At 37.8% G+C, this 72,089-nt stretch overlaps 2 protein-coding genes across 2 annotated transcripts; one reads left to right on the top strand and one right to left on the bottom strand.

Moving 5' to 3' along the window:
- Window positions 1-24,003: 24,003 nt before the first annotated feature.
- LOC107226305 lies at window positions 24,004-51,471 on the bottom strand. Its single transcript, XM_046737244.1, has 4 exons — window positions 51,209-51,471; window positions 42,403-42,577; window positions 41,391-41,565; window positions 24,004-24,570 (listed from the first exon to the last, which is right to left on the bottom strand). The coding sequence occupies exons 1-4, from the start codon at window positions 51,389-51,391 to the stop codon at window positions 24,417-24,419; spliced, it is 687 nt and encodes a 228-aa protein (XP_046593200.1). The 5' UTR covers window positions 51,392-51,471; the 3' UTR covers window positions 24,004-24,416.
- A 1,800-nt stretch (window positions 51,472-53,271) lies between these two features.
- On the top strand, window positions 53,272-65,550 carry LOC107226306. The gene is made up of 5 exons (XM_015667069.2): window positions 53,272-53,360; window positions 53,821-53,911; window positions 55,562-55,757; window positions 55,862-56,006; window positions 63,905-65,550. Exons 2-5 carry the CDS (start codon window positions 53,823-53,825, stop codon window positions 64,300-64,302), a joined length of 828 nt encoding a protein of 275 aa, XP_015522555.2. The 5' UTR covers window positions 53,272-53,360; window positions 53,821-53,822; the 3' UTR covers window positions 64,303-65,550.
- Window positions 65,551-72,089: the final 6,539 nt, after the last annotated feature.

Below are 72,089 nucleotides of genomic sequence, written 5' to 3'. Positions count from 1 at the left end.
GTGTTTATCTCAAATACTTTCATCAATTCACTGATAACTTTCACTTCACTTACGGATTCGGATAGGGCAACATACTCCGCGTAGTTTGACGCCTTCGTCACACTTTTTTGTTTCCGTGATTTCCACGCTATAACGTTACCATACAATCGTATAACATACCCGGAGGTTGACTTCCTGTCGTCTACATCGCCTCCCCAATCTGCGTCAACAAAGCAATCAACAATTTCGACTTCTTCATTCTTTTTATAGCACAATTTTGAATCTTTGGTATTGGATAAGTATCTTAATATTCTAAGATCATACTTGAAATGTGTTTTATCGTAACTGTTTTGAAATCTGCTTAAATAATTAACACAATAACCAATGTCCGGTCTAGTGTTTGCGCTAATATATAATAACGCACCTAATAAATTCCTGTATTTAATATCCTTTTCGCAATAATCGGATTTTGTTAATTTTAATTTTGTTTCCATTGGTGTGTCAAACAACCTACTATTTTGTATTCTGTATTTTTCTACTAGGGATTCGATATACTCCGTTTGATTCAATTCCATTCTGTTGTTTTTGTAGTCGTCCTCGATTTTTATACCTAAGTACTCTTTAATTTCCTTCAAATCTTTCATTTTAAATCGATCGGATAGTAAATTTTTTACTTTCTCAATTTTTGTTTTGTTTTTACAACACAATAAAACGTCATCTGCGTAGTTTACTAGATACAGGGCACTCTCTCCTTTTCAGTGTACATACAGGCAAGGATCAATATTGTTTTTCTTAAATCCAAGTCTAATTACAAATTCATCAAAACAATTAAACCAGTCTCTCGGACTTTCGCTTAAACCGTACATAGACTTTACTAATTTGCATACTCGATCTGTTCCATCCCCATAACCTTGTGGTTGACGAATGTATACTTCCGCGTTCACTTAGCCGTTTAAGAACGCGGTCTCTACGTCCATCTGTTCAATTATTAAACCGTTTTGACAACAAAAGGATAATAAAAATTTTAAAGTTCCACTACTTGCCACGGGTGAATATATGTCGTCAATCACGTTTTTCTGCTGGAAACCTCTAATTACCAATCTAGCTTTATATTTATCATTTGACTTTATTGTGTACACCCATTTAACATCTAATACGTGTTTATCTTTACCTCTGTTCGTTAGAATCCAAGTATCGTTTTTATCTAGGCAATCAATTTCCTTATCCATAGCCTTTATCCAGTTTTCACAATCCTTACTATCGATCGCTTCTTCATATGAACTAGGGGTGTTTATTTTACAGAAGTTAGCGTAAATGCTATTACCATCAGTTTCAGGATATCTCACAGGACTCCTTTTATTACGTGAGGATTTTCTAATAGGTACCTCTTGATAGTAGATTGGTTATGAGAGTTCTAGACCCAAACATGGCGGCGTGCCCCCCATGCCCCCATGCCCCCATGCCCCCTGCCCCCCCCAATTTTCGATGGCCATTTTGATTTTTTTGATGGCGGCCATTTTGATTTTTTTGATGACGGCCATTTTGATTTTTTTGATGGCGGCCATTTTGATTTTTTTGATGACGGCCATTTTGATTTTTTGATGGCGGCCATTTTGATTTTTTGATGGCGGCCATTTTGATTTTTTGGATGGCAGCCATTTTGACGGCGACTATGATTTTTTGACGGCGGCCATTTTGATTTTTGCTTAGTCAGACGAGTGGCCATTCACACAGCGGCCATTTTGATTTTTGCTTAGCCGGATGAGCAGCCATTTTGATTTTTGCTTAGTCGGATGAGCAGCCATTTTGATTTTTCATCGTCCGACAGTTTGATAATATGATTTTCGCTATGACGTCATCAGCATAATCGACCGATTTTGCCGTCTGCCGAGCAGCCATTCAGGCGGCGGCCATTTTGATTTTCATCGTCCGACAGTTTGATAATATGATTTTCGCTATGATGTCACCAGTTGGCCGTTTTGATTTTTGCTCAGTCGGATGGGCGGCCATTTTGATTTTTATCGCCAGACAGTTTGACAATGTGATTTATTTCTTGGTCGGACGAATAGCCATTTTGATTTTCGCCGTTACCCGTAAACTTTCGCGCCAATAGTTTGCCCCAGGCGAAAATAATATTTTCCACGTACTTCGAATACATTCTTTTGCGTTAATCGACCGGATGGTGGCATCGCAATTAGATTTCGCGCTAATAGTTTGCCCAGGCGAAAAATAATATTTTCCACATACTTCGATTTGATTTTCGCCGTTACCCGTAAACTTCCGCGCCAATAGTTTGCCCCAGGCGAAAAATAATATTTTCCACGTACTTCGAATACATTCTTTTGCGCTAATCGACAGGATGGCGACACCACAATTAGGTAGGCCGGGAATGTTGATGACGGTACGTAAACTTTCACGCTAATAGTTTACCCCCAGAGCGAAAAATAATATTTTCCATGTACATCGAATGCGCTCGAATTACAGTTGCACTTAATTCTTTTAAGTAAAGCTGGGGAAGTTCGCTACAATTAGATAGATCGGAGGATGTTGATAACGATCCGTAAACTTTCGCGCTAATAGTTTCCCTCCCAGGGCGAAAATTTTACATTTGAAAAATATTAATAGAATTTATTGTAGTTATATATTTCAAATTACAGTTGCACTTAATGTTAAGTAAAGCCGGGGATGTTCGCTGCAATTAGATGGGTTGGGAATGTTGATGGGCGATTCGTAAACTTTCATGCTAAAATAGCGGTTGGATGCATTGAATAGATATTTTTTATTCATCAACAATTACATTCTGTTTTCAGCTAGACATAATGGTGATGAATCATCATATTTTAAATTGCACAAATAACTTTACACACATCTCCATTATTCATGCAATAATAGTAATAATTAAACGCACCATCTCAAAATTGACTTATACCAATTTTTTCACAGTACCACTAATCGGATTATATTCAACAATGCGATCATGCAAGATTATGCAGTAGGCAGAAGTGTGTGGTGGGAACGCGATGCTAGAGTCAAATTCCAATCGAATGTCGACAGGTCCAGTTTTCAATGTTTCGTTCTGCTTGGAGCAATCAATGGCGATAAGGGGGGCGCGGTTTATAAATTCACGCTTCGATAGCAAAGGCTCAGCTTCTTTGTTGTAGTAGGCCATTTGAAACCGAACATACATGTCATAGAGAATGGCGTATTGATTATTGGATATATCAAGATTCGTATTTCCGTAGGGATAGCACTGCGAGTTGAGGAAGAGTTTTACATCTCTGATCCGACAATGATCAAATACGCCCGCATTTTTCAGCGGCTCGTTTCTCCTTGCAGTTTGAAATCCTAGAACGACATACCTCGGCTTCTCAAGCTGCGTCGATGTCTTGACTGACCATATATGTCGCGTTGTTGACGGGAGCATCGGATACACGTACGTTTCCCAAGAACGAAAACTCATGGATATGGCGGGATCCGTGGCGATGTAGTTGAGTAGCTGGATTTTCGGTTTATCCGCCAGTTTGATGTATGGCAACAACCACTCGATTTTATTTAGGGTGATTTTAAAGTTTTCCGTCGCCGCGGTCTGAATAACGGCATTCAAATCGGTGTTGGAACGTGTGAGAATTAACTCATGTTTAGCATTAACAACAACTCGGCAATAATCCTCGGCGAAGCCTAGCACATAATTTAACGGTAAAACAACATCGAAATTTCCATCGGCATCGGTTAGTTCGCTATCCCCACTTAGCCACCCGGTATTTTCCAAACTATATTGCTGGCCCGGACTCAAGGATACGTAACCCTTCATAGTGCTGGTGATGCCGACATTTTTATTCCGATCAATCTCTACACCGTTCAACTCATAGCGAACTTCCTCAAACAAGTGGCAAACGGCCATATTGATCAATTTCGTAACCGCCACCGCAGCCACGCCATCAGCCTTTGTGATTTTTCCATTAATGTGTAGAGAGCTTTTACTAGGCAGTAGACACAAGTCTTGATGTTGAACAACAATACGGATTTCATCGTTGTTCTGATGAATCTCAAGTGCATCATCGTCCCATCAACGCGCTTCGTGAAGGATATATATTTTTCCTTATTTGTGGGTAGCAGGGTAATTTCACCGGGAAAAGTTGACGCGAGGGATTTTATTGAAAAGTGAGAATCGAAACCGGACAAATTGTGGAAAACTATTGGAATTTTGGTCGCCTCTCTGAAATTCAAATCACACCGATTATGAGCAGGACCACGATATTTACCCGTGAAGTGACAGTGGTCGTGGCACTTTTTCGCCTCAGGGGTAAACGGCTTTTCGCAAATGTAGCAATTCTTTGCGCGCATGTGGCGGTCGTGTTGCGCTTGGGTAAGAGACTCCATCGGAATTATGTTTTTGACGCGTGACTCTACTTTAGTCGATAAATCTTTAAGCTGCCGCATGAACCAATCTATGCAATCAACGCCGCGTTTACTGTGGAACTCCGATAAAGTCTCATCGTACGCGCAATGCACATAGTACGCTACACTGTGTGGGATATGCTTTTGAAATTCACGTGTTTTACGGGTTGAAACATGATTTTGGAATTCGTCAATCGGTATAGACTCTAATATGCATTCGAGATCGGCGTAAACGACAAACGGGACGGTACCCTTGTTCTGAAAATTTGAAAATACTAAATCTTTCGACTCGGGAAATTCCATGCGTACTTTATTTAGCATAATACAATCATGCCGATGATTGTCGTAGGCATGTTTCACACTAAAGTGGCACAAACATCTGTCGCATAAAAACAGTCGACCATTATGATTGGACAATTGTTTGCTCACCAATCGCGAAAGATCTTTAATCCAAGCAAAGTGGAATCTTGGTGTTAACTCGCGAGCCATATTATTTTCTGGGTTACTCTCAACCATCAGAAGATGAATCGTGTCAAAGTTCGCGGTACTCAAATGATCGCTCAAATAAATTGGCACGATGACGCTGTTATTTGATTTTGCATGATCTGAAAAAGTTTGAGATTCTATCCCATATACATTGATTCGCAAATTATTCAATCTCTCAAGCTTTTTCACATCATGTAGAGTGGCAGGAAATTTGATACCTGTACAGTCCAACTCGGCGATAAAGCGGCGATAATGGCTAGTTCTGTCGGTGGAGGCGTTGGCCGGGTGGCGTGCTGCAGTGATGGACCAGAGAAGACACCTTTCATCTTTGTTTTTCACATTGACCACCGCTTTCTTCCGCTGAATGTCCTTGGGTAGCTCAACGAATGTCGAAAGTCCCGCAGCTAGAGGCTGGTACCGGCTGATATTTACGGCGGTATTGAGGATCTCGATCATGCTCCACCCAGAATCGCATTGTTCAAAATCCTCAACCTTCACAAGTAGATCGGCCCTTGCGTGTGTAAACCAGCCGTCGATATCGCTCGCGGGGAGGATCGCGATGTTGGCGGTGTTGAAGCTTTTAACTTCTTCCGCAATCCCCTCGTGCTTTATGTTTTCGAATTTGCACGATTATGTGAGGTTAACCTTCACATTACCCTCTGCGCGCAGTACCAGCCTCAATTGTTCAACGATGATTCGTTGAGCGTCGTCGAAAAAGGCGTCTAAATTCTTATGCCCGAGATTCGTTACAATCCCCGTTCGGATCCGGTTGGCGAAAGCACTTCCAACTTCGTCCCACTGCACGCTCGCAGGACCACCGATGTTCGCGCCAATTACCACGGCGTGCTGCTGCTGCTGCCGCTGCTGCTGTCGCTGCCTCAGCTGTTGCCGAATCTTTGCTATCCAGGATTGTACGAGCGTGATTGTGTGCTGAATTTGCAGTTTCGCACCTATGCTCGTTCTCGGTCGCTTGGAAACATCACGCAGAAATTGAAGATTTTCCATTCCAACGTCAATCCAATGCATGAAGATGTCATCATTCTCCTGCTGGGGATGCAGCTCGCCCAACAAATCGTGCGCGTCCACCCAACAATGTGTATGGCATTCCGCTTAAAAACAAGAAACGACTAGGGCTAATGAAGGATGAAAATAATGGTAAAATTATGACAGAGTTTGTGGGACTGCGAGCAAAGCTGTACTCATTTACTACGATGGGCGAGGATGGGGAAAAAGTGAGTAAACGTGCCAAGGGTGTAAAAAATTCTTCGATAAATAGCATCACGTTTGATGATTATAAGCGCTGTCTGATGGCTTACCAAGAGTTGACTCTCCCCCAGTGTTTGATACGAAGTACGAAACATGAAGTAAGCACGATCGTACAAAAAAAATTGGCTCTCAGTTGGCAGGATGACAAGCGGCAATTGATACCCGGACAGACCGACACCCTACCTTGGGGGTTTGCCCCAGCCCCCCAATAGCTATAGGATAAAACTGTAGACGTAGAATTATTGTGAATATTTACGTTTGACGCCTCGGGCGATCCGCCATCATGCGGAAACGATATTTGACTGGATTTGAAAATGCGAATTCATATACTTAACATTTATTTATTTATTTATTACCAATATATTGAGAAAATTATTCATTTTTATTCACATACATCGGGAAAAGTTTTCAGAAAATGAAAAATTACGTTTGACGCCTCGGGCGATTCGCCATCATGCTGAAACGATTCAGACTGGATTTGAAAATGTGAATTCATATGCTTAACATTTATTTATTTATTTATTTGCACATTTATTTATTTATTTATTTATTTATTTATTTATTTATTTATTTATTTATTATCAATATATTGAGAAATTATTCATTTTTATTCGTTTACCGCGAGAAAAGTTTTCAGAAAACGAAAAAAAGTTTTCAGAAAATGAAAAAAAGTTTTCCGAAAATGAAAAAAAGTTTTCAGAAAACGAAAAAAAGTTTTCAGAAAATGAAAAAAAGTTTTCCGAAAACTTTTTTCCCATTTGATTAACACGTAAAAAAAGTTTTCAGAAAATCAAAATAAGTTTTCTGAAAACGAAAAAAAGTTTTCTGAAAATGAAAATAAGTTTTCTGAAAATGAAAAAAAGTTTTCCAAAAAATAAACTGTGTAATAATCGTGTGGAAAATTGCAGGTTATTATTATTATTATTATTATTATTTTCATGGTATAGAGTATGGCGCATGTGTATGCAAAGGAGATAAGTGCGGAAATATTTGTATATTTAAATCTTTTATTGTAATTCGGAAAATACATACAAATTATGTTACATGTCTGTTTTATTTATCCAGCTATTGTGCGAACTATCAAAACCCAACCACTTCACATAGACCCGATTCCCCCGTTTGCGTAATACTTTCTCCACAAGATAGCCGTCGGGGTATTTTACTTTGCCGAGCTCCTCCTCGTAGAAGTCCCCCTCGATGGGATGATCGTGATAATCGGTAAGTTTGTAGGTGGGTGGATTGGTATTTTTCACCTCACTCACGGTGAATATTTCAGTCGTCCAATTGGGCGTATAGCCTTTTTCGAATGCATTCTTGTACTTGCTGATTCGAACTCGATCGCCCACACCGAATTTCCGTGCCCGATCACTTCGTTTGATTTGCCTAGGCTTGTACACGCTACGATACAGCTGTTTTTCATTCTCCGTGCTAACATCCACCGGCTTCATTCGAATCGTGCGATGCCTGGTGTTGTTGTAGGACTTCATTAAATCAGTCAAAATATTAATCCACTCGTACGATCCTTGGAGAGTGAACCGCTTCCACATTTTATTTTTCAATGTTCGATTAAAACGTTCTCATATCGATGCCTTTAAGTTGCTAAATGTCGAATACATGTTGATATTGTGATGCTTCATGAGGGCTTTGAATTCGCTGTTGTAAAATTCTTTGCCTCGATCAACGTGTAGATGTGTAGGTATACGACTCTGGGTCAGTACAGATTTCATGGCAGCAGTAACATCTTTCCCACTCTTGGACTTTATCGGCACAGCCCACGCGTACTTGGAAAATATATCGATGATTGTTAGTAGGTATTTGTATCCCTTGTTGCGCGAGCTGTATGCGGTCATATCGACGAGATCAGCTTGCCAGGTCTCATCCAGCCCGCGTACATCTACGAATCGGCGCGGATAGTTGCGTCGAGCCTGTCTGTGAAGTTCGGCAGCTATTACAGCCTTCATTGTTCCCCGCTCTTCACCTTTCAATTTTTCAAATCACCGTCCAACCACTCTGGTTCCTCAATCGATACTAATTCTCATTGTCAATGATTTTTTGAATCCAACACCCGGAGGTCTGCGAATAAATCTTTACCCCCCACCACGCTCAGAGTGCCGTCCAAATATGCCTATACTCATCATCGGACAATCACTGAACAAACGATGATTCTATGTTTACACGCCCGCTAATAAACGACTCCAGCCTCGTGCAACTCTTCAACGATGACGACTATTTCGTTGGAACAGTTGGGACTTTTTCATTTCGTTTAATTATCGACCATGCCATGCCTTCAACGGTTTTCCGCAACAAATTCAAATCGCTCCTTAAACTTTTGATACTTTCAAGCATGGATCCTATAACCTCGCGAATTTCTTCGGCATTATTTGCAATCTTCACCTCAATGATACGAATTCCCCCCTCGATATCGTTTTGGAGCACATGATTCGCGCGCTGTACACTTTGGTTGAGTACTCTCATAGAAACCGCATCGTTTTCCATCTGAGGATCGGCGATATTACACAATCGTTTGCTGTCTATATCGTAGTGGTTATCGATGGTGGTTTTGAATCCAACACCCGGAGGCCCCCGAATAAATTTTTTACCCCCGCCGCACTCCGAGTGTCGTCCAAATATATCTATACTCATCACTGAACGACCGCTGAACAAATGATGATTCTATGTTCATCCGTCGCTAATAAACGATTCCAGCCTCGCGCAAGTCCGCGATAATGGTGACTATTTCGTTGGAATGGCTGGTATTGTTTGCAGTCTGTGGCGCTATAAGCAGTCGGAGACAATCTACAATTCCATTCGGATCATCCCAGTAGACATAATCAGTAATAAGTATTTTTATTTCTTTAACAGATGCTGCCTCCAACAATACATTCATATATATTTATTTTACATTTATTTGAATAAATTATATTACTTAAAATTAGGTGTAACTGTAATTCGAAATACATATATGTATATATATATATATAACTACAATAAATTCTATTAATATTTTTTCCGTTTTTCGAAAAGATAGAGCGATTTCGTGAGAGACCTCGTGCACTCCTCAACATACCACTTCTTCAAACGCTGAACATTTTCAAAGGCGCAGTTGTACCCCGTTGAAGCGTTTCCATGATAATCGCAGCACCAGCCCACCTCTTCCATATCTTTCAGTTTTTCCAGTGATGGCGGTGAAATGTGTAAATCTTCCATGTTTATTACGTGTTTTGTCCCACCAAGGATCTCTGTCAGCCACCGTTTCTTCTCCTCACCTTTGACATATACATAGCATGCATATTTAACAGCCTTTTTTACAATTTTCTGCACCTTAGCATAAGGTTCGATTCCCGCATTCCAGGGTATTCCATGAAAATTGTGTGTCAGCCAAGCGTTAGTAGCTTTGTGTTGAGCTGGTAGATTCGCCCAAGCGTATGGCGGTTTGAAGAGAATGCGACTCAAACCTGATGAGTTTATGTTTATAATGCAAAGTTCCTTGGGTATAAATTTATCGTTGGGGCCAACGAAACTTTGAATGTCCATGATCATCTCCATATTGCAAGTTGGAACAGTGCTGTTTGTTACGCTCAAATTGCACATCTGTCACACAAAAATTCAAATTTGTTGTATTCGCCTCCGTGATATTTCATTCGTAGAATGCCCTCGATTATCGTCTTTTGCATGGCGTTGAATTGCACCACATCATTTTCCATGAGGCTTACAATTCGTGGGGGTAAAAATATTTCGAATTGTTCATTGAGCGCGAGAAGAATACTCGTGACATACTTTGTATTTACGCGTCTTACCCCCGTCACGCTGTACTCCTCCCCAACCTCCAGATCTGACATTCTCTTGGTGGGCAGCGTTTCCAGGCGACAGACGAGGTTGATTTTATTTAGATCCATCATGTTCGATGTAGATTTTATAAATTTGACGTAGTATGGATACTGAAGTTCACAATGGGAAAACTTTGAGAACAATATAACGTGTTGAATGAGCTCGCGATTTATATACCAACTAACCACACTCTCCCCCCTAATAAATTCTTCAAAGCGAAAGTTTATGAATCATCATCAACATTCCCGGCCTATCTAAGTGTACAATTAGCGGATAGATCGTAAGAATTTGGGGGGGTGATAGTAAAAGCAAACTATTAGCGTGAAAGTTTACGAATCGCCATCAACATTTCCCGACCTATCTAATTGTGGCGAACATCCCCAGCTTTACTTAAAATTAAGTGCAACTGTAATTCGAAATATATATATATAGCGAAAAATAATATTTTTCATGTACTTCGAATACACTCTTTTGTGTTAATTGACTGGATGGTGATGTCGCAATTAGATAGGCCGGGAATGTTGATGATGATTCGTAAACTTTCACGCTAATAGTTCACCCCCAGAGCGAAAATTTTACACTCGAAAAATATTAATAGAATTTATTGTAGTTATATATATAACTACAATATATAATATATATATAATATATAATATGTAATATAATTGCGACATCACCATCCAGTCAATTAACACAAAAGAGTGTATTCGAAGTACATGAAAAATATTATTTTTCGCTCTGGGGGTAAACTATTAGCGTGAAAGTTTGCGGATTGTCATCAGCATTCCCTGTCTATCTAATTGCGATGCCACCATCCGGTCGATTAACGTAAAAGAATGTATTCGAAGTATGTGGAAAATATTATTTTTCGCCTGGGGCAAACTATTAACGCGAAATCTAATTGCGATGCCACAATCCGGTTGATTAACGCAAAAGAATGTATTCGAAGTATGTGGAAAATATTATTTTCGCCTGGGGCAAACTAATGGCGCGAAAGTTTACGGGTACCGGCGAAAATCAAAATGGCTATTCGTCCGACCAAGAAATAAATCACATTGTCAAACTGTCTGGCGATAAAAATCAAAATGGCCGCCCATCCGACTGAGCAAAAATCAAAACGGCCAACTGGTGACATCATAGCGAAAATCATATTATCAAACTGTCGGACGATGAAAATCAAAATGGCCGCTGTCTGAATGGCTGCTCGGCAGACGGCAAAATCGGTCGATTATGCTGATGACGTCATAGCGAAAATCATATTATCAAACTGTCGGACGATGAAAAATCAAAATGGCTGCTCATCCGGCTAAGCAAAAATCAAAATGGCCGCTGTGTGAATGGCCACTCGTCTGACTAAGCAAAAATCAAAATGGCCGCCGTCAAAAAATCATAGTCGCCGTCAAAATGGCTGCCATCCAAAAAATCAAAATGGCCACCATCAAAAAATCAAAATGGCCGCCATCCAAAAAATCAAAATGGCCACCATCAAAAAAATCAAAATGGCCGTCATCAAAAAATCAAAATGGCCGCCATCAAAAAAATCAAAATGGCCACCGAAAATTGGGGGGGGGGGCAGGGGGGGGGGCATGGGGGCATGGGGGCATGGGGGCATGGGGGCATGGGGGCATGGGGGGCACGCCGCCATGTTTGGGTCTAGAACTCTCATAACCAATCTACTCTTGATCTTTATTCTTATTTTCGTTTGTGTTCTTTTGGTCAATTTTACTTTCCTCTTTTCCAATCGAACCTTCCCCCCTTTTGATCAACTCATTTAGCTCATTTTCATCCAGGCTTTTGAAACTGTCATCTGACATGTTGTTTTCACAATCATCAATTTTATCAGTCATTTCTACACTTGTTTCAGATTCATCGATTTCCAAATCATTTTCTTTTGCCTTATTATTTTTATTCGAGTTTTCAGTGTCTACCGTATCATCAAGACTTATATATTTAACTCCCTTTTCGATAAATTCTACATGCCTAGCAACTATTACTTTGCCATTTATTAGCACTCTATAGCCAACATTCTCGTATCCTAGCAGAATTCCCTCGTCTGCTTTTGCATCCCACTTTGAGCTTCTTTTCTGTTCTGGCTTTCTAACGAAAACTTTACTTCCGTATGATCTTAAATTTTCAATACTTGGTTTTCGTTTAAAAATATTTCGTAAGGTGTTTTCTTTTCTACAGTGTTTGCCAACGCGCGGTTTTTTAAATAAGTAGCAGCATAGATTATTTCCGGCCAATATTTTTTATCTACCTGCGCTTCTGCTAGTAAACAACACGCCTGATTCATTATTGTTCTATTGTAACGTTCCGCGGTACCATTAAGCTCATGTACGTATGCTGGGCATCTATCTAGATTCATTCCTTTATCTTTTGTATATTTATACAGTTGACCTTTTACGTACTCTGAAGCGTTATCGCATCTTAATGTTTTTACTCTCTTACCGGTAAAATTTTCACTTGCATTTACAAACTCAACAAAACACCCGTGAACCTCATCTCGCGTTTTGATGCAATAGGTTTTCGCTAGTTTGCTATAATCGTCGATGAAAGAAACAAAATATCTTTCACCGTTTAAGCCTGTAGTCCTGAACGGGCCACATATATCAGAATGTATGATTTCTAGTACTTCTTTTGCTTTAACACGATTGTGTGGGAACGGTAAATTATGCATTTTATTTGTTAAGCATATTTGACATTTCATGAACTCCTTTTCTATTTCCTTCGGCAAACCCGTAACTAGCTGATGTTTGCATAGAATATCTAAGTAGTTAAAATTAACATGTCCTAAAATTGTATGATATTTCTCTCTCTCACTCATTTAAATTTCAATATTATTTGATAGATGTTCAATTTTCAGGAAACTTTCACCTATATTTTCAACAGTCCCACGAGTCCGAAAACAGTGTATTAACAGTTTAAGATGGTTGGTTTAAGCACCTACAATGTTATTTTTCATGAAAGTTTAATAATAGAAGTTTAAGATAATTACTTTAAATGCATATAGTAATACTTCTTGTAGTGATAATTTTGATACAAGTTTAATGATAAAAGTTGAATATAAATGCTTTAAATGCTTATAATGATATTTTTGATACAAATGAATTGAAAAAAATTTAATATGATCGCTTTGATTGCTCATGATGATATTTTTGAACCAGGTGTAACAGAGTACTGATCCTGGTCGGTCGGATTACCTTTAGGTGGTGGTTGCAACCCCCTCTAGCCGGGTGCTTAGAATCAAGCAGGGTCAGTTCAGGTGGAAGTAGGATAATTGAAATAATTAGACAATTGATTATGATAATAATAATAGTTCCTGTGGTAACCGAAGCGATACGGATATATGTACGTCAGCGACTAGACTATGTGCGTGTTCTGTAACCTGGGTGTGTGATTCGGAGAAGAGCAGTACACGTTGGCCTGTCGATACGAGAGGATCAACCAGCCCAAGTCAAATAAAGGTATTACAAGAATTACTGTGTACTACTTTGCCCGGTCCTTACAGTTCCATCGCAGCGATTTGTAGGTCACTATTAGAAAAAGAAACGCAAAAGTGCATGTACTGCAATCAACTTGGTTTTTGTTATCTTATATCTCATGATAGCTAAAATACACTGCTATACGCCGCTCAACGAAGCAGGAAATATTCTTATAAAATGGAATAGCGATCAATAGATGGTGGAGCCCATGTAATATAGATATATAGAACAAGATAATAATATATTTATACGACTTTAATCATTAATAGTCAGAAGAGCCGAAAATAATATATTTATATATAAATGAGATCGAAAATAAATGGCTTAAACGATTCGAAATCGCTAATAAATGGCGGACGGCCAGTATAATACTCTATATGTATACATACATGAATAATGGTACGGTATTAGGATGTAAAAGGATATATATAATTATAATTTTAAATTAGTATAAAACATCGGACGGCCGATAAGGACTATTATCTAATAACTAAATGTACGTACCTACGTAATTTGGGGAAAGGCCGGCGTCGTGATAGTTGCACAAAGGTAGATATTCGTTGAATTTTAGCAATGAGCTCGGTCAAATGATCAAAGCTTTAGAGCTCACCACGGAGAAAGCCTTGGATACCTTTTACACAGACTTTAAAACAGGCAGAGACCTGTCGATTCGAAATGCTGGAATTATTTCCAAATTGGACCCCAGACTAAGAGCGTAGGAATATGAACGAGGAAAAGCAAACACTGGTGACGGAACTGCATAAGCCTGCACGCCGGAATTACCCGCGTCGACGTGTAGACGTTCGCGGCATCGACTAGACCTGGCAGGCGGATCTTGTTGATATGATGTCATACGCTGGACAAAACGAAGGCTACAAGTACATGGTCACCGTTATTGATATCTTTTCAAAGTACGCGTGGGCTATGCCGATAAAGAGCAAGTCTGGAGATGATGTTACGAAGGCAATGGAATCTTGGAATTTTACAACTCGAAATTTGAATCGCTTATGTCACGCTATGAAATCAAACTTTACTCCACGTACAGTAATTTGAAGGCTGCGATCTGCGAACGCTTCAATCGCACGCTGAAAGATAGAATGTGGAAACGGTTCAGCATGCAAGGAAGCTACAAGTGGCTCCATATCTTATCTGATTTGGTTTCGGCTTACAACAACGTCAAACACCGAACCATACGAATGAAACCGTCGGATGTCATCGTTGAGAACGAAAGGCTGTTATTACGTCAGGCGTACGGAGGGCTTCGAGCGAAACCTACCAAATCGGCAAAGTTCAAAACTGGTGACAAAGTTCGAATCAGCAAATTCAAAAACGTCTTTGAGAAAGGTTACACTCCCAATTGGATGACGGAGATATTCACAATAAGCCAAGTGGGAAATACTCATCCTGTTACGTACAAGCTCAAAGACTACCCAGATCAACCCATCGCTGGCGGTTTCTAAGAACAAGAGCTCCTCAAGGTTGAACATCCGGATATCTATCTAGTGGAGAAGGTGGTCAAGAAGCGTAGAAGAAAACTATATGTTGAATGGTTACGTTTTGACAATACACACAACAGTTGGATAAACGAATCGGACATGTGACATTGAATATGTGAATTTTTGTAAAGACGTATGTGACTCCTTATTTTACACGCGAGACGTAACAAGTATGCACCTTCATTTTTTAGACAATCGATAGACCAATTGCATCGTTGTGCAATTTTAATATTTCGGAGCGTTCTTATTCACTATCCTGAATAATAATAATATTTTATACATCATGGTACAGTTATAAATTAAATCCTACTCACATTACGGTAATTACAAAGCTAAGGTGCAGGCTTGTAGCCCCACGGAAGCGTGTCGGTTGTGTTTTGAAACACGATCCGCTTGTCGTCATTCAAACTCAGTGCCACTTTCTGCTGTTCTACAGTGTATACCTCGTGTTTTCGACTCAATATCAAATACTGATTTCTAGACAAATTTTCACGTTACAAAGCACATTCCAAATAATCGTTGAAAGTTATTTTTCTCAACACTGATCCTTTGGCACCTTTGGCAGGTTTATTGTCTTTCTCATCTCCCAAGACTCGGAATGCGCACAATTTTGCTCTTAATCCTACAAATTCCAACATTATTTTCCCGTTATTCCCACCTTTCATCAAGCCGAGAACTTTTTGGTTCGCTAGAGGCATTCCATGGGCGTTATCAAGCGAATGATCAGACGTATCGAATTTATGCAAGTCCTCCTTCATATGTTACATATGTCGGGGACGGTAAAGTTGTAAATCAAACTGTCGGTATCGGTATACATTAATTTTGCTCGGTTGCCAAATTTTCGTTCAATATAATTATAATGAAAATAGTAGATATATGTTTTGGACAGATCCAGGATGGAGAAACCTTCATACAATGGTTCATTCGACTTGACTTTCGTTTCACTCATTTCGACGATAATTATATCTTTGTCGAAAACGGTGCAGCTGTGAAAATTAGGTTTGGCCATAGTAGCTCTAGCACCGTACCGTCTATCTCATTCGGTGATCAATCGAACATCTCTGTACTTTCGCACGTTGTCCATTGTTTTGCCAAAAACTGCGTTGTTCGTCAGTGTGTCAAAAATTTTTCTCGAATTCGTTGTGAGATTTTTTCCGCAAATCGGTATTCAAATCTTTGTATTTTTCGAGCCACGGGGTTTGCCTGAATTTGAGAACTCTGTGAATTTTGAGTAATTTTAAGCCTAATTCCAAACATTATTTCAATACGCGATAGTGAACAACGTAGTTATTCTTGGAAAGTAGCGTGGTCGTCAATTTTGGCTGTTTATTTTTTGAAATCGGAGGTACATAGTGCTCCGGACACAATGGTGAATCTTTATGAGTTTCATGCAACTCCTCAGGATATTCCAAATCTACATCTAGTATGTAACCCAACTCCGCATCATTCGGGATGACAAGAACGTCGCACTCTCTGAAACCTGACACCCATTCGAAGGAATTACACGGCAGAGCTAAGCTCATAGCAGCACCGTACAAATCATTAACGTCAAAGTACATGAGATAAGATTCTTCGACTTCTGGAACGAAGTCCTCTCCCATATATCTATTGTTGGCCTTTGCGTATCTGTTCGAACACTGTGACACACAACTTCGAATACCTTTTTCGATAAACAGAACCATATCTATGTCGGTGAGAAGCTCGAGCTCGATGTCGGTAGACTTTAACATTGCATCAAACGACAGACCGGGCGCTGTGTAGTAATGTAATGGGTCCAGTTTGTACGTTGTCCAACAATTCTGTCGAAAATTTTGAAAAACGTCGGCTAGTAAAAAGACGTCCGTCTGTAAATACAAGACCGAATACTCTCCCAAAGTTTGAACGTTAAAAGTTTGCCAAACTTCATATGCATGTGCATAGTCGTTGTCTGATATATCTCGATCATTTAATTTTGAGTAAAATTTTTGTTTGTATCGTAGACGTCTGTCTTCGAGCTTTTCCCAACTGTCTATATATTCGTACGGGAACACTACTTTTCTGGTCAATAACTGAAATTTACCTGAGCTACGATGAAATTTTCGTGTGATCGATTTTTGATCATCACCGAGATACGTTGCTAATTTCTGAAAACTATTGGGTATGAAACAGTACGAATCTATGAATCTAAACTTTATACCTGTCCCCTTGACATATTTTGTAAAAGAAATGTACTTTTCTTTGTTTACGGGTGAAAGCTCAATTGTGCCCTCGAACGATGTAGCCAACGCTTTGATTGGAAAATGCGAATCGTAACCCGACAGATTGTGGAATATCACTGGGATAGTGTGCGAATTTTGGTAATTTGAATTGCAACCTCGATGAGCAGCACCACGGTACTTTCCTGTGAAATGGCAGTGATCACGATGTTTCACGTCTGTGAGTGTAAACGGTTTTTCACAAATGTGGCACACTGTTGTTGAATGAAATTCGTTGATTTGATTGAAATTGAGCGGTTCCATCGGTACAACAGTTTTGAAATAAGCTTCTAACGAATGTGCCAATTCCTTTAACTCGTTTGTAAATCATTGGATGTAAGTCTCTCCGCGATTAGTTTTGAATTTTGAAAGCGAATCGTCAAACGCACAGTGTAGATAGTAAACTATACTATACGGAAGATGCTTCTGATAAATTGTTCTATTTTCCCCAAAATTTTCAAGAGTGGGCTGCAGTTAACATTCTAGATCTGCTTAAACCCAGAATGGAACGGTTTCTTTACGTTTGAAATTCAAAAATTTAAGAATCTTGTCCTCTTCCGCTGGTAAGATAACTTTGGTTTTGTTTAAATTCATGCAATCTACATGGTGCTTTGTTAAACATCTTTCAGATTGTAAGTGAGTCAAACATCTATCACATAACCAAGTACGACATTTATTTTTAGAAAATTGAGAACTTGTTAATCGAGACAGATTTCGAATACAAGTAAAATAAAAGATTCTATTTTTTTCATAATTTTCCATATCAACATCATCGTCATCGTCAGTGATTTCAGTTTCTATCGCTAAAAGATGAATTACAGGTTTATCAGACTCATTCTGACTCAGGTGAATCGGTACTATTTCACTTTTTTCCGATCACCTTGGTCTATACCATAAACGTTAATGGAAAGTCCATTAAGTTTCTCAAATTTTGAAATGGTGTTTTTGTCTAGAGACATAGAAAACTTTATACCATCATACCGTAGCACTGAGCTGAAATGCGGGTACGAGCTAGTCGCGTTGGGATGGTTGTTGTCGACTGGGAACAGAGCTGCGGTGACCGACCAAAGAAAGCAGTAAGAGTCGTTGTTTCTGATGTATACCACAGCCTTCTTATCACTGATATGCTTAGGTAACGGGGTGTATGTGAACACACCGCCTCGTAGTAGCACGCACTTGTTGATATTCACAGTCAAATTGATTATTTCAGTCAGCGACCAGCCTGAACCTTTTCCTGGAAATCTTCCACCTTTTTCAACAAACGCTCTGTCGAGTTTTCGATGAACCATTTCTTAATATCCGTTGTATGGAGGACGATTTCATTTCTCGTATTGAAAAATTTGATATCTTCCACCGTGTGATCATTTTTTCTAACTTCAAATTCACAAGCCAGGATAAAGTTGACTTTCAAGCTCCTGTCTTTCTTTAACGCGGTTTTTATTCTTGTCACAGCTAGTATCTTTGCGTCTTCTAGAAATTTCTCCACATCTTTATGCTTCAAATTGACGATGGATCCAGTTCGAATTCTCCCCTCGAAAGCTAATTCCAAATCTTCCCAGTGAACTCGATCGCTTCTTCTTTCTTTCCACGTACCTCCACCCGTTTTCTGAAGATGTTTGAATTTTTCCGCGAGTGCTTTCAAGAGTCCGATCGTTGTGATAATTCTCATCTTTTCTCCAATCGATGAAGACTTTTGCAAGATTTTGTTGTGGAGCCGAATATTTTGACTTTCGAATTTTATCCATTTTTGAATTTCTGGTGTTGATGATGATTTGCCCAAGATTTTGTACGCCGATTCCATAATATCGATCAATCTCAAATACTTCGTGGATTTCATCTACAGCTTTTTCCTCACGTATACTTGACAAGTTGATACTGAATGATCATTTGCAGTGATGAGCGTCCTTTTTATAGGGCAGCTGTACGTATGTTTGTGTGTGCGCGCGCAGTGTTTTGCATTCTTAGAGCGATAGTAACCCAACACCGCAGATCCTTTGCTCTCAGTGTATACTACCGCAGCTATCGGTCGACCTTGCACTCTGGCCTTGACTGAACCCGTTCAAAATTCATCGTAGAGTTCACTTTACAGTTACAAGCCAAATAGAATGTCACGTGGATGATAACGTACCGATATTCGAGCTGGTAAAAAACAATTCTCAGAACCATGAATTTTGAAATGTCACGTGGTTGATAACGTGGGAAAGGAATGTGAGGTGGTTAATGTTACACATCAGCAGTCCTATCATGGGAAAAGAATGCGGGACGGTAACCGACATCCAGGTCGGTAAGAAAGTTCACGCTCTCTACCGTTGGCAGGCAAGCACTACAGACTTTGACCTTCGGTCGGTAAAATTGTCGGTAAGACAGCGCGAGTTTGACCTTCGACCGATACAACTGTCGATAAGGTTGCACGTTTTTGATCTTAAGTCGGCACAGCAGACTGTGACGTCATCGCGGAAAAGGGTTTGAGTCTGGGGAGGATGTAGGTAAGTGTCGGTAACAGGAATCTGCGTGTAGAACCTCCCTTGTTATACTACTATGAATTATAGACGATATATTTAATTATAATAAAAAGTTAAAATGAAAAATAAATGGCATGTACTATTATAAACATCGGAATATGAATAACACACAAAACTTACAATTTTTCAACTATCTGTCATGCTTCGCTGTTCATCGTACCAGATTTCAGAGGGAAGTGATGTGAATTCTCGAAAATGGCTGGTCTATGTTCGGTGTTTGAGTGTGGTAGTATTGGTTATAGATCTCTGGCTTATTAGGTTTTAAGGCTTAAAAATTTTAAACTGATTGAAGTTGAGATTATAGAATTTTCGAGTATACGTGGCTAAAGTTCCGGATGTGAATGCGTTTTGTGATGTATGCTAGTATAAGACTTTATACAATTAAAACAGCACAAGCTAAGTTTAGGTGAATAGTTTATTGATAAGGCACATCAGTAAAACAGAATGATACAAGCACAGAGTAAGTGACTGGTTCTCTCTCTTTCTGTATATATATATATATATATATATATATAAGCACGTAGCCTAACGTGTGGCTCTCTGTAGCGCGACACCAACCAGAGTCTTCCAACCCTTTCGGCGGTACATATTCGCCTATGTGGCGCACACACCCAATACGCGCACACTCACACCTCGAGGAGTCAGCGTGCCTGCTACACGCGTCTATGGCTGACTTATACACTACACGTTTGTTTACTGTATCGTTTTCAGAAATGTGTATCATCTCTTCTATAAGACGCTAATGCCAGTTGTCTTCTGTATCTATAATCTGAATTTCATCAAAATTAAACTCTGGCCTTCAGTGAGTGTATGGAAAACTGGAGCAGACTTTTCCGGATCACGCGATTTGATGTCATATTTGTGATTAGTGATGCTCTTCATCAAGTGTTGTCATGTCTGCCCAATGTAGCACTTAGAACAGGCGGAGCAATCAATTTTTTAAACTGTGTTGATCTGACCAAGAGTTGAGGTTTTAAATCTTAATATACTGAAAATACTATTGGTTGTATGAAAAACTCTATATGCTACGTCTATGTTATGTTTGGCAAGAGTACGCTTTATGTTTTGTGATAACCCATTAATAAAAGGAATCGAACCTTTATTGTTTTCACTGTTAGTATACTCAATATGTATTTTCGCGCTTTAAAACCTAATCAGCCGGAGACCTATAACCAATACTACCACTCTCGAATATCGAACATAGACCAGCCATGTTGGTTTTCGAGAATTCAAATCACTTCCCTCTCAAATCTGATACGATGAACACCCAAGCATGACGGACGGTCAAAAAATTGTAAGTTTCGTCTGTTATATATATTCCGATGTTTATCCCCTTGTAGCCCAAAATGTTAAATTTAAAAAAAATAGCATTTTAGGACTTGTCATTAGTACCTTCCGTATGGATTTTGTAAGGTCTTATTTAGTTTGTTACAGAAATGTCACAAGGGGCTACAAGGGGTTAAAACATTACTTGCCATTTATTTTTCATTTTGAATTTTTATTATAATTAACCATATTGTATATAATTCATGCAAAACTTAGTTTATAAGAAATCGAATCATATATGTTTCAACCTAAAAGAAAAATGCTATTGTACATGAGTCGGACGCTACCCTATTAAATTAAATAGTTGTCTTTTTTTTTGTAAATAATTAATGTCCACACTTCGTTCAATAAATTGTCACCTGAAGCTGACAGGCAGGGCCCTGTCGAAATGTCGTCAAAAAGAAGAAATAATTTTGAGCCCAGTACTAACCTCCCCCGACGAAACAAAAATCGGTTAGGTAGATTGCGACCATGTACCTAAATGCACTTCAAAACTGAAGATAATGGTCGATACCGTCATAAAGATGAGTCTAGGCTACAGCTGGATGGTTTTTCTCCGTTCTGGCGGTAACGGAGACTGACTCTCAATCGGCCGAACGGCCCGATATAACGGCCAGTCACGAGTGCCGGTGGTGCGGGCGCACCTGATCGACGCTTATGGCCCTTACAGTTGCCTGCTGCTGAAGGGCTTAGGGTCTAACAGCGAGGTGGCGGCAGTATGTTGGTTTCAAGAATAGCTAGACTGGTTACCGGCCCGACTACCAATTACCTCGTCAAACCACAAGTTAAATGAAGAAAGCTTAAGATGATTGGATTAAATGCATATAGTGATACTGTGGATACCAGTTTAATGAAAAAAGTTTCAGACGATTGCTTCAAATACTTATGATTAATCATAATGATCATTCAAACGCTTGATTCAATTCTATATCAAGTTATCACGAGTATTTCGTCCGAGAAAAGTATTTTGTTGAATTAAGTAAGTATTGTGTTCGCCGCATTTGACCATAGCATTTAGTTTGGAAGAATTTGAACTTCGTTGTCGCACACATACAACGCTAAAGTATCAGCACCACAATTGAAGCTGCGCTAGTACGGCAGATAGTCGGTCGATCAGTATCATTTAAAGCGTGAATATGTAACAAGAAGTATCGATACAATTCAGAATATGAAACTATTGTCCATATATGATCTTGTCGCGCTTATTTTTGTTATTTCTGCGCATCCTGTTGGGGAATTTATGTATATATGTACTCTGACATTTAATTTATATATATAAAAAAAAAAAAAAAATGACGCTATACTAAATGGTCTGACGCCTCAACATCAATACAGATAAAACTCGACACATCGTTCATCAACTCTGTATCTAAACAATAAGTCTTATAATTATACACTATTGTACTTTCGAAATATATCTCTCTTGATCATACTGCCTGCTTAACGATACGTTATAATGTCACTATTCCGTATTAAATTATGAGAATAAAATCAGATAAGTTGACCTATTATATGACTAAACATTTATATCGTTATATTTATTTTGTGTATCATTTTAGAAAATCAGCTCAGATGTAACAAATTCGTTACAATTAAACTGAATATCGTTTGACTCAAATAATCTTTTCCCTCCGTGTAGCATACACACAGGTAAGTTTTGGCGCTGACAGTTTTACCATTTAGGTATATATCGGCGTGAGAGCAGTTGAAAGCGGTAGATTTGAATTCGAGGTGTGATATCAACAGTCTTTCTTTTTGACCCGAATTCGACGCAACGCTACCATAACAACTCTGAGGTAAGCGGTTCGACCAATCAAAATTGGGCATGAAATAGGCCGCTCGAATATTACTATCAGTCCAAGAATCAGCAGTACTCGGCGGAGCACCGCCGAGAGCACACGCTGACTCCATCACGGATGAGCTCCCCAGATAGAGAGGACGAGGCGACAGCCTTAAGTGAATCTTACCCCGACATATACGTTTTGGCTTAACATACCAAGAGTGGTAAAATTATCTATCCACATGACTGATAAAACTGTCGTCGAGGTGTTTGTTACAGAGAACGTGTCATAAACAATACGTCTTCATTGTTATTTAAATGAAAATCTGGACGAACCCTTAAATTGAATCATTACGATATACTTACCGTATGGACAAACTAATCTTTTGATTCCGAGAAATTTCTTGCAATTTATAGAGGTACTCTGGTCAGATGAATAGTACAAACATTTTGCTATAACTTTGCATTAATGTACTTATTTCAGTGTAAGGTACAGCAATGACTTCTTAGAGTTCTTCTCAAATCTATAGGTGTAAAGTTCATTTTAATATTGAAAAAAGAAATGCTTATGGGTACTTATATTCATGATCATGGTTTTTTGCCCAAGCGAACAATTCTTCTCGTAAGTATCAACTTCAAAACTTTTATTTTTTATTGAAACATAGAATTCTGTATTTCTTCAATCCAAACTATCTAAGCATTGAGCCATCAAGTTTTAAATCAAGAAAACGTTATATTTTTTGTTTCACATTAAAAATATCTAAGTATGTCCAGAGGAATGATGCTTAGAGGAACGGATCAAACATGAGGACAGGAAACTTTTAATCGATGTTTTATAATCGCATTCCTTCAAGTTTACCTTACATACAGTGCCCCTCCGTTACACTGAATGTTGTCTGTCACTTCAAAGAGTTATGAAAAAGCGTCTCGTATGTGAGTAAATTAAAACTTTTAACACACAGCGCTCTATGGTTGTTGACTCACGAACTTTGCTCGATGAGTCAACTCAAAATGACTATGGTGTGGTCCAGCGGATGTTTTTTCACGGTACTACTGTGTCAGGAGTGTTAATGTTGCCTGTAATAAAAATGTGTTGGACATTTGAAGTTGAAAACTGAATAGCATAGCCATTGATTAAAGTTTTTATTACAAGATTGAGCACATGATAAGAGTAAAAATTAAATAACCTTCGATAATTATTTGTATACCTTAAAGTTCATTATACGGGATATAGCAATTACCATGTACGATGTAAAAACACATTAATTTTCAAAACAAATACCAAATTTTCTAACGATCTGCATCTAGATGATTTCGATTAAGAAAATTACGCTGGGCTATTCATCTTTCATGTCACCGTTGATTCAAACTATGATTACAACATAATTAGTGTTGCATCTCCTTCTTCAAAATACGGCGAATCATTGTTCCCTCCACTTCGGCCGAGGTAACTGTTCTTTTGTCTCTTTGAATCGGTTCCCTTTTGATAGAAATGTGCCGAAAGTAACTGGTTCGAGGATCTATATCAGGTATTTTTTTTATCGCAGAGGAACATCGTGACCATGTTAGTACCATAATACAGCATGTGTGCAACCTTGACCAGTCACGAAGCAGTTTCATTAAGGGAAGGTTGGATCCGAGAAACTTCCGAAGAATTTCGTAGACAAGAAACATCCTGAATATACTACATTGCAGTTGTTTTTCGATCGTCTTCCTGCAATAACTGCCTCTTGAATTGCAGTACCTTCCACCAATTGATTGAACCATTCGTGACTGCCATGAAAAAATAAAAGCTGAATTAGCTAGCGTCTAAGGTTCACCCTGGTGAGAACATATTCATAAAAAATTTCAATAACCCTAACATCCCGTGATAAGGTCTTACTGATTACTGAAGATTATTTCTGATTACTGAAGATTACTTTCACGCAATTTGAACGTGTTCAGGGATTTTATAGAAATTTCGTACCCAGTTTGCAGGTATTGGCACTGAGTTTCAGAATAATTTTCAAAAAATACGCTATGTTTTAATGAACCGGAAAATCTAACGCTATTTCTCCATGATTTTGAAAGTCTACGCTTCTGCCCCATATCTCAGATTATACCCAGAAAGACTAAAGTGGAACTACAAAATGGAAGGATCAAACCTGTCAGTTCAAATTGGTAGTTTTAATTGATTATCGCTGATTCTTGACTGTAAAAAACTTTTTTGTACACTTTCTGGCACGCTTACATTCCATCTGAGAATATAATTAAAATTGGAACAAATTTACAAAACAAATATTAATAAATGTAGCAATCTGTACGAAGTTTTCAATCTGTTTTCAGTGCTTTGATCTAAAGTAATATCTCGAATATTCGAGAAAGAGCAATTCAAGATTATGTTGCATGATTTGCCATACTACATATTGATGATGCAACTTCAAAATCATGTAGTGACTTCAAAATCAATGTCTTGAAAAATTCTTATAGACAATTTAGCATATACGATCATAGGCTAACCATAATGTCATTGAGGATCACGACCATCACAATATTACATCATGTATTTTAAATTTCACGGCTTTTTCTGAGCCTTAGCTCATGAAGCCGTATCACTGAGAGTTCTTTGACCTGTGTGTACGTATGAACAAAATTAGATTATTCAAATGAATTGACAGAAGCCCCTCTCTTAATAGGAAAGAAAATGGTTAATGTAATGACTAGAAAAAAAAAAAAAACTGGTTGATTAGCAATATCTTGGATTACGGACTCGGGTAGGTTCCACTACCTTCGCAGCATTTTTATAGACCCGGGTGGCCACGCCATCGAAGAGCATTTCTATTGCGTGCATCACTATTGCGTGTACTCGGACAGACTAGCTAGCGTTGCCATGTTCCTCCACAGTACTCAACGACCAAACCTGTAGTTTCTATTTTATTTTTTTGTTTGTGCATGAGCTTTTCTACCTACGGACTAGGGCGAATGCCGTGGCTGTCTATCTGACTCGTGATCCTCAAATATCGTTCGTCGGACACGGATTACATAGTGTCGTACACTTTTACCCGCATCACCGTTGCTGAAAACTAAGCGATTCTATTCGAGCCATCTGTTATTTTGTCAGATGAGAAAACAACTCTGACAAATATGAATTTTAATAAACTTATCGCGTCCTGCGTATATGGATTATACAAGAGAAATATAAGTGAAAATAGCAAATAATAACAAAAATAAGAAAATGAAGAAAATACAACAGAAAATGAATGAAGCTTAATATTTCTGGACTATAGTTTGATTTCGATGTTTACGTTTAGCTGGCTATTTTAAGTAAGCTAAGAGAATTTTTATAAATAATGAGAATGCAAAGGTTGCTGTAACTCCATACCCCTGAGACGTTCTAAGTTTCTTCTAACTGAAATATCTGCTTATTTTGTGATAAGAAAAGACTTTAGATTATCGTACTGCTTCGAGATGAACTCAACCCATTTACATTGACGAGACACGTAGACTTTATCCTCTAACACTGCTTTAACGGTCTCGAGTCAGCACAGGTGCTTCGCCTCTGATACTACCGTCGACTGCTGGTCAGCTGGCTAATATGTATAGAAAATCCGGTCACACCCGGGTGAGGCTTAGCCTATCTGTCGCGTCGTGTTGTGCGTTGGATCATCATCGGTGTGCCCCGTTGATGTTGTTTGTGTGGGTACATAATATCACCAAGCGTCGGAATATATATATATATATATATATATATATATATAGTGCTACTATATATATATATATATATTTATATTTTCACAAAGAAACGATCAAGCCAAACCGATGGGGTTGGGAATTTAGTCATATATTTTTTTTCAATAAGGTTTTGAGTTTAAAAATATACTCCTAAAGGGATTTTTTGCCGACTGGGGGGTTAAATGGGTTAATGGGAAAGGGATTAATTGCCGCTTTCGTTTAGACAGAATCACTCTCGGTCAATTTGAAAAATTTCATATTCAAGGCTAAGTTTCTAATAGAAAAAAAGAATGTTTCAAAGAAACGACCAAGCCAAACCGATGGGGTCAGGAATTCAGTCATATATTTTTTTTCAAAAAGGTTTTGAGTTTGAAAATATACTCCTAAAGGGATTTTTTAATTGCCGCCTTCATTTGGACAGAATCACTCTCGGTCAATTTGAAAAATTTCATATTCAAGGCTGAGTTTCTAATAGAAAAAAAGAATGTTTCAAAAAAACATCAAGAACAGAAAGGTTTTGTTTTTGAGTATAGTTTGAAGAAAAAAATATGCAGTATCATAAAAACCAACAGAGACGAAAATAATGATATTTTTTCGCCTCCTGAAAATACGTCATTGTGTATTTGGAAAAATCAAATCTTAAATTAATTTTTGTCAAATTACGAACGTTTCAAGCCCTCATACACCATGGAATAACAATTTTTCAATTTTTTACATAATATTTTAGAAAAAAAATCTGAAAAAATGTTAGTACGAAAATGTGTTTTATTTTTTTTTCACATATTTTTATTATGATTGAATATTTATTTATTATGTATTCATGATTATACATTATTAAGCATTACTCGTGAAAAACCTGTTTTTTGTGAGTAATATTGACTGAAACTCAATCACTAGAAAATTTAACTGTTGGGCAACTTATTGACCAAAAATGACATTAAGGAAACGTGGTATAAAGGAGAAAATTGTAATTAATTGACTCACATATCACGTATAATGAAATGTCATTTGATTGACATTTATCAATTTTTTTTTTTTTGAATAAAATTGGACATAACTAGTAACATTTTACTGACTTTTCAATAGTATTAAAAAATCCCTTTAGGAATATATTTCCAAACTCAAAACCTTATTGAAAAAAAATATAATATTAAATTCTCGACCCCATCAGTTTGGCTTGGTCGTTTCTTCGTGAAATGCCCGATATATATATATATATATATATATACCGTGTGTCCACAAGGAAAGTGCGCACCTTATACGCGTGCGTCAAGTCGTTCGAATTTTATTGGCCGACACTTACTGCATGATTGAGCAGCCGACGTAATACCAACCGCGACTGTCAGAAAATGTCCCTACGTTGTGTTGTTACGAAAAACAGTTCGTTGATTCGGAGCTGATCCGAAGTAAAATAAATCAGACACACGTTAATCGTGTCAATCACATCATCGGATTCCTTCGACGGTCAATTTATCACTGTAATCCGAAAATCATTATTAATAAAATACTTTACCAACACTTCGTGCTTCCCCTGCGAACTCGGAAGAGCTTATGTTCACCGCTCGCGAATTGATGCTACACGAATGTAAATGAAAGTGACGTGTACCAAATAATTAACGGTGAAGAGTCATTCATGGTTAACTGAAAAATTGTAAATGGAAATTCAACGAGATACATCGGCTCACGGCATCGATTTCATGAAGTGAGAAACGTGAAGGGCCATCTCTGTATCGAGCGAATTCAGTAAAAAGAAGCAGCAAATCGTACTTTTCGCTTAGAACTCTATCTGAATTCCATCAGGCAAGTGAAAATAAGTCTGCTTTGATACGAAAATATTTGATTCGAGGGATTTTAATAAAAAACGGTGCAAAGTTACATTTTATTATTCGTTGTAGCGAAACGTAGCAACATATTATTGTTTGATGTTGAATCCGACCAAAATAATGTTGTTGCCATCTCTTTAGGTACATTGAATAGTGATTGTTTGCTTCTCCCGGAAGTCGAAGAGATGTCGCTCGATCGTGCTTTACCTCCGAGTTCTCAACCCGACATTTGTCTTCATTCTCAAGGAAAGCCACAGAAAACCTTGAGAAGATTGACTGCGCAGGATGCTTGCCACGAAAACCCTTGCTTTTCCTCGCATCTGTGATGGTTTGCCAATATTGGTCATTGCGATTTCATCTAGCATCTCTTAACTGTCTGACTCATAGTGCTACTTTATTCCTGCGGCCAAGAGCACAGAGGTGAGTATTTTTCACTTCTCCAGTGACTGTATTCCTGTGTAGTTTAAAATCAACTAACCTCGGATTTCAGTTTTTGTCGTTAAATAGTGTTGGGTAGCTACTCAGTATATATTTTACGAGTTTGTTCGTGGGTTCTTAAAATTTATGAAATTTCACATATTATCCTTTATCGTTAGAACCAGTCAATGAAATTTAGTTTCTGATTTTCTGCATTATGCTTATCCAAGGGGTCCTCATCAAATATTATATACTATCGTTGAAATGCTTACTACTTCTGGCAATGCTACCGGGTTCAAAAACTGTACGATTGGATTTTGCGAACACGGTCTTCACTGAACTTTTGATTCAAAACTCCTTAGCGACAAATGAAATTCCCCGACTTTTTCTTTGTCCCTGACATTTTCAAGTTTTGCCTGCTTACAGGTTAAGAAGATACCCCGGCAAAGTAGCAATGAAGTTATCTTGTTCTGAGGAAGTCTAAGAAAACCAAGTTGCAATAAAAAGAGCATTGGTTCCGGTTCTTTGAAGATGCTGAGTTCAGGTATCCGAGGACAAAGGATTCCATACTATTATTAGAAGATGATTCGTGCGACGCCTTCATGCTATTATTCCTATAAAAAATGAAAGTGCTGTAACGTGTATTTAGGGTACTAAGAAATATTAATATTACAGAATATGCAGTCATAATTCATAAATAAATGACGCCATTGGAATAAAGTCATTTGAATGTAGTATTTCTGAAGTAAGTCGAGCTTGTTCTGTGGTTACTAACTTCTACTGTCAGTATTTGCGGACAATTACAAGACCACCCTCACGGAAAAAACCCCACTTGGGTGTAAATTCGTACCCCCAACTCATAGATAATGCTAATTTACCATAAGAAAAAAGTTAGGGGTACGAATTTACACCCAATTTGGGGTTTCTTTCCTTGAGGGTAATTTCTCGTAAATTTTACAATTAGATATAATTTAAACAATTTAACTTCCCACTTTCAAACTTTTGACTAATTTGTAGGGTCCGACGAAGCTTGCGACGATTCCACTGTTCACTGTACCTAAAGAGATGGCAACAACATTATTTTGATCGGATTCAACATCAGACAATAATCTATCGCTACGTTTCGCTACAACGAATAATGAAATGTAACTCTGCACCGTTTTTTATAAAAATCCCTCAAATAAAATATTTTCGTATCAAAGCAGACTTATTTTCACTTACATGATGGAGTTCAGATCGAGTTCTATGCGAAAAGTACGATTTTCTGCCTCTTTTTACTGAATTCGCTCGTTACAGAGATCGCCCTTCACCTTTCTCACTTCATGAAATCGATGCCATTAGCTAATGTATCTCGTTGAATTTCAATTTATAATTTTTCAGTTAACCGTGAATGACTCTTCACCGTTAATTATTTGGTTCACGTCACTTTCATTTACACTCATGTAGCATCAATTCGCGAGTGGCGAACATAATCTCTTCCGACTTCGTAAGGGAAGTGCGAAGTTTTGGTAAAGTATTTTGTTAATAATGATTTATGGGTTATAGTGATAAATTGACCGTCGAAGGAATCCGATCATTTGATTGACACGATTAACGTGTGTCTGATTTATTTTACTTCGGATCAACTCCGAATCAATGAACTGTTTTTCGTAACAACACCGACAGTAGTTGCCCACAGCTAACGGCGCGGCGGGCTCCTAGGGACATTTCCTGACAGTCGCGATTGGTATTGTGTCGGCTGCTCAATCAGGCGGTAACTGTCGGCCAATGTAATTCGAACGACTTGATGCACGTGCATGAGGTGCGCACTTTCTTCGTGGACACACGGTATATACTAGGGGGCCTCGCCCCCCTGCGCGCTTCGCGCACCAACCCCTATTTTCGAGTTTTGATGGAAGGGGAGAGGGGTGGCGATAGAGATTATATATGTATAAAGGGTCAAGTGTTGAATCCTTGATTCATCAGTGGATATATATATTGAGTAAAAAAGGGTTATCGGACTTTTCGAATAGTCGCGCGCCTGCGTGCGCACTCGATGCGACGCCATCATTAACTATGTTCCCATGCGTGGCCGAGAGAGGCGTTATGCGAGAACGCGGCCGGAAGGCGAGTCAGTCGTCTAACATCAGCTATCGAGTATAACACGTTTTCGTGCATTAATAAAATAATAAAAACCTTATCTTTCGTTTGTACATGCTTGATGGTGTCTATCGTTATTTATATCCGAAAACATCCTGCTCCCTTAAACCTCGAGACATTCGACACTGCAATAAACGAGTCGTTTATCTCAATAATATATACAGAAGGTGAAGGGTCAAGTCTTCATAGGTTTTGCAGTATACTGTACGTAGGGTAAAGGGTTAAATCACTAAAAGTATAATGGTATATAGATAGGGTGAAGGGTTAAATCTTCACAGATACATGCGTATGGTAAAGGGTCGAATCTTCACAGCTATAAGGGCATATACGTAGGGTGAAACGTTCAGTCTTTACAGGTATCATGGTATGTACGTGCGATGAAAGGTTAAATCTTTATAGCCATATAGGCATAAACGTAGGATAAAGGGTTGAATCTGCATAGGTATGCGGGTACATACGTAAGGTAAAGGTTTAAATCTTCACATGTTTAATGGTATATACTTAGGGTAAAGAGTTAAATCGTTATCGCCACAAGGGCATAAACGTTGCAAAGGTCGAATGTCGATCAAAGGTCAAAGGTCGATCGAAGATCGAAAATCGAAGGTCGAAGTTCGAAAGTTGAAGCTCAAAGATCAAAGGGTGACGGGTTAAATAGGGGAAAGACGGGTGATGGATGAAATGGCTAGGGTGGGGACGGAAGGGCGGGAGGGTGAAGGGAAGTGGAAGGGGATTCTTGACACGGTGGCGGCGGCAATATCTTTTTATAATATAGTACGACGATGTGATACGATACTAGGGTTATTTAACTCTATAGGTATACTGGTATATATTTAGAGTGAAGGGTTGAATCTGCGTAGGCATAAGGGTATATTTAGGGTGAAGGGTTAAATCTGTAAGGGTATGAGAGCATATACCTAGGGTAAAGGGTTAAATGTGTAAAGGTATGAGAGCATATATGTGGGTTCGAGGTTAGATTTGTCAAGGCATAGAAGGATGGAAAGACGGGCGGTCTTTCTGGTGACGGACATTACGGCAGAGAATGGGGCCAGGGCGGGAAAGAGAGGGGGTGAGGTAGTGAAGGGAAGGGCGGGTGGTGGAAGGAAGGTCTGGATTTCTGACACAGCGGCGGCGGCGGCAAAATATCTTTATAATATAGAGATATTGTAACGTGGCATTTTTAATGCACATTACGTACGGCTCCCCGAACCCTAGGTGGAACCAAAAAGTAGGAGTTTCGCAATAGTAATCGTTGATCATTCCGGAGAAGAGCTCCATGACGAGGGTCACGGATCCAAAACTCTAAGAGGGGATACATTACAGGCAGGCGAGTGAAATATTTCAGGAGTCTTGTTTATTTTTGTTTTCGAGTAAGTGTAACATCAAGTAGAGGATCAGTAGTGAATTGAGCGACATTATCTGGCGAAAACAGCACGGGAGTTTCGAAGGCAAATTGCCGAGCATGAGGCTAATAGCGCGAGAGGAGCCTGCCACGAGGTTACATTCCCTATGTAACGATAATGCAGAGGTTTGCCGCGAGAGAAACGAAGGTGGAAGACATTCATTCCCGTTGTTGACAACCGAGTCGTAGCCTCTCCTCGTTCACCAGTGCCTCATCACATCGCGAAGTTGTCACTATGCCGCGGGCGAACTCTGGTACAGCGACAAGTCCAACCGCCAATCAGTATTCCGCGACAGTGGAAATCGACGTAGTGATAAGCCAGATTTAAGAAGTACGTGATCACAGAGCCAATAAGAGCCGGGCAATGAGTGTGAGTTCTCGAGGTCTTAGGTCCAATGAACAAAAATCAAATGACTTGACGTTTCGGCCCTTTGAGGGGGGCCATCATCAGAAGGTAAAGTGCAAGAAATACGCCAAAGTGATATGAATAGTAAATTCTTAGATGTAACATATCCAGAAAGCATCACAATCAATAAAAAAATGAAGGTGGAACAGCACAAGGTCATTGATGAAAAAGAGATCTGGATCACACCCACACAAACCACGGGTTATTCTTATTTGATTACGTTTATTGGGTTATTATATTTATAAATCTATTAGTTAAAGTAATCTGGCACCAAAAGAGCTTGATAAATCTTGTAGCGGGATTCCGTAACTCTCTAGCGACGATTATCGCTATCGTTAACGCCTCCTATCGACAATTGTCGCTAGTGGTGATTCTGTATGACGCAGTTAACGATATTTGTCGCTAGTTCGAATCGTTAGGTTACGATAATTGTCGCTGGGCTAGCGATGGATATGAAAGTCTAGCTAAGACGTAACGATATTCAGTGACACAGTGGACGATAGTATCGGTGCAACAACGTGTCAATGTGTTGCGCGTGAATTTTTTCTCTAGCCTTCAAAATAGTATTCAGATTTAAAAAGGATCGAAAACTTCATCATGCAAGTGAATATGAAGATTCACTTCAACAAGCAATTATTTTTTTCTGCACAACAATATAATCGTTTTAACGTTCTATATAAAACGGTGTTCATTATCCAAGTAATTGTATAAAATTCAAAAACATACTTTTAAGGTTACGTTGACTCAATCCTCAATATCTTTTCAAATATACGAGTCCATTTATAAGATATCGTAAGGATTGATGAAATAATAGTATTTAATCAAATCTGTCGATGGCTTTTTAATATAAAAAATAAGAAGTTCATTTTTTATTCGCCGTAGAATGGATTTAATAATAATATTTAATCAACTCTTTCGATGCTGAGAAATAGACTTATGAAGAGGGCTCAGTCAAAGTAACCTAAAAAAATATTTCTGAATTTTATACAATTACTTGGATAGAGTGATTCTAATCATTAATAGATGACAAACAGAGGACATAAGGCCTTTTTTCAAATCAGTTTGGTTGAGCATTGCAAAATTTATATAGTTAATAGTACTCAAAGTAGCTAAAACCATTGGAACTGTTTGGGCTCAGTATACTTGCACTGTTTCATTTTTTTCCATTTTTGATTAATCGGAGAAAAGTTTTTTTATACAACGCGAGGAAAGATCACGGCAAAGATACAGATTTTGTTTGAGTTTACAAATAATCTATTCGAAGTTACTAGATTTTTAGTCATAATATCTGCGACGTTGTCAAATTTGCTGAAAATCTATCGACGATGCTAGCGACGTAGGGTGATTCTGTAACTTAGACGCAACGATATTCATCGATACAAAACTAGTCACAGGCGCATCGATAAATGTCGATAGATTTTCAGAAAATTTGACAACGTCGCAGATATTATGACTAAAAATCTAGTAACTTCGAATAGATTATTTGTAAACTCAAACAAAATCTGTATCTTTGCCGTGATATTTCCTCGCGTTGTATAAAAAAACTTTTCTCCGATTAATCAAAAATGGAAAAAAATGAAACAGTGCAAGTATACTGAGTCCAAACAGTTCCAATGGTTTTAGCTACTTTGAGTACTATTAACTATATAAATTTTGCAATGCTCAATCAAACTGATTTGAAAAAAAGGCCTTATGTCCTCTGTTTGTCATCTATTAATGATTAGAATCACTCTATCCAAGTAATTGTATAAAATTCAGAAATATTTTTTTAGGTTACTTTGACTGAGCCCTCTTCATAAGTCTATTTCTCAGCATCGAAAGAGTTGATTAAAGACTATTATTTAATTAACCATTACGATATCTTATAAATGGACTCGTATATTTGGAAAGATATTGAGGATTGAGTCAACGTAACCTTAAAAGTATGTTTTTGAATTTTATACAATTACTTGGTTAATGAACACCGTTTTATATAGAACGTTAAAACGATTATATTGTTGTGCTGAAAAAAATAATTGCTTGTTAAAGTGGATCTTCATATTCACTTTCATGATGAAGTTTTCGATCCGTTTTAAATCTGAATACTATTTTGAAGGCTAGAGAAAAATTCACTCGCAACACATTGACACGTTGTTGCACCAATGCTATCGTCCACTATGTCACTGATTATCGTTACGCCTTAGAGAGACTTCCATATCCATCGCTAGCCGACCGACAATTATCGTAACCTAACGATTCGAACTAGCGACAAATATCGTTAACCGCGTCGCGTCGTACAGAATCACTACTAGCGACAATTGTCGATAGGAGGCGTTAACGATAGCGATAATCGTCGCTAGAGAGTTACGGAATCCCGCTACAGGGCTCTTTTTGATTGATGACCTTGTGATTTGTGTTCCACCTTGATTTTTTTATTGGTTGTGATACTTTCTGGATGTGTTGCATTTAAGAATTCACTATTTATATGATTTTTGGCGTATATCACGTATTTTATCGTCTGAGGAGGGCCTCCCACAAAGGGTTGAAACTTCAAGTTATTTGACTTTTGTTTATTGGACCTGAGACACCGAGAACTCACACTCATTAATGGATGAGATCGATAAAAGATTATAATAAAAGCTGGGCAATATTGCGATTCGTAAAAGTGGATGTTTTGAACGGCCAGCTCCACGTAGCGAAACTAATCGTCCTTGTCCTGATTGCGGTACCGTTTAGCGATTTCATTGGAGAAATTGAGTGCCGATTTTGTGGAATTTGCTGAAAAATTATCTGTGTAGTCATAGTGTTTTTCAATAGTAGTGCGCGAACGTGGCAATGCCCGCACGAGCGTGAAGGTGCAGCACGAGCCCAAAGACGAGTCGAAGGGCGAGTATGGCGCATTCACTCGAGTTAGGCGTTGCCAACTTTCGCACATGTATCGAACTCTATTTTTTGTTACATCTGTCATGGAAAGTCCGACATAAGAAAATGAAACCAGTCAACGAATGAAAAAGTTCGAAAATCTTGAAAAAGTGGATTTCTAACAGACCACTGTGCGTGACGTTGCGGTTCAGAGGCAAAGCCTCTGGTGGGGTCGAGGGGCGAAGCCCCCCGACCTAAAGCAGGAACTGAAATCCCATTAAAAAAAAGCAATATCATCATAACAGTATACGATGGATAAACATAGGAATATGAAATGAAAAAAATAACACCATTTCCTCCCGGCACGATGTCGAGCACGGCAAAGAGTGACAAACTATTCCATCAGTGGCGCTAGTGCAGCTGTTTGCGAAATGCGCAACCGTGGATAAAAGCGCGACCGCCTTTTTCGTATACCGTTAGCAATGTGCGAAGTTTTTTCTCACAACGGTAGCAATGCGCGAAAGTTTTTCCCGCATATGTGTATAAAATACTACTTACGGTGCTTCTAAATGCTGTATAAAAGTGGACTTTCTATGCAGGTGTTGCAAGAAAATACCTTATGTCGTGGAAATACGAAGAATTTGGCGAATTTGCAGTGTGGTGATACAGTGATAAGCGCTAATTTCCTTCGCGCGAACAAAATTCGAGAATGATTTAGATCAGCACACCGACTAACGGTTGGCTGTTTTGAATTTACAAATAAGTGTGCTCGTAATTTATCTGTCGATCTTTTTGCTTGTTGGCCGTAGTCTGAGTTTTGCGATTACACGTTGAGTCAGTTTTATTTGTTGTAAATTTACAGTAGAACCATGGCATTTGAGTAGTCATTTCATTTGTAAATTGCGTGCAGCCAAATTCCACTACACGGGGTCTGGTTGCGTTAGCGTGTCTTGAAAGTGTCACTTCTCGAGAATACTCTGCTTATTGCTGTGTGTGAGCGGATGGTGTAATAAATACGTTTATTGGTTTTTTTTTGGTGGTCACTGCCACAATTACTTGTAAGATTTGACTTTGTTCTTTTTTTGTACTTGGCAAATAGCGCCGCAGTTGATATTTAATTGAAATTAGTGGAGATGCGACTTGGTTAATTGCAGGACGATCACTGTTAGAGCGTTCAAATAATCATTTTTTATTTTTTTTTGTTGTTGAGAGTGTGAGTAGTGCAGCTAAAACTAAGCTTTATTTTGCATTTTGATTTGGAATCGCGAAGAGTCAATTCAGTATTTCGTTCCTTTTTTTTGTATCGTTTCTATTACAAAATATATTCTTTTTGTTGTACAGTGTTAAAAATGCTTGTAAATTTACTATACATTTACTATACAAAAGTGTAGCCAAATTATAAGTCTCGTGTTTTAAAGTGAATTACCAAGAATTCTCATTAAATTTGCAATAAAATTGTCTAATTGCACTTAGTTTTACTTGATAGTATGTTACACGTATTGTATTTAAAAAGTTTCTTAACAGTATTTAGAAATTCCAGAATTTTCTTGTGATCTACTCAAGTTGTACGTGTATAAATTTTAAACAAATTACTTCACAATATCGGATTTCAGCAAAGCCGAAAGAATTACCATGTTCATTTTAGAATTAGTAATCAATTTTTCAATTGCAGACAATTGCACTGTCAATTTACTGACTATGTTACAATTGACTAAATTTGGAAAGTAAATGCTGTTGTGAATTTATTTAAAATTGTATTGCGAGTACGAATTCTGAAACTATAATCTTATTGATGAGTTTTCAGTGACTGTATTATCGTGCCCGTGTGGACCGTACATTGAATTATCAATCAAATAAAGTCATGGTTTCCCACAAAGTAGTTTGGCGTGGTAGGTCTGACTAGTAATCAGAACATTACGAGCGAACGATGTTCGAGCCTTGGTTAGGAAAAAATAATACGCTAGGGTTTCTAATCGATTAAATATGCGTTTTCATCGATTGTAGCTACTGACAAGTTGTTGAAATGCTGTTTGTGCTCAGAAAAATGATTACCATCAATTATACAGCCGTTCTACATCTATTTGTTTTATTTATCCATTAAATTTACAATCCATAATGTTGTCAAAATAATACGCGGATTTATTGAAATTACGGCACTAATAGTTATTAAAAATTTACTTTCATTACAATTTTAGTAAATTTCCAATTATCGTTAAATTTAAGTGTAACGGTGCATTCGCACAATAAAGGGCTGAAAAATGATGTACTGGAGCAGCATTTCCTAAACTTTTTTTGCCCTGGTCGGTACCTATTCTGCAATACGGTATTGTGGCCCAGTGCCAGGTCGCGACCCACCAAATGGGAAACACTGGAATAGAGCATTCGTGCGCGCAAACATGCTCAAGCTAGTAGGCACCTTTACATACAGTGTCGTATACGTTGATAAATACGAGTGTTATTGACGCAGCGATTCTACCTGGCGCCCGTATAAGCGACTCTTTTTAAAACCTGCTACACAAGCTTTTCGTGTCCCGTATTATGCCTCATCAATACGTACGACGATCACTCGCACATAGCTGTGATTGGTTGGCGCTACGTGCCAGTAATTGTATACTGGTCACGATCTCCGTAAGTGAGCCGACACGACAAGTTGATGTCGCCGGCATAACTTTCTGGAAGTACGTCTTGTAAGATTTCTTCTCGATCCTGCTCTTGTAAACTTTAACTGCCGACTTATGCCCTTGGGTCTTTTCTGGCAGATACCTAGCATGCGTTTCTATGCGAGTCTCCATGTGGGCTTGCTGCTTCCCAACTTCTTCCGCTCCTGGCGCCTATTCCCAAATTTTCTGGTCATCACTGGGCTTATATGGCTTTACCTACCAGCAACCAGTGGATCGTGCATTCTCTATTCCTTTACCCATATATTGACAATATCGATACCACACGCTAACGTTGGGCAAAAGTGCTGCTTGTAGGGCACCTGGACGTATTTCTTGGACACCAAAAAGAAGTATAAATTAACAAGGGGACCTTCAAAGTTGTCACTCACGAATTTTGATGCACCTCAGGTATGTTCTAGAGGAACCTATCCTGCGTTGTGGAGTAACGGGATTTCTTCAACGGCCCTTCGTTTCCGAGAAAAGTTTATGGTAATTGAACTCATACCTCGTATACAGGTAAGTGTCTGCAATTTTTATGTTACCGAACGTAGGGCTACTGCGTTTTGTATTTTGGCTGCTTTTACGACAAATAACCCCCAAAATTCTGCTACAGCGTAACAAGTGATGACAATGACAGCGGGCAAGAGAAACCAAATCATTTATAACATAATCAAATCAATAAACTGCAGTTTCTTATGAAGGATATAATTTCTTTTGCTACAATATTAATAAGATTTTGCATAGACTATTTCATTACTTTAATCTTACGTAAGATGAAAAAAAAAAATAAGTGTTGTCAAGGCAGGATTTAAACCCGGATCGCTAGCGTAGGAGCTGATAACCTTGTCTACTGCGCTACGCTTGCTAACTTGAAATTTGTAGACATTTACCGACATACAAGGTACGAACGAGTTGAATTGCCGAAAATTTTTCTCGAAAATTAAGGGTCGTTGAAAGAAATCCCGTTACTCAGGTAGTCAGTGTAGGTCCTTCTACAACATACCCGGGATGAATCAAAATCCGTGACACCTTGAAGGTCCTCTTGTAAGATCTGCTACGTTGTGCCCATCCTCAGGAACCAGCAGCCAGCCACCGCCACGACCTGCGCTGCCACATCAACCGCAATCGTCTTCAACACTGAATATTTCACTTCATTATTAATATTTTTTTACAAATACCATTGGTTTTCATAGATAAAAATGTGGCAAATAACTCGCAAATATGAAAAATTGTGTCTGTTTTTCAATTGATCATAAATGCCATTTGAATTTTTATCCCATTTTTAACCCTCAAAGCCGCCCTAGTTCCCGTACATCTCTACGAAATCAAACAGTTGAGCTGTTCCGCAGGAGCATCTTGGGAATGTCACTGTTAGAATTTCATATTTTAAGCAAGAAAACAGGCTCCTCTGAGATTATCTCCCAGAAACTTGCCGTTTGCTGCACCCTGAGCAAGTCGTTCAGCCTGTTAATTCTGCTACTCTGCGAAAACATGCAGCTGATGTTACTACCGTGGATGTTCCTTATTTTTGTGAATAGTGCGCGGTTGCAGCGTATCCAGACTACCTTTAGCCTTGATGCATTTACATCCTCTTGACTCTCGATCTCAATCTTGACACTTTCGCCTAATTGGACGTCTTAGTTTTTTATGACTTCACAGTCTGCGTCGCTAAATATTACCTACCTACGTAATTCCGGCTTCATTGCAAACTCTCTACGGGACCACATGGATTGTATACGATATTACTTTACTATTTCACTCTTCCAGATCATTACAGTCTTGAAATTTGTCTATATTCTGCTAGTCCTGACTCAATTACTTCTCTCGCTGGTTTTTTTGTCTTCCGGAATGAGAGGGTAAGAAAAATTGACGGCGGCGTGGCGCTGTATATACATAATACTCTGCGCATGAACGGTCCAGCTTTTTTTACATCGCAGCACTCATTCAGAGTACCTCATCGCTGAGATTACACCGCCTCGCATCAATTTTACGGCCTTTGGATGCGACTTCAATCTGTTTTTCAGTATGTACAGCCAGTTAATTATTGTTGGTGACTTGAATTCCAACCAACTAGTAAACACATACGATGCAGAAAATGTTTGCATTTTCTATTTTATTCACGTGCTTTATCTAGTATCGTGTTTTCCAACTTACCTACCCACGTATCTGATATCACCCTTGATCTTTGTTCGGTTAGTGATCGTGATGTTATGGTTGATTGTGGACATACTACTACCCCGTTTATTGCCAGATATGATCTGATTTATGTTTTTCAAGCTATTGCGTCCCCTGTTTCGGGGGAGAAAATGGTCACAGGTTGGCGTGACAAGGCATTCTCCTTTGGAACTTTAAAGGCCAACGCCCACTGTTGCTGTACAGCACGGGATCAAAACAGCTCCGCTTGGCTGCGGCATACCGTCGCATACCGTCGGACACCGTCGCACAATTTCGCCAGTCGATGTACGGTAGGGCACTCTTAGTATAACGCAATAATAAGACCGTTAAGCGCAAAACAATATAATTCATTCCGCTGTAACTCTCACTTGTCTGACATGAGACTAAGGATTTTTTACGATTAGTATCATAATTGATCCCCATAATCGAAGTCCGATCCCGTGCTTTACTGCAACAGTGGTGTTGGCCTTTATATGGCTTAGCTCGAAGTCTCCATCTGCTTTGGCTTCAACCCGACTACTTCGATGGTTGATATGATTTGTCGTCTACAGGCAAACTTGACCTCTTTACTTGATTGTCTTGAGCCTTCCTGAACCTTCATCGTACAGAGCAGGTCTCCACGTTGGTTAGAGTATATTTCTGGAATTTGTTACCGCAGATGTGGGAAGAGAAGTGTTCTTATACGGCTTTTAAACTTGTCTTCTGCCATTATCGTTTCGACATCGAGTTTGAACGGACGTAGGGTGACCCTGATATATGCATTCTGTCTGTTCTCTGTCTAGCGCAGGTACTGTATTACGCGCTTTTCTTACCCTTCCTGGCCTTATCTAGTTTTTAATTATCTTTAATTTCTTTGCATCTCTTTTTCAGCTCACTTGTAATTACTTTTGCCTATCCAACTTTGCTATAGTTATACATCACCCAGGTCTCACATTCAGCAATGAATAAATGATGTGTATATGGTCGCATATATTTTTCATCATACACAATACATATTTATAATAAAATTATATTTAGCATACCTGGATATTCCGTCTATGATTTTGTCGACGCTCGTCTGCCCTTGGCTGCGGCATGCTTTGGAAACAACGGAACAGATAAATCTTTTTGTACATGGTGCAAGGTAAGAGTTGCCCAGAAATACTTCGTTTATGGTTTCGCCATAATTTCCCCAATCCTGCTGCAAATTATCGGACCCTATAACACGAAACGCATGTAATAGATATCACGCCCGAAGAGACATACAGAAAATTGATGTACCTTGCTTGACTCGCGAGCCAATTATCACATACATTTAATATAAATATCGGGAGTTTTTCATGAATGGTGCCAACGCAAACGATAGTTATCGAGCAGAGAGGCCAAAGTTGCATGTGATTTGTCCACTGCCTGTTAGCATTGTAACCATGGACCGATGTCTGCTATTTCTGAAGAAACATTTCCGTCTCCGAGATTGCATTGTATACGCAATTCTGAACAAACACACTGCAACACTTTTTCATTTGACGAGAAATAAAAATATGACTTGAATTCTACAAATTTACTATTGTGATTTCGTAGCATCTATGCCCTTTCTTTATTTATGTGTCTAATGAAAATGTACCTGAGTATATTTGTACAGAATTGCATATAGAATAGGGCTGTTAAGCTGTTCTGCACGTTTGAGATACGTGGACCTCAATATTTTGAGATATACATGTCAACATCTAAATCGACCAGGGCACCCGCTTGGTGAAAAAAAACCAAAAATTCCTTAAATTTGAAAATCATGTTTTTTTTTTTTTTGTTAAGGGCAGTCTATGCTTTCACGATTTTACACTTTTTTTCATTTAATCACTTAGGTATTGAGCACATGTTTGCTAACTATACGCATCGGGCGGAGATATCATTTCTGAAACGGTAGACACCGCGCATGGTCCACGGTAACCATCCTAGTATTCTTTAAACAAATCACATGTGACCTTGGTGCCTATCTTTCAGCGAAATATCGCGTGCGGTGACACCTTTCACGTAAATGATTATGATCCAACTTACTGTAGTTACGCATTGTGTGAGGCTTAACTAACAGAGGAACAAGTATTGTTGATACAGTCGTGAATATCCCAGCAATTGCCAATGCTTTTGCATTTATGTTGATCAACGGTTGTGTTGTTCCATACCCAGGGTCCAACGGTATGGATAAAAATGGAATTGATAAATCAAGGTCAATCTGCAAGTAAGACGCAATGGGAAAATAAATGAAGAGAAACAGTTTCAGACGCTTGAAAATCCAGGTAATATTAAATAATGAAATGAATTTTCCTGAAATGATTCATCTCTTATTTATAGGAAGTTTTTATTTAACCACTGGAATGCTCAAATTCCGCAGTTCAATTTCAGTAATAGTTTTCCACTCAATGAAAATATTAGTAAGATATCATTGGAGTATTCATCATTCGGTGTTGCTACTGGAAGCGATTTACAACTTGCTGAGGATACCGTAATCACGATCACGTAGTCGGTCCCCTCTCAGCTTTTAAAGAAGGAACAGCCAGCCAGACCACGATAGTCCTCGGTTAACCCACTTACGTCGATACATCAGTAAAATTTTATGTCTCGATTTGTTTGAAATTCTAACTCATAATAAAGCTTTATAAAATTGGTGGTTTACATCCAGTATTATTGACAATTGACCATTATTTTGAAAGCACAAAAATTTCGCTGGAAATTGTCAATTGCGATTTTTTTGTACAATCGGGTGGTAACTTGTCGGATCGCAATAGCCGTAGCAACGTTTATTTCTTTCATTTCACCGATAACCATGGACTTTCGAAAGAAATTTTACAAGATTTGTACTCCACCGAAAAAATGCTCAGAGGTAACAACTATGAAAGATATATTGAGAGGAAATAGTCGTTTAATTAATCAAATAAAAAAAGAAGATAATTCGATCAACTAAATGCGGCGTTCACGGGCGGTGAAACGAATACTTGGTTATTACAACAATTCATAAGTTACACGAACTAAATGAAAAATACTTCTGTTGACTAAATTATTGTTCAACACAAATCCGAGGATGTTCAGTCATCGAAATATTAAGTTGAGTAACCTATATTATATTATTGTTGATATTAAAATCATTTTGTCAAACCGAATACCCGACTTTTTGATCTAATAAATTTTTGATCAATGCAAGTTCATGTTCTGTTGGTTTAAAAAAATCTCAGTTAACAAACCTGGATATTTAGTTGGAAAAATCACATCTAGATACAAGCAATTGAACATTCAGCTCAATATGGTGTTTCAATTATTAATTGAAACAGCTTATTTGTTGAGTGTGGTCTCATATCGTTAGAATGAACAAATGCTCAAGCAATAAAGTAAGGTAATGTTTTATCAGAAATACTATAAATTTCGGCTGACGCGACTGAATCATGGAATGAAAGGAAGTCCTGCAATCATTTGGAATAGTTCTGATCACAAAAAAAAATTTTAATTCTTAGCCTTATACGTAGTCGGTAGATTTTTCAATAACGCAAATAACTTATAATTGTTCGCAAGTCGGATAAGTGCCGCGCGATTTTGTTCGGAGTTCGAACCGGGGCTCGTCCGTAAATACCTATCATCCTATTGTTAGTCGCATATCTGTATCCACTACGCCAAAGTACGGCACAGTCTTTGGGTTAACTCATGCTCACTTAGGTGACGATATATATTCATCTTATTGTCAGTGATATGAAGCTATTGCCAGGTGACATGAAGAAATTTTGTACAAAAATGCAAGGATTGCATCAATATTTCATCAATTTAAAAGCAGTGAAAAAGTCGTTGAAACAGTTCAGTTAACGAATAAAATGCTTCCAATCAAATATATTTTGTTGAAGCGATTCCACGCATTCAGCCGTAGGTACCCCTTTCTTCAACCGGATCATGGAGTTGACACAGTTAAATATGTTTGAGCCTATCAAATTTTCAATCAAATCAGCTGCATAGTTCAAATAACTCGTTTGGTTGATTTGGCCTGACGGAATTTATTATGTTAACTATGTTATATTAAGTTTCGCGAAATAATGATTGTAGCAAAATTTTTTCACCAACCTCGTCACCTACTGAATCGATTCAGTTGATTGAATGACTATTTTCTCTCCATGTAGCTAAAAAGACTGTTGTTGAGGAACAGATCAAACGAAAAATTCACTAGAATCCGCGCTCCGGTAAGTTCATTCCCTCGCATTTTTACGGAATGGTGGATGCGTCCGGAATACGCATATTATAACATTCTGTTTACGGCGTTTGCAGGAGCAAACATAGAGGTTTCCATGTACCCAAATTCCGGAACCGAGTGCCGCAGGGTCAAATTTTATTTCATGAAATAATTAATTATAGTTACAAAATTCAATCGGACATGAAAGCTGATTGGTTAAATTGTATATAATGATACAAAAGCTTTATCTAAACAAACAAATAAAGTTGAATAGCACAAATCTGAATCAACTCGAAATAACAGACTAAATATTGGAAATATTATCTACTCATCGATGTAAAACGGTGTTAGAACTTGCGATCGGAAGTAGCTGCTCGTGACAATCGGTACACAAGTTTAACTTGTGAAGAATATATTATATTTTTGAAAAATATGGCCAAAGACCTCAAAACTAACGTTAAATCAGAAACATTCTTCCAAACTGATTAGACAATATCGTTTCCAGTGTTATTTCTGTATGTGGAAAAAATCATCTTGCGGTCGTGCCCATAAAAGAATTAAAAATATCGGTATTTAATTTTTTTATCAATGACGGACCTTTACGAAACAACTGAAAAAATCACAGAAAATTACACAAAACCAGACGTTCAAGCTGTTGAAAAGAGAAGGTGGTCACTTAATAGAATTCACCGGAAATCAGCAATGTAAATGTTCAAGGATATTCAGACGCTTAGTTTGCTACTGAAAAAAAAATCATTGACATGTGTACAGATGTCCGGTAGATTTGTGATTTTTTTCATAATTCTTGGAGTTGAAATAGCGGATTTAACGCAAAAAGACTGAAAATCGCGTTTTTTTTGCGATAACTTCACTTCAAAATGGAATTAGAACCCTAAAATTTGGTATGGGTCAACATTCATCAATAGAAAACAGAAGGTCGCTTGCAGAATTCATACCGAGCGGTGGCACTTTTGACATGCTTACCCGGCTATAACGTTTAATGTTCAACTAAAAAAGGACTGTTATAATTTTTTGATAGCTAAATTCTTTGAAAAGTTATTCAAGGTTAAAATTGAAATCATGTGAAAATCTACCTTTTTCGAGATTGACCGCGAAAATGCTGGACTTATCAGCAGATATTGTTTATTTTCTTGTAAGGCATCTTTACCGCTATAAAATCATATCATTCAATTACTTTTCAACCTAAGAAAATTTATTTTGTAATTATTACAAGTCATGTCATACATATAATTCCAGTTTGAAAGCACCTGTTTTAAGCAAAGAATACATTGGCTTGAGTTAAAAAGTAATTGAATAATATGATTTTATAGCAGTTGAAATGCTTGAAAAAAGAAAAATTCATATTAGCTCTTATTGTGTAGAGCATCAAATTTCCTACAGAAATATGAATCGTACATTTATGTACAATGCCTCGTTATTGAGCTACAAAATGAAAAATTGCGTTCAGGTACCACTAAATCTTGACATGATGGGTTCAAATTACAACAGGCGTCTTATTGCCTCTTTCTACAACTATTATACACGTGACATTAAAAAAAATGTCGATTTTTTTCGACCAGTCCAACAGCTATACGATTACCATTGGCGAGGTAGTGCTACGAAGTATAGATAATAATTGATGTTTATATTTTTATAGTTAGTATAGCAATAAAACATTCAAGGACCGGAAGCGCACTATATTTTTTCGTTATTTTATAATTGTTAGAACTATAATTATAATTTTTTCTAAAGTACAAGGTGCCTTTTCAAGAACATGGAGTTTGGAGTTATTTCAAATAATATCTGGACACATGTGGAATAATTGATTTAAACCGGGCGGAAGCCACTTGTTTCATGATGCTTTATTGTGAGTCAAAAGTCAAAGCAAATGGAAAAATTGTAAAATTTCACTGACATGACCCCTTAAGAATTAATGGCTCTAAAATTGGAATCTGCGTGCACCATTGATCATCGGAGACGACAGTAATCACTGTTGTTACTGTATTGCTGTATATTGCTCCTCACAACCCGCATGAAAAAGATATTTACGGACAATATATGCGCAGATTCATTTATTTTCCATGATTATGTATGATGCTTGTATATTGTATGTATTAGGGTGCTTTTTTTGCGACTATTTTTTTTTCGCTCCCGACCTGAAATTTTGTTGGAAATGCTTGAAAAAAAATTTCCTGAAATATGAGCCCTTAATATTAATATTAAGTACTCTCCCAGAACGTGAGAAGATTTCACATTTAAATTACATGTAAAATTAATTATTTTTTTTTCAAATTTCTATAACTCAGCGGCATTTTGTGCTATCATATCGCCCGAACTTGAAAATTACTCAAGATTAAGCGCTTTACAAAAGTGCCCATTTCGACTTAACTGTAACTCACACCGGTAAGGCAGTACAGATCACTAAAGTCAAATTTTGTAGAAATTTCTTGCGTTTTTGTTGTTATTTTGTTGATGGCTCAACCCACAGGAAAAATTTAAATAGACCATTTGTAGGAAATTTAATTTTTTACAAAAAAAAGTCCTTTAAAGCAAACCTCTAAGATCGATATTTCTCGAGATATTGAGCTTTGACTTTTTTGTAGCATGAAATTTCAATGGATTATTGAGTCAAATTTAAAAAAAAATTGATTTTCTATTCCTTATTACAAAATTTATTAATAGTTATCTATTCTTAGTGAAAACAATGATCATAATTTTTTGCGTGAATACAGTTTTTATGATATATTTAATAAATACTTAATTTAATGACAATTTGAACGAATATCAAATATGTTAACTATATTAAAGTTAATGAATTGTTTATAAACACGATTAAAATATTTTCTCGTTATATATAGCTCGTTCAAGGTCAAGTATATTCATGCCGAACAAAGCTAAAGGTTTGAGTGTACAAATAATAATCTGTATCCTATTACAGAGTATTGAAGATATATATTTCAAATTTTTATCTTGTTAATAAATCATAGATGACGCTAAAATTTTATAGATAAAAAAATAATTAACCTATGAAATATAATTTATCATTACAATTATAATTTAACAAAAAAAAAAACATTTTTTCTTAAAGTTTTTTTTTTTAATTTCAAATTGAATATTTTATATTATTTATCTTTTTCTTTATTTGCAGCTTGAAAAATAGATAATTATAATATAAAAAAATTTTGTAATAAGGAATAGAAAATCAAAATTTTTTTAAATTTGACTCAATAATCAAAGAATTTGTGAATATACCATTTTTTGGAGTGGCTAGTTTTTCCCTATCCTTATAGTTTTGTCATCGTTTAGAGGGGAGCCACACTGCAGACAAACTTACTCACCTTCACGCAGAATTGGTATTTAGCCATGTTTTGTAAAATAGCTAGTTTCACTTCACAGGTTGTATTTGTTCCGTAAAAATAATGTACGACGTATATTGAATATTCCAGGCCATTTTGACTTGGTCATGATCTTCATCATTTTCAACTTCGTTCTTTTGATAAGTCGTACAAAGGCGTTACGAAAAAAAACATGGTTTGCTAACTTCAAGACTTAAAAAAATGTGCTTGCTAATAATTGCACACTTAGCGGAATTACTCACAGTCACAATTCATTTTGATTTAATTCGCCCAGCAAAATCTTTTTCTATAATTTCTATAATCTACGAGATATAAGCAAATCATTTGAAACATGAAATCCCGTTAAAACAGAAAAAAGAATTTAAACATGGCCGGTAAAATCTTCGCTGACGATTTTTTTTTTGCTGGTGCTTTCTCACCATGTCAACTCTGAATCGATTTTCAATTTTTTTCTAATTGTCTTTCGTGTACCTCCAAAACTAAATACAGGCTCATTTTCAGCCTAGTTATGACATTTTTGATATCTTACTAAGAAATTACTGCGTCAACAAAATTGATTATGGTTATCAGGGATTCTCTAATCGATCGATTACTAGAGGAGTGATTTGTTTAATATGCCGAAGTCAATAGTACCCTGAAGTACATTAAGACAAGTGTACATTAAGTGTACATACAGTCAACTGTCATATACAGGGTATCTCATTTTCCTCAATCCATTCAAATATTTCGAAAACAAAAGGTGTGAGTCAAACATGTTTTAGAAAAAAGTTGTAAGGTTCGAAAGGGTAAAGAAGATGAGAGTGTCAGATTTTCGGTAAGTGGATCCGCCCAGGTTAGATGAGGGTAAATTTGTCTTTTTTTTTAAATGGAACATTATATTTTTTCATCCGCATCTTTTTTCAGGGCATCAAAACGTATACACTCACCACCTAAACTTGACTGTTGATAAGATACGAGTCGGTCAAGTTTGTACGGAAGGTTCCTGTCGTACTTGGTTCATCAGTTTTGCATCATAAGTAGGACTCGCAGAGGCACGCATCTGCAAGGGGCCAGGACGTGACGCTCCCGCTGTGGCCCTTTTTACCTTTCATATAAATAGTTATCTTTTATTTCCAGTTCTATCCTTAATTTTTTAAATTATTTCTTTTTTTCATTTACATTTTTAATTTTTCAGTCTAAATTTCTAATAATTGCACATTTTCTTATTCCAACTATTTTTGAAAAGATGTTTGTTCATTTTATCAGAAATTTAAAAAATAAAACGTTATTCGTAAATCGTATTTACGACAGCTAATTATCGAATTGTCAACACGTATGACGTTATTCCGAGAGCTGTACTACTATCCACAGTCGAACAATTTCAAATGAGAGCATAACGGGGCATTGAAGTGCCCGGAAATGTTTTTGAACATTTATTGAAGTGATTTATAACCAGACGTAATTTGCTATCATAAATACGGTACACGAATAACGTTTTATTTTCAAAGTTTCTGATAAAATGAACAAACATCCTTTTGAAAATACTTGAAATAAGAAAATTTCGAATCAATAAAAAATTAAAATAAACTATTAAAAAATTATGTTATCTAGAAATATAAACATTAGAATTGTAACAAATATAAATATTTAGCAAAAAAGGTAAAAGGGGGTGACAGTGGGAGCGTTCATGTCGCGGCTCCTGTCAGATACACGCCTCTGCAAATTCTGCTTAACATGCAAAAGTCATGAACCAAGTATGACAAGAATCTTCCAGGACAACTTGACCGGCTCGTATCTCATCACCAGTTGAATTAAAGTGGTAAGTATAGTACCATTTGATGTGGAATTTGATGCCCTTTCATATGCCGATGAGAAAAAATATACTGTTCCATTGAAAAAATCCAGGTGGATCTTCATCTGACCTTGGCGAGTCCACTTACGAAAAATTCAACACTCTCATCTTACTTCCCCCGATAAACCTTACAAATTTTGTCTGAAACATTTTTCACTCATACTTTTGGATTCCGAGATGTTTGACAGGATTGATTAAAATGAGACACCCTGTATACAAGATAAAATTATGTCCCTCGTACTACTTCCATTTCTGTTGAATAGCTCAATTAATTTGTAAAAACCACATGCATTAGTTCAAACAGTATAGTATGTTGATTTCACTACGATTGAATCAAAGAAATGATAGGATATGTTGCTCTAGAACTATACGATCATGATTGCAGGTATACATTATTAGGAAATCGAATTAATGCGATTTCTCTAATTTTATAATTCCAGTATCTAATTGAATGTAAGTTAACGTGATCAGGTAGGTTTAGAATTTTTGTAAAATGTATAATATTGGCAAAATATTGCATTGAAATATTACTGGAACCTAGCTGGATATATCTATGTACAACAATCGCTTACATGCGTCAGTACGTTTGGCTGAGTTCCACTGAAGATCAGGGTGAGTTTTTGGAAGGAGTTCTCTGAATCGATCTAATGCATACATATTTCAAGCAGATGAATAATTTCCGCTACTTTTTTTTAACTTGAATGACTATGTTCTATACTGTTTCATATATTCATCATATCCGCTTCGATCAATTTTCCACAATAAAAGATTCCCGAACGTGCTAAATTGACGACTCAATTATATAGATAGAAACGGAATCAGCGGACGAGGTTGTAATCACAATATTTATTTGACTGGGATACGCCGAAGTGTGTCGATTTAGAACTAACTATATGATATTCTGTTTGAAATCTCTTGCATATTATTTTGTATTCAACGCTTCCAATATTTGAGTTTTGTATATGAAATGCAGGGCTGTGCTTTTTCTGTGAAACTTAAGGTACATTAGCTATGGTGAAAAGCTGTCATTTTTCATCATGGTCCCTTAATATGGAGAGAGGGATTTGTTGACTTCACCAAATATGGTAAAAGAAATGTTGAATTTCTATCAAAAAAAAAAAAAAATAAATACAATTGAATTCGACAAATCGTTAATCAGAACAAGTTTTATCAGCAATTGAAACTAGATTTCGCAGAATAAATGAAACATTCCTTGTGCCATGTTTTTACCGCCTACAACGTAGGATGAAATTAACACTTCTTTTTGAGTGCGAATAATACTGCACTTCATCTACCAACACAAAAAATACGAGAAAACTAACCCAGAGATACATCTTACATAAATATATTATATTTCGTCTGATCTTGTACCTTTTACAAACTCTTAAAGTTATAAGATACTTAAACCTAATTCTTCCTGCAAGCATTTTCAACCCAGTCCATCCAGTAAATTATGCCGTTACGACTCACCCCAATTTTATCGCCAAGGCTATTAAAGGTCACATATTTTGAATTCGGGAACATATCCGTCCTTGCATTTCGCGATGATCTGGTGATGTTGTCGCCAGTCACGAAACGGGCGCCGTTTATGCATAATAACGCAAGAAGTAACTTTACCCATGTTTGCCTTACGTCACGATGCCACTCGATCATTTTGCTTCTCAATTTCAAAAATCCTACTCCTGATCCACTGCACAAAGTAATTGACCCAGTCGAGGGTGTGTATTCAGAGTATATTTTGAGTCGCAGGTACTTTCATTTTACGACATAGACCGTCAAAGCTTAAATTCAGAAATTGAAGAAATTTCACGCGCCTGTTACCATAGGTAAACGTAAAATTTGAATTTACGAAAAAATCGGATTCTGAATATGCAACAAGTTTCTATGTTTAACTAATTTCGAAAATGTTTTTTCTGTATAGATGTCTAGATAGAAAGTCCATCGATGTACTGACGATCACGAAACCACCCAAAATCAACACCTTTGTAGCCCTTGCAGACAACAGACGAGCCCCCAAGTCTTTCTTACCTGCGCTGGTAAGAGCTACCCTTCACTATAATCTGGTCTAACAAAATCTGTCCCGAACTCGGTCAAACTCTAGTTTATCTAGGTTTTCGAGTATCCCCACCTCCTACGCATCGCTTTTATTATTACTATTAAGAATTTATGACAGAGACATTTCCACACCATAATTTTCACAGTAAAATTGCGACTGGGGGCGTTATAATAATTATTTCGACGTTAGTCGGTTGCATATGATTGTTTCCCCGTAATTGCTGCTAGAGAAATTACATTGTCTTCCAGAACTTGAAAGTGCGGCACTGCGACAGTGTCATGTTCAGTGAGCATTTTCGAACTCGTTCTTTAGAACCAACTCTCGTCCCTCAATATTTAGCCAGTAATCCGAAAGTTTTGTAGATATTATATCTCAAGACGGACTCGGACGACCCCATCTTGATATTTAAAATAAACAGATATTTGATTTCATTTCAATTCCACTCACCAATAAAAAGTATACTACAGTGGGTACGGTAAGCATTACCAAAAATAATCGATTTTCGATTGAATTGATTATTTTTTCCCGGTTAATTGAGGGTATCGATTATTTTTCGCACTCGATTAATCAACCAACTCGATTATTTTTTCTCATAATGGGTTTTTCTTTTTACCCCGATGAACGACGCAATAGAATATCAATTGATGTGATTAATATATTAATCACTATCATTGTCTTATTCACCAAGTATCTATTTGATATAATAAGTAAAAGATGAATGAATATTTTTATCTCTGATTAAAAAATATTTTGTATAGAATATCAATCAATTCATTTCAGGATAAATTATTTTCAGCTTAGTCGCCATCGCTTGCCAAGAATGTAAGTGTCGTTCGATTCGAATGAAAATCTTTATATTATATATATGTATTTTTTTTTGTCATTGTACACAATAAATTGGGTGTAGAAAAATATGATGTAGTTGGTATACATTTTTCATAAATAAATGGTGAGAGCAACAGAAGAATAATTGATGAAAATCGTCAACAATACGAGTGAGAACGTTGAATGTCATTCCCGTCTCGCTGTTTCGCACAGATGATGATGGCCTCAGTGGTGAAATCTAAAATTACACTCACTCATAATGGCATTGCGAAGGAAGAATTGTTTCTGGTAGTGCACACAAGTTTGGTAGATGAAGAATAATTTTATGAGAGTTGGAAAAATCACGCCTGCTACACACGATAAACCGTAGTTAGTTAAGCCTGGACATCGTAACGCTAACAGAACCTCGGAAAAGAGTGTCTGCCGTCACGGTGAAGCGCATCGCACTGACAACGAAAGCGAAACTCGCCGACCAATTATCCCCGCGTTCATCATTGTCTTTGTCATTCTCCACTGAAGTCTACTTGTTTTTAAACTGTTGAATTCCCTTTTATTCGTGGTGACGCCAAAGGCCGAACGAAGGCTGGGAGAACAACAATTACGGGTATATATACCAAGACTTGGCGAATGCAGTTCTCAGTCAAAATCTTGAGTCTATCTACAACATTCAAATACTGCAAGGCTGTACGGCGCAAGTTTTGCTATTACAATTGGGAACAGAGATTCTTTCTCACAAAACTGGTAATTGGACGCAATGCAGCTGATAAATTGCTAAATAATAATTTTTCCTAATAGGAATCTTTGATTTTTTTTTTACTAACCAAAAAATGGGTGTATCTTAAAAAGGTGTGAGGTTTCTCCGATATGGGTCGATATTTTGAATAAATTTATCGTCAAAATGACGAATATTATGTCAGTCAATTGAGAAAAATCTTGGTAAAGCAGTAAGGCAATTGTTAAGAGAAACTTTTACAGATTATAACCATACGGAGTTTTAAGTCTCGGGACTGACTGATGTGACTGATGTGACTGATGTGACTTGATGTAATATTGCATTAAAAATTTGATTATTCGTAAGTCGACCCCCACTCATTGCTTCCTCGTTTGGCGGATAATTTCATTATCTATATTGTAAGCAGCATAAAAACAAAAACAAATAAATTTTTGGACATAAGTACTAAGTTATAATCGAACTTTTCAGCAATGTGGTTGACGTTCTTCGGCGGTTGTTCGCTAGGAATCTTACTGTGTGCAGCGGTAACTGAATGCGTTCCAAAATTTGAATCCGGCGGGTAAGTTCTACATATATAAATGCATCTGCTCATTAAGATTGCTCGAAACCCATGAAAGGATAAAGTTTTTCTACGCAGAAAACTCTAGTAATTTTACTTTTGACGCAAAATTCAATGGTTCCGCATTTCGCATATCTTAATTTAGTTTCATTTGTTTTAATCTTGCAGTAATTTATGTTCAGTGCCATAGAATATTCTGGTAACTATCTAGTTGATTTTCATGTATAAGAAATTTTGTAATATTTCGACCAAAGTAACTTTTGACTAACACTTTTTTTGGTACCATATTTCCGAACAACCAAATGTGTTAATCCTTACATTAAGCAAGAAATTATTCTGGTATTAAGAATGATATACTTCTAAATTGTTGAATGAGTCGAGTGAATGTGACATTAGACATCCCCATCCATTTAAACTAGTAAGGAATAAGAGCGAAAATTTATGTGTAATACACTTGTTGATACTTGCCACAATGATATGATAAATTTTCAACCGCATTTTAGATTGAAATTAAAAATGAGTGACGAATATATGTCGTGACTCTAACTAAGGAATGAAATGAATTCTCCTGTCCTGTAACCAGGCAGAGACAGGTTTTTTTAAAACACAGATTTTCGAAAATTCTTGTTTAAGGTGGGGCAGAGAAATTTAAGCATTTTGATTTTGAGGGCTTTGTTATTCGTGGTTTCAAGAACATTTTAGAATTTTTTCATTGAAATTAATAACAAAGTGGCGACGTGGTGCACATAAGCAGCGGACGACCACGTTTTCAACCCGGTGGCGTAGATTCTTCGATCAATTTTCATCCGAACAACTTGAAATTTTTACATAATCTTCAAAACTTGTATGTCGATTCAAGCACATGACTAGATTTTTGAACTTCAACCCCAGAAGATTTTGATAAAAATCTTATTAACAATTTTTCGGTCGAAAAATGAAATTTATTGTTCATAATTGTATGTATTTACGAATTTTTTTTTTACATGTGGGGTACGAGCTTGCACCCGAAAAGATGTTTTTAACTAAAAAAATTTTTTCTACCTGTTATGAACTCGATGGTAATGACAGGAGATGTCCCATTGCAAAAGCCCTCGAGTTTGGAGTCGTTCGCTACTTATATGCATCATGCCACCGAGTTTGTTATAATGTTAATGACAAAATTCTGAAATTTGGTTCAAACTATAAGTAATAAAGTCCTCGAACTGAAATTGCCTTAAGTGCTCCCATTTTCTTTGAAAAAAAGCTCCTAACAATAAGTATGATTCTAGACCGTCTTTTTGTACCCCCTCCCGCCCCCATAATTTGAAATAATATCGTTACCCATCTTTATTTAACATGAATAAATCGGTATTTGTTTCAAAAAATACCATTCATTAACCATATACATTCCAACAAAATATTTGTTTTGGAGGACGATCTACTTTATTAAATCTAAACATAGTTTGTTTTTTTTTCAATGGAAGAAATTCATTTAATGGGCTACGGGTACTCTGCCTAGACAACACCTGCACCCGTACGAAAAATACGATTTCTGGAGTATTACGCATAAATTTTATGATAGGTCGTATTATAGGAGAAAAGAGCAGATTGTTGGGCGTTGGATTTCAGAATAGAAGTAATTGCATGAGTGATGTTTTTTTGAATTTCTAGAGGATTCTTTCCCAGTTCGGGAGGTTTTATGAGCAAAGCCGACAAAATGGATGATCAAGTAGCGATGCCGTCTGAAACTCGGAGTGTAGACGCATCAACTGAAACCTCGAAACGTTCAATAGCCGAGAAGAATGATATGTCCGATCGCGATCAAGAGCCACGTTTTGGCTTCACTAGTGTTGGCGCGACGGGCACGGTACGTGGTCTGAATATTGGGTTCTTGCAGAAAACGACTCTAAAATCAAAATAAGGCAAATGTTCTTAAATACTAATTCCAAAATTGGCTTATATTCGTGACAGGGGTATGGAGGAATCTCGAATTACGCACCCGCCAAGGTAGATCTGGGAGGAATACTTCTTGGCGCAATAATCGGCGTCGGGACGATTCTGGTAATTCCTAAGTTGCTGTATGTCTTCTCTGGATCATACGGTGCTTATGCAAGAAGTAAGTACGTCTTTATCTGTGTTATATCACTTTGAACTTTAAAAATTGCGAAAGTTGTTGTGAGAACATTGCTTTATCATTTCTCGGAAAATCACCAGACCTCATCGGATATTACTCCCTTTATGCGTTTACAGAATTGTATCGCCTTTGGATTACATGCTTAGCCAAAAACAGTAATATTACGTAACAGCGAAAAATTTTAGAAATTTCCCGTAATTATTGGCAAATCATGAGGCTTACCATGAGGAAGGATTGGACGGGTTGAAGAAATGACGACACTTTTTTACTTCACAGAAATGAAAGAAAGTTGTTTTATCAACTTAAATAGCTCTACACATTACAGAGTAAAGAGATCAACTACATACCAGCAAGAGAGAGAAAAACTCTGCCTCCTGGCCTTTGCGGAACACCAAGCTCGGCCAGCGATACCCTAGCGCTTCTCACGCATGTTCTGCTAACGCGATAACCCAACTGCCTCAATATTACCGACCGTTTGAGCATGTTTCTTGAATCGAAGCTATATTTATGATTTCGTATAATTTCCGAAAACTGTCTCTCGGCAGCGCTTTTGTGAATATGTCAGCTCGCTGTAACTTCGATGGAACATACATTACCACTATCTTGTTATTTTCGAATGTTTCACATACATGATTATAATGTATATCGATGTGTTTTGTCCGCTTGTGGAAAACAGGGTTGTTCGCCAAGCGTATCGTGGTCTGACTATCGACGTACAAAATTAATTCGCGTTTGCAGGAATATCCTATTTCGCTAATTAGTTTACGGAGACATACGGCTTCTTTGGTCGCTGTAGCAACAGCCACGTATTTTGACTCGATTGTGCTTAGCGCGACTAATTTTTGTTTTTGGGATGACCATGATACTAGCCCACTAGCCATCCAATATATATACCCCGTCGTTGACCTTCGCGTCTCGGTATCGTTTGCATAATTCGCGTCTGAGAAGCTTACGAGGTTTTTTCCGCTATCGCCCCTTTTGTACTCTAATCCGTAATTTTTCGATTCTTTCTGATACGTAAAGGCTCGCTTGACCGCTCACCAGTGCTCAAAATTGTGTTTGATTAGGAATTTACTCACAGAACTCACATCAAACACTACGTCAGGCTCTCAGCCCATTAGGAAGATTAAGGATCCGATTGATTTTGATTGCTTCACGATATAGCACGTTACTCGATGGCTCGTTGCTATGTTTCACCGGATATAAAGTTACTTGCGAATCAATTGGTACCCTAACTGGTCTTGTTTCTGGCATCCCGAATTTATATTTTCCCTTATAATTCTAGTTACAATACTATAATTTTTCCCACGCACGCGCTCTGATACGCACGAATTTTATTTTCTCGATTACTTTCAATTTGCATCCCGACAAAGTGACTTGGGTCACCTATTTTCATTTTGAATACTTCTCGAAATTTACTCGATGTGTAATTTAGTGTAAATTTCGTTTTCCATTCTATTTCTAGATTTCATTATGAGCCACGACGTTGGCCTCGTCCGCACTCGATTACGCGACGCGAAGAAACATGCGGTAAATGTGATTGTTCTATCTCACACGGGTTGCAACAACTTCCAACTCGCTCACTATGTCCACGTAATTGTCTATAAAGATCAAATCGAAGCAATATTTCGTTCATGCGCCAACGGAAAATACGTTTTTCTTTAATCTGGGAACGTAAAGAACGTTTTTACAACACCTGCTCTGGAAGTTGACTTTTCGAGCGCTGTATGTCATCTCCGAAATACACAATAATCGCATACTTGACTATATGTGTTTCATAAACGTACATGTCGGTTAAGTATCAAATAACTGCACAGATTCCACCTAAACTATACTACTATAGAAATATAACCACACGAATACAGTCTGTATTAAACTCACTCTATCTTTTTCACTTTACTAGAAACTACTCAAACGCCATCTGAAGCCGCTATAGTAATTTAAGTTTTAAAATTATTATAATCCGCTCAAATTGGACTTCCAGATCAGTTTTTGTAAAAAATATTGTATTCTACGTGTGGGATAAGTAGCAAATATAACAGTCGTGATTACGACACGACTGTCCGATTATTTGCTACTTATCCCACATGTAGCATAAATAACTATTTCAATTCATGGATCCCTCCACAAATCCGCAACGAGCTTTTGCGCAATCACGTCACCTTTTCCCACTACACTGTACTCGTTGCCATCACCGAACGACACTGTTTCTTCATTCAAGATGAGTTTGTATTCCGTTAATCAATTCCACCGATGGGTCATGTGTCTTGACAGATCACTGTCTGTTACCCATACGCCGTTTTTGTTTACCGCGAGCAGCTCGATTCACGCTTCCCTCTTAATAGCTCCACAGACAACAGAGTACAAAGATCAACTACACAGCAGAGAGAGAGAGAGAGAGAGAGAGAGAGAGAGAGAGAGAGAGAGAGAGAGAGAGAGAGAGAGAGAGAGAGAGAGAGAGATGAATTGTTCATTTAGCTAAAAAGCTATTTCTTTTACACATACATTTTACATATCCTTATATCTTACATCTACCTTACAGCTACCCCTTATTATTATATTTCTATATATTACTCTTTACTTCAGCACCTGCCTCTCTTTACGTACTGCACTACTTTCCTCTTCCTTTCTTCCATATTTTTTATACCTTTCATATCTTGTGGCAGTTTATTGTAAATTTGGAATCCCTTATAATATAAATCTTTTTGTCCCATAGCTCTTTGACTGTGTTCTATTTTTAAATGTCTGCTTGTCTTGTTCGCATACCCGTTCCATTCCACACTTTTGCAACCGTTTGAACATTTTGCTCTTTCTGTACGTTTACATCCACCATCTTAAATACGTACATAATTACATTATATTCTATTCGCTCCCTTACATTAAGAAAACATAACGCGTCCAGCATATCATTCACTCTCATCCAACGGCAACACTGTAATATTACACGCATCGCTCTGTTCTGTAGTTTCTAAATTTCATCAATATCTGTTTTATTCATATTAAGCATTACCGTACTACAATACTCAATATGTGGTGCTATTATAGTCTTGTACACTGTACATCGTGTCATTGGTGATAAGAATGTGCCCAGCCTATTTAAAAAACTGACTTTTTTTCCGACTTTTTTAATTGTGTAATCCTTGTGTGCTGTCAGGTTGAGTCTCGAATCTATCATTATTCCCAAATACTTTATCTCCACTACCCTTTTAAGTTCTTCTCCATTTTTACATACAACTTTAATTTCACCTCCTTTCCTTTGTCGTGGTCCTCTTATGATCATAATCTTTGTTTTTTTGGCATTTATTTTCAGTTTATTCTTGCACAGCCATTTCTCTGTTCGTTCTAGTTGTTTAGTCAATTTATATTCTAGTTCTGCAGATTCTTCTGCCTTCGTGTAAATGACCATGTCATCAGCAAATAATATGATATTAGAATCAGAAACTTCGGCAACAATGTCATTTATGTACATAATAAATAATAAGGGTCCAAGGACTGAACCTTGCGGCACGCCATATTTTGTCCTCATTTCTTCTGAATTAGTCTTATTTATAGATACTATCTGTGACCGATTTGATAAGTACGACTTTAACCAATCTATAACTGTACCTCCAATACCAAACTTTGTTAGTTTATTCATAAGCTTCTCCCGATCTATAGTTTCGAACGCTCTCTTCAGATCTACAAATATCGCTCCAACTATCTTTCCGTTACTGATGTCTTTGTTCCACCCGTTAGTATTTGCTGTATAGCGTTCTCACACGATTTTCCTTTCCTAAATCCGTATTGTAGCTCCGTGAGTAGGTCGTTTCGTTCTAGATATTCCATTATTTGCTCTTTCACTATGATTTCTAATACCTTTTCATACTGTGGCAACATATTTATCGGTCGGAATTCATCTACCCTTCTAGTTTTACTCACTTTCGGTATCGGTATAATTTCCGACCTTTTCCAACTTTCTGGAAAGTATCCCTGGCGCAGGGATTGATTTATAATCAGTGTCAGTTCTCGACTGATTGCTTTAAATGCTAAGGTTAGTATTTTGCTCGATATCCCCTCTTGTGTCCCAGTTTTCTTTGGCATATTTCTTATTTTGATACCCAACTCTTCTTCGCTAAGCTCTTTAAATTTTGTAAACGTCGTGCTTACGTGTATCATTTCTTCATCACTATTTTCTACAACTACATCTATACTACCTACAATCTTCTCGATACTGTCTATATAATATCTATTGAAACAGTTTGCTATTTCCTTTACGCCCTTTATTAGTGTGGTATTAAAATAAATGCCCCCCGTGTAATCGATTTCTTGCTGTTTACCTTTTATGATTTTTTTCAGTGTCTTCTACATCTCGGAACTGTTATTTTTATTACTATCGATTTTTCTCTCATAAGATTCCTTTTTTTCCTTTCTCAAAAGTTCTGCCGCTCTATTTCTACTTTTTCGATATTCTTTCCAGTCATATTCGGTGTTTCTGTTTTCAGCTACTTTACAATATGCGTCTCGCTCCCTTAATGCTATTTTTACTGTCTCATTTATCCATTTTTTGTCGTTCTTATCGCTGTTTACTTTTATTCCTTTGTACGGCATCTCTTTGTCTACTGCCTCTATTATTTTATTTATTGTTTCATTTGTATAGTCTTGGTAATTTGTTTGGCTCGCTTCCAATTTTCTTAAATACGTTTTACTCTCTTCGAGCCTTTTTATAAACCTTGTGTCAAAGTTTCTCACATCTCTTTTCATCGCATTTGATTTGACATTGTTTTCCGTTGTTAAATTTATTTTTACGTCCAAGATTCGTGGTCCGTAATTTTCGGCGTGTCCTTTATTTCAATATCTACTTCATTATTACTAAAGTCTAGGTCTATGATGGTTTGCGACTCCTCCTCTACTCTCGTTGCACTTTTGACATACTGTTTCATGCCTTTTTCTAAAAATAATCTAGTCAGTCTTTTCTTATAGTATGAGTTATTGTTAAAATTTTATATCAAAGTCTCCAACGAACAAGCAATCCTTATACCCGTATAATTCTTCACTTATTTCATCAATCGAATCAATAAAATCTCTATCACTTGCACTAGGAGAGTGATATACTAGAGCTATCACCCCTGAGTATGTATTGAATCGATTTTTTCCTATTTTTACCGCCAAATACCAACAATTTCCTTCTATCTTTCTATTTATTATGACTGTAAATTGTATTCCTTTTTTTATATAAATAGCTACTCCACCTGTCCGTCTATTTTCTCCACCGCATCTTATTAAGCTGTAATCTTGTACTGTTACTTCTTCATCGTCAATTTCTTGTGTCAGTCGCGTTTCTGTAAGTGTCATTATTGATGGTTTCATTTTTTTTACAACTAGGTATTTGATTTCGTCTAGGTTTTTGACGAGGCTTCGAGCATTTAAATACACTAGCGACCCTCCGATTTCCTTTACTTTATCCTCACTCCTTTTCTCATCTTTTCTATCTCTAAAAAATATTTGTACGTTGGGCATAGTTTATCGTATACGCTGTGTTTTATGACTTCTTGTTTTAGGTTAAGTTTTACTAAGTGCCCTGCACAACTCGCACATTTACTTTCGTTATTTTTACATTCCTTTGCTTTATGTGCTCCTGCACACTTGCCACAGCGCGTTTCTTTCTTACAATTTTTGGCTATATGGTAATACCCCCAGCAATTGAAATATTGCGTTATCGTCACATATTCAAATGCTTTGCAGCTCTTCCAGCCTATCCTTACTCGATTTTCCTTTATTAGTTCTTTATACGTTTCTGAGTCTAATTCTAAAATAAATGTCATATTTTTGTACTGCTCATATGTCCATTTTTTAATTATTTTAATATGTAAATTCTGCCTTTCTTCGTCAATATTGTTTTGGACACATAGTCTAGTTATTAATTCATTTTCTGCTATATTGCTGTCCTCGATGTCAATGACAATTATTTTAATTTGTCTATTGGTCGATGGGGTGTTTACAGTGTAATTTCCCCCTAACTTGCTTACCATAAGATTTATTAATTTGTCTCTATCTTCTTGTTGTGGACAACCGATTACAACTTTCCCGTTTTGAGCCGCTGCAATTTTATTTACATTTATTCCCGCCTCGACTTTATCTATTTTTTCTTTCACTATTTGCTTCGTCGTGGCACTACTTTGCTCTGTTGTTGGTTGCACTATAATGATTTCATCTCTCTCTCTACTACCTTCTTTTGTAATTGACGCGTACGTGGCTTTCCGCGCTCCCTACCTGTTTACATCAACTCCTACTCCCCCTCTGATTTTACTGTAATTTATACTTTCTTTCAATTTTTGTATCGTCTTTTACATTTTCATTATTACCTCGTTAAAGTTTTTATTTATCTCATCTCTCATTTTTATTATCTCATCTTTGATTACCTCCCTCACAGCTTCCTTGACACTAATTTTTATCGCCTCTCCTTCGCCTAGTTCGTACATCCAGTCGATTATTTCATTTAATTTTTTGTCAATAGATGCATAATGTTGTCGCTTTTCACCAATATCATCCTCGACTCTAGTTTCATCGTCCTCTACCTGTTGTATCATTTCCAACTTTTCATCACACGTTACAAGTTCCTGCCTTTGGTCATAAATTTTATGATTTTTTGCACATCCCGGATGAAAATTTTTTAAGCATCTCTTACATTCATAATTTACATTCATGACTAATTTCTTGCATTTTGCACATGGCTGCTTCCCCCCCTCATTCAGCATTTTGTATTGTTTCTTTCATTCGTTTCCTTTTTTTTCTCTCTAACTTATTTGGGTGTTCATTCGTTTACAATAAGTAAATTTCCGGGTTTGTTATTCGATAGAGTAAATTACTTGCTTTGTTATCCTGTAAATTATACGCTCTATTGTAGTCAGCTCGTCAGCTTGGAAAATGTATCATTAATGCTACTCTGATCTGGTTGGTAAGTCAGAAGTGTGTATTAGTCTCGACAACGGATGGGTGTTGTTCTGATAAGCTCACCGCCCACTCCATATACGTCGGTGATTTTAAAACTCCCTAGAAGGCGGATATTTTCGTCCATCGATATTATCTATCGATACTACTGATCGATAGTTATTGTATATGTGACTTGATGATATCATACGCAGCCTCACTTGAAAACTTGAACACAACCGTCTTGTGTATCACTGCCCGATATGGTTGTAGGGTGACTGTGTAGCGTGCGCAGCATCAATATTTACCCGTCCGTGAGATGACAGCTTGATTATGTGTGTAATGAAGACCGTTTTGTAGGGAGAGCTCCAAAAGTGAGGTTAGGAAAAACCCGTTGAGTAATCTCAGCTTATCCACTTTGTAGACAGCCCGCTGATGTTAATGGAATTGTCAAAGTGGAAAGCAATTTTTGAGCGTGCTCTTCCTGAAAAACAAAAACGCCCGGGGGCACGATGCGGCAGAGAAAGTCGAAAAACAGTAAGATCGATAACGACAATAAACCTTCAATACTCACAGAGAGAGAGAGAGAGGGGGAGGAGGGGGGAGAGAGAGAGAGAGGGAGAGAGAGAGACGCCGCCTTTTCGCCTTTGCTACGAGACGCCTCTTATGCATGTTCTACTAGTGCGACAAACTAGCTGCCTCAATAAAAAATAGTAACAAATCATAGTACTCGGTAAAATGTAACTGGTCACATTATTCGAAAAACGGCGATCATAATATTTCTCATCGAGTTTTCGGAGTGTTGCTTTGAATTATTCCGATGCTACCTCAACGTTTTTAGATTAAGATATCACTTTTCCGACACAGGTACAAGTGTTTACAAATCTTGTGTTGAACAACCCGTGAGTTCTAGAAAGTTTGCCCACCATCATTTGACGAAATCTATTTTATTAATGGTTGTTTATACCTTCAAGGTGATGAGGGGACTATAACCCAGACGATGGTACGTCTCGACGATGCGCTGGCGCGCTACGGGGTTGATACGACTTCCTGCATGCAAAGGGCTGTCTGCACTTATACCAAACAAGCCACCGTGGCGTTGCGGGATCACACAGAGCATCAGAGTATCGAAGCAGTCTCTCCCTTGGATAGGGCGATCGATGCTGTCGTGACAAATAAAGTTTTTCAAACAGCCATGGAAGGCACGGCTGTACAGGATGCGATTCAAACTGGAAAGGAAGGTCAGGATTGTCCGCGAGTCTATTCACACTGCGGTCTTTCTTTGGAGGCACTTTTGTCCTTATTCACCACGATGATGACGGCTCCCTCGCCATCAAATGTCCGTACTTCCATGTCGACGTCACCTTTATAGTAACGTGAACATTAACCGCAAGAACCGCCATAGAATAATTAGGCGAGAGCTCAGAGCCACTAGTTTGTCAAAAGGATATCATAATAGAAATGTCGTCGGGTCAAGAATGCGGGCGTTAGTGGGGGAATCATTTTTGTGATTCAGTTTATATTCCTTCAGTTCAGTAGTTTAGTCATTAACACAATTTGTATGATTGTTCAAAAGTTTCCCAATATACAGTAAGTATTCCGTTTGGACATCGGAAACAATGCATTTTTCAATTAGGTATCGCCATGAAATTTCGTAATGATCGTAGATTGACTGTCTCATCGTGACCTCATCACATCAATGATACCGAATTGGAGGTTAGATGCGAGGTGTATGGGATCAGGATAATTGTACTATGGCTAAATCAGAATAATACAAATTTTTTTCGGTAATACCGATGGGCATCTCTTTAGCACCGTTCTTTACTCCGATTGGCTGCCATATGGCGCATAGTCAAGACCAACTTAAGCTTTTAGCGAGAAAATAAATGTTCCCAACTCTTTTGTTTTTACACAGAAAACAAAAAAGTGCATAATCATTCCAACCTGCTTTCAAAGTTGGAAAACTCCATAGTTAAAAAAAAAAATGTTTGAAATCACAAAACGACCTCATTAGCTGACGAACTTTATTAATCCTAGTGGCATAAAGTCGTGTTCGCAATTTGTTTGATTCCATACAACATAATCGTATCCCAAAAAATTCTGGAGTACCTTACTAGTTATTTTCGAGCGTCTTCATTTGTGATTCATTTAGGTATTTTTATTTCAGCAGTGGAAAACAATTGGTGATAATAATTCATATGTCTCTGTTACTTATCGATCTATACAAATCCCGAATTATATAATTAGCCCATGCAAGTTTTAGTGCTCATTATTCACCTACAAGAAACTGTGACTCTCAACTTTCAACTATTTTTTGACGCATTTTTACAATTAGACGCAATGCAGCTAAGGTATTCAAGCTGTTATAAGGTGATATTTTGCAAGCTTATTGGCTTATTGAAAAAATCATGACAAAATAAATGATGGTTCGAATAGGGCCAAACGATGTGATTACCATATTCTTTTCAAATAATTACCTCTTAAAAATGTCAAATTGACTGTAATATCTTCAAATCGATATCATATTTTGAGTTCCCCTGATATTTTAGCACAGATTGCAACAAATTCCAAGATCTCGAACTCATTGTAATTTTTTTAAGCTCATGCGGGTGCGACGTACAACAGCTGCACCAGTTGCACTCGTATTCAGCTACGAATAATATGAAAAAGTGAGTATGAAAATGAATAAATTGAAAAAGTTGATTTTTCTCTGCACATACAAGAACAAATTCACATTAACTATGGGCATTTTTTGCGCCCTAGACTATGATCTGGCTCAAGGAACCCGAGTATGCAAAGCAGAGGTAGAAGGAGCGCTGACTTAAAACACCCACGTTTTCGATCAGAAGTTCTGGGTTCAGTGCCCAAGTCTCGCAAAATTGCAGTAACGGACAAAAATCCCGAGTTTTGCAATAAGTAACTCTAGTTAAGAAATCTGGGTTTTTCAAAAGTAGCTCCGGCTTAAGGGATCGTCTCAGTGTGAAATTTTCAAAAAATTGTTTTTTTTTTTTTTTCATTATCGTATAGTATACACTGTTCTAAACATTCTCTCAAATTTTTAAATCGAAATTCAAATTATTATGGTCGCTACAGCGTTTCTTGTAGAAAGGGAACGGGTTTTCTACCTGCGCGAGTACTAAGGTGCTTAGGTTCTATAACCTTGCAGAATAAACTGTCCAAGCATTTCAGTTCGTTTTGACATCCACCACGGATAGACGTACGAGAGAAACCCCCAAGAAAAAAATCAAGACCTGGCATCGCCGATTGATCGTAAGTAAACGATTTATATAAACTTTTCCAACTTCAATCTTTAAACGCGTTTTTGTCAGAATGGTGTTTTTCAAAACGGTTTCCACTCTCAAAGGAAGAGTTTTAAAGATATCTAGTTCCAATTTCGGGAGAACATTTTAAACGTCATTCTTTATCGCGCTATGGAAGCTTTTTTTTTTTTTTTGAAAACTTCCTATTTTTTTTACGAAAAACTGTCGAAAAAAAGGGCCACATTCGACACTTTTTGTTCAAACCGCCGCCATTTTGTCAAATTTGAAAAAAAAAACCCTCCATAGCGCGATAGCGACTTTCCTACAGATCAATAATCTTTTTGAAATTTTTTTTTCAGATCAAAATTGCGGCCGTCATCGTGGAAACCGTGCAGCACCTTTTTTTTTCACGTGAAATTACAACAATTTATACAACAATGATGCACTCAATAAATAAACTTTAAAAAAATCATTTTGCATTCTTCATAAACGTATTTATTTATGAAAAAAAAACCGGACCGATTAGTTTATGTGAACATTAAAAAAAAAATTCGCGAAAATCAGTGATTTTTCGGAGTGTCACACTGAGACGATCCCTTAACAAACCCGGAGTAAACTCTACGAAAGCAAAAACAGCTTACTTCGTTACAAACAAGGGATGCCACGATATTTATATTATTTTAATCGGTTTTAGCTTTAATAGTATAGATATGAGAGGTCTGGACCAAAAAAATGGCGGCATACCGGCAGAGTAGCCCGACTCCTACCTTACCGACAGTTGGTATGATACCACCGCGAGGTAAGCCTTAATTACGATATTGTTACTGGCTGAAGCGTTAACATAGATGGCGCCACCAGTACTTTTGCTCGATTTTACCGACAGACAGTTTGACAATGAAATTTTTTTGCGTTGTCAGATGAGTAGCCATTTTGATTTTTTGCCGTTGGATGAGCGGACCCTTCAAATTTTTACCATTAGATGGCGGGCATTTTTTACCGACAGTTGGTGTTACAGGGTGTTGGCGCAGGTTTGTCGCATGTGGCGCCGCACCGCATTATCGATCAATCGATATTCCACCGATCGACTCTGCGCTGTTTCCAATGTTCGCTGCAAGATGGCAACTTTTTTTTCATTATGTGGTTGGGTGAAATAGAACCTCTCAAAAAATAACGGTTGGATGGTTTGAATAGTTAGTAAAAAAAAATTTCTCACGAAATTCAGGTCGAGACCTGCGGAATAGGGGATTTTTATTAGGTGGAGGTGGTAGTGGGGGGGGAGGGGGGGGGGGGGGGAGGTGAAATAAAATGCTTCAAAATAGCGGTTGAATGCTTTGAATATATCGTGAAATTTTGTTTCTCACGCAATACCAGATAGTATTGTCAATAAACCAGTCTGGGACAAGAGGGGTGGGTCCATAAAAATTCTACCTACGAAATGCTTGTTGAGACTTGTCCGATGGAAAATCGTAGTGGGGATGGGTGGTATATAAAATGTGAGCCTCATCCGATAGTAACTTTGATCTCATCGTCTCTTCGCGGCAGGAACTGTTCTGACTTGTGAAAAAAAGAAACTCTGATTGAAACGCAATGGATCTGACAAAAATTAACCACGTCAGCCACCTGGAGAATCTGCCGACCAAGAAGATGTCGGAACTCGAAATTGGGGAGGTGTATGACGTCACTAGGTTACGACTAGTCAAAAAAAAAATTTGGGGTACGCGTTCTGGAGACGATCGAGGGAGAATACAACGTCTTTTTACCACCGAGAATTGCGAGGGTTCTACAAGAAGATTCTGATCAGCTGGCTGAAATGAGTAACATGGTTAGGGAAAATCGTCTGTAAATGAAATACCATGGTGGGGAATTCAACAAGTTTGAATTTTCATGCAGATATGTACCGATGAAAATGGACGACAAGATTGCCAGTTGCCTCAAATGCCTCCTACATTATACACCAGGACCCGATGGCGATATAGTGTATGGACCAAATCCTCTAGTAAAAGACTGTCTGAAATGCAACCGTCTGTCTAAAAAATTCCCGCAATATGCACAAAAATACCAGTAGAATTCGTTACAATTATATTATAGTTTACACATAGAATTGAAATGGAATATTCAATCAAATTATTTACCTACCAAGGTTTTCGGCAAAGTATCGAATAGTTAAATGTGTGTCTCGTGACACTCAAAATCGTCCTCACGCATGCACGCATCAAAGATAATAGGTAAAGAAACAGTTATGAATTATTCAGAAAAAGTATAACGAAATAGTAATGCTCAATAGCTAAGATAAGAATTGACAATTTAACAGAACACGCTGCTATACAGCGATATTAGATATTTAGGTATTCTAGAAGAGAGAGATAGTAAAATAAAGCAATAGTCACTAACAATGCGTAAGTAAGAGTCAACCAGTCGCGAAGTTACTTGTAATAAGAAATAGAAAGTGATAAGATAAGGAATAGTAGAAAATAAGGTACGAGCCCAGGTGGCTCACGCAGACCGACTGCGAGAGAGAGAGAGAGAGAGAGAGATAAAGATACGATATATTGCAAGTAATTTCGTGGCTTCACAAAATAGAAAAGGAACCTCACTTACGTAAAAAGAAGATAGAACAGGCACCGAAGATGCGGTAATAAAGCGAGAACTAAATCTATGGATAGCGATAATAATTCTGGGTACTACGAGAGCACGTCTTGATTAATGGAAAACTGAACGTAGAGTGTCGAGACGAGCGATGATCCTGATTTTCGTCGTGCTGCTGTCACCTGATTCTTCCTCAAATTTGCGTTATTCTAACTGGGCCAGCAGGTCGCGTAGGTCTGGTCCACAGGTAGGCGGCGATAATCCCTCGCCGCTTGTTTTTCTTCTTTCTCGACGACAGGTATCGAGGTATCGGGACGTCGGAAGGTGGTCGGAGATGTTTACCCTCAGCTGTGCTGCATCGTTGGTGAGAGGGGAGGTCGTATCACTCATGTGTTGCGATATCGAGGTAAGTATATATGAGAGTTCTAATCCAAAGATGGCGGCGCTCCCTCCTAGCTCCCCCCCAACCCGCGGCGATACCCCCCCCCCCCCAAAATCCGCGGCGTTAACCCCCCCCCCCCCCCGCCCTTGATCATTTTCGCGGCTTGCCGCAAGATGGCTATTTTCATAGGATTTGACACACACACACACAACATAATTCCTGTCAAGACTTGTTTCGCGCCGGAAACCCGCACATAAATCGGATGGGGTAAAAACCCGCTAGATCTATTGAAAAAATTCCAGGAAATGACCCCTGAAGGAAGGTTTAAAATGGCGTTTGGAATGCTTTTAACAATTTTTTTATTTAACATCAATTACATTTAGTTTTCTTATTCTATTCTAAATTATCTTATTCTCAATTTGGCGAGTAAAATTATACATATTATTTTCAATATCCATATTAATTAAGCATATTATTACTCCAAAATTGACTTATACCAATTTTTTTACAGTACCACTAATCGGATTATATTCAACAATGCGGTCATGCAAGATCATGCAGTAGGCGGAAGTGTGTGGTGGGAACGTAATGCTAGAGTCAAATTCCAATCGAATGTCCACAGGTCCACTTTTCAATGTTTCGTTCTGCTTGGAGCAATCGATGACGATAAGGGGAGCTTGGATTATAAATTCACGCTTCGATAGCAAAGGCTCAGCTTCTTTGTTATAGTAGCTCATTTGAAACCGAACATACATATCATAGAGAATGGCGTATTGATTATTGTATATATCAAGATTCATATTTCCGTAGAGATAGCACTGTGAGTTGAGGAAGAGTTTTACATCCCTGATCCGACAATGATCAAATACGCCAGCATTTTTCAGCGGCTCGTTTCTCCTTGCAGTTTGAAATCCTAGAACGACATATCTCGGCTTCTCAAGCTGCGTCGATGTCTTGACTGACCATATATGCCGCGTTGTTGATGGGAGCGTCGGATACACGTATGTTTCCCAAGAACGAAAACTCATGCATATGGCCGGATCGTTGGCGAAGTAGTTGAGTAGCTGGATTTTCGGTTTATCTGCCAGTTTGATGTAGGGCAACAACCACTCGATTTTATTTAGGGTGATTTTAAAGTTTTCCATCGCCGAGGTCTGAATAACGACATTCAAATCAGTGTTGGAACGTGTGAGAATTAATTCATGTTTAGTATTGACGATAACTCGACGATAATCTTCGGCGAAGCCTAGCACATAATTTAACGGTAAAACAACATCGAAATTTCCAGCGGCATCGGTTAGTTCCTTATCCCCACTCAACCACCCGGTATTCTCCAGACTATATTGCTGGCCTGGAGTCAAGGATACGTAACCCTTCATAGTGCTGGTGATGCCAACATTTTTATTCCGATCAATCTCTACACCGTTCAACTCATAGCGAACTTCCTCAAACAAATGACAAATGGCCATATTGATCAATTTCGTTACCGTCACCGCAGCCACACCATCATCCCTTGTGATTTTTCCATGAATGTGTAGAGAGCTTTTACTGGGCAGTAGACACAAGTCTTGATGTTGAACAACAATATGGATTTCATCGTTGTTCTGGAAGGTGGATGATGCAAACGGCTGATGAGCATGAATCTCAGAGTGCGCGATCGATTCGTCGAATACCACAGGCTTCTGTATTCTTATTATTTCTTCCATGGTAACACACACAGGATGCAGCGAACACGAATTCTTATTTTCCAAAATTTCCACGTAATCGAAGACCCAGGCTCTGGAGAAACCGAACGTTCAGAGGTGTCAGTCTCGTAGGCGGTGTAAACGTTGTCAGAGGTGTCGGGCGAATGATGATTTTTGACCATGACGTTTGACTTTTATAACTTTTGCCCAACTTTCTCGTCTCAAACACGATTCCCATTATTTGAGTGATTTCACGTGTAAACGTACAGTAATCGTTTCGCCGCGAAAATTAATCAGCTCGTCGTCTTGATCGACTATTCTCAGCTGTAAATGATGTATCGACTGTACGGCGATTGGTAGGTAAATGACGTTGGTAGGCACTTCAACAATCTTATATCCCGATGAAACGGTTGGGAAAAATTCGTGAATCGTGTGAGCTCGATGCTCGTTTATATACGCCCTTGTGGTTATGCTACACTCAACGCGTAAAGTATTAACCTTCAGTATGGCTACGGGTAATTCAGATTTATGAGTAACGTTTCGTGATAGCTCAACCGCCTTAAATCCCAATAATCGGCCGATCGAATCTTTGGGCTTAAAGTCTACCACATGATTGCATGTGACTTTACTGTTCAGCTCGTTAATGTTAGTTGTCAGACTCAGGGTGATGTCGAAGGGTAGCTCCTTACGCAGAAAATTTTCAATATCCTCAATTTCATAGCTTCCCGTGGGTATCGCGATGCTCTCTCTGCTGTTGTCCGCTCATTTCAGGTAAAATTTATTACACCTCTCATGAATATTGGGTATTGAATTGAATGTCAGGAACTCGACGAGTCCGAGAACATAGTTCTTCTCTGGTGATAACTCGATTGGGGAAAATATGGAGCCTCCAGCACGGAGGATGTGCCCGACAGTATTAACGTCAACGATTCCGGCATGACTAATGCTTGCTCAAGTAACACTTGTCTTTTTATAGTTGTTCGCTGAGAATTTTCAGGTATATAAGAGGAATCATATTCTTGATACCTCTTATGATTGTATTCAACGCTACCAACACCGAGATACCTCATCAAGTCCTTAGGCGGTTTCAAATCACCGAAACTATCGAAATACACAACATGGTTACCATTTTTCTTGTACGCAACCCAATGTGGCCCTGGACCGTTTTTATCATCAAGATTAATAATTGCGGATTCTCGGATTTTTGGTCCTGATTTCGGCAGATCATTCCACATGAAAACACCAC

This window comes from Neodiprion lecontei, chromosome 4 (assembly GCF_021901455.1).
Source record: "Neodiprion lecontei isolate iyNeoLeco1 chromosome 4, iyNeoLeco1.1, whole genome shotgun sequence".
Classification (NCBI taxonomy): domain Eukaryota; kingdom Metazoa; phylum Arthropoda; class Insecta; order Hymenoptera; family Diprionidae; genus Neodiprion; species Neodiprion lecontei.
Note: the sequence above shows the minus strand (reverse complement) of the source record. Positions and strands in the feature narration are given on the sequence as shown.

Bases quoted from the DNA above. Each gene is read 5' to 3' on its own strand.
- LOC107226305 (XM_046737244.1), bottom strand. From the start codon at position 51,391: ATGATCGAGTGGCATCGTGACGTAAGGCAAACATGGGTAAAGTTACTT. The intron at 42,578-51,208 runs GTGAGTCGTAAC...TCTTACTTGCAG, and splicing joins GCCTTGGCGATAAAATTGGG to ATTGACCTTGATTTATCAAT. The intron at 41,566-42,402 runs GTAAGTTGGATC...TTCGTGTTATAG, and splicing joins TCACACAATGCGTAACTACA to GGTCCGATAATTTGCAGCAG.
- LOC107226306 (XM_015667069.2), top strand. From the start codon at position 53,823: ATGTGGTTGACGTTCTTCGGCGGTTGTTCGCTAGGAATCTTACTGTGT. The intron at 53,912-55,561 runs GTAAGTTCTACA...TTGAATTTCTAG, and splicing joins CCAAAATTTGAATCCGGCGG to AGGATTCTTTCCCAGTTCGG. The intron at 55,758-55,861 runs GTACGTGGTCTG...TATTCGTGACAG, and splicing joins GTGTTGGCGCGACGGGCACG to GGGTATGGAGGAATCTCGAA.